This window comes from Mastacembelus armatus, chromosome 13 (genome assembly GCF_900324485.2).
Source record: "Mastacembelus armatus chromosome 13, fMasArm1.2, whole genome shotgun sequence".
NCBI classification, from domain to species: domain Eukaryota; kingdom Metazoa; phylum Chordata; class Actinopteri; order Synbranchiformes; family Mastacembelidae; genus Mastacembelus; species Mastacembelus armatus.
Genome location: NC_046645.1, coordinates 18,252,678 through 18,324,766, shown reverse-complemented (window position 1 = coordinate 18,324,766; position 72,089 = coordinate 18,252,678). Strand labels below are relative to the sequence as shown.

At 38.5% G+C, this 72,089-nt stretch overlaps 1 protein-coding gene across 1 annotated transcript; it reads right to left on the bottom strand.

Moving 5' to 3' along the window:
• Window positions 1-18,060: 18,060 nt before the first annotated feature.
• Window positions 18,061-70,361, bottom strand: LOC113142735 (solute carrier family 12 member 9). Its single transcript, XM_026327923.1, has 13 exons — window positions 70,142-70,361; window positions 66,954-67,088; window positions 66,302-66,439; window positions 65,675-65,989; window positions 63,603-63,710; window positions 63,418-63,529; window positions 49,185-49,342; window positions 43,325-43,407; window positions 36,451-36,575; window positions 27,161-27,353; window positions 22,859-23,033; window positions 21,363-21,509; window positions 18,061-20,939 (listed from the first exon to the last, which is right to left on the bottom strand). Exons 1-13 carry the CDS (start codon window positions 70,359-70,361, stop codon window positions 19,978-19,980), a joined length of 2,871 nt encoding a protein of 956 aa, XP_026183708.1. The 3' UTR covers window positions 18,061-19,977.
• Between the last annotated feature and the right edge of the window lie 1,728 nt (window positions 70,362-72,089).

The window sequence follows — 72,089 nt, the reverse complement described above, 5'->3', positions numbered from 1 at the left end:
ACATCAGCAGACCAAACATGGAGATCATTCATTTGGAGATGCATTTCCAGCCACCTAACATGAGTAAGTCCAATACTCCCTATCCTGTTATCTTTGTTTTTCTCTCCATCAATTTCTCAGGGAAATATTTGACCTTTTAGTTGCTAAATGCCTCAGCTACTGTCAGTTTTGTTTGGTGCTGGGCTGGTAATGTACAGTGGGTTTACCAGGGCTTGTGTCACTCACATCAGCTACCTGCTGTGACTGGTGACTGATAAGGGCAAGGATAGTGGAACAGTGATAGTGGAAACAGTAAAGTTGTGGGTGGTGAAAACAAAACAATGATCTGAAAAATGCTGAAGTGCTCTACAGAACTGAGAGAAACCACAGGGTTGATTTGTTATTGAGTATGAACAAAAAACAATCATGCTACACAGAAACATTTGATTCAGCTTAAACTTTCACAAATGCCTTTTGTCCACAGTTGCTTTTATTATGAAACAAACACAAAGTAACATTCATATGGTCATACAATGTGCGCCTGTCTTGCAGAGGGAGTTTTTCCTCTGCACTGTTACCAAGTGCTTGATCATAGGGGATTTGTTGGAGCCAAAAAAGCCCAAAGGTGTGTTGTGTGGCTTCCCTGTATGAGTATTACATTTCTTGCTCACAAAGAGCAAAATATCTAGGCTACTGTCTTGCAAGAGCACTGAACACATTACCTCAGTTCTTGTTTATTATAAAGTAGGAGCGACATGAACATTCATGTATGGATGTGTGGGGTCATTCTAATCTTTAACCATCCGTGGTCAGAACAGATTCTTGCACTGGTAAATATGACCCTGGTGACTCCCATATAATTAACCTCGATATCACACACAAATTTCTGGTCTCAGAGCAACACCATAGTATATTGTCATTCTGACTCACTACTCAATATGACCACAACTAATGTGCCAAATGACAAAGACACCAAGAAATAGATAACACTGCTGTCGTTATCTGGAGAAGAAGCAAAATGCAAAACATAGGTTTGGCTGCTGTCACATCCCTCCTCCTGTTGTCTTGGCTCTTTCTTTGCCATTCTTCTTCTTTTCATGACACTTAATTGAGAAATATACATAAGTTGCAGCCTCTAGGCACAAGCCATACACTTGGGGCCCTGAAATATGGAAGCGGATTGACTAATTAAAAAAGAAAATCCCATTTCCTCACCGACTTTTCATATCCCAAGACCGGTTTGATACGCTTCATTCAATACCAAATTTTAAAATCTCACCTGAGGCAGTGAATATTGCCAAGCATCTGAGTCTAAAAGTCTAAATCCATCTGTTAGTGTGAAAAGTTAAGCCTGCTGCTGTCTGCATGAGCAGAGCAGGTTGCACTGCAGAGCTGGGCAGATGTTAAAACGAAATGAAGATGTCCTAGCTCATTTCCTCTTGCTCCTTAGCTCCTCTTCCCAGATCACTGTGTCCTAGCCACTGCTTTTTTGCACCCCCGCTTCTTTGATTATGTTCCTTTTTTTCCCTCTTCTTCCCAGTATAAACTCTGCTGTGCGTGACTGACTTTTATATGACAGTACCATTTTCCACAGGGGAGAACACTCCAAGCAGTTAAAGTGTCAGGGGGCATCAGTCTACCTTTGCGGTTACCTCAAACAAACACATAGCATTCAACATTTACATTTTTCAACAAGCGACAACTTCATCCATCAAACAAACAGTTTTTCATTTCTAGCAGAGATTTGATATGCAGTTGGTGAATGATTATTTCACTTTGAATGCATTTTTAGTGAAGAGAATGTAACCATGGTGACTTCTAAATTTAGGCCTGAATGAGTCCTGACGTGAACAAAATCATGAGTACTGTGAGGGATGATCATGCAAGCATTGACAACTTTTCTTCCCCTGAAAATCCCAACTGTTGAATGATGTATACACCAGTTTAAAGCAGCAATGTCTCTCTTGCACAACTTGCCAAAGTGCATCTGATCTTAAAAACATGACCTTAAAACATGAAAACAGGACCTTATTGGCTATTCTAAAGTCTAGATTAAAAACAATATTTTTTGTTGGCTCCTTCCAGAAAACCAGAATTTTTTATAGGCTGTCTCGATGACAAACAGTTGGTCTAAGTGAAATAAAAAGAAAGTCTAGATGAAAGAAAACAAGTAATCAATGTGTTCTTTACCATCAGGGCTCCTGGATCAAACTGCCAAAAGAACTTTGGCTGTTCAGACATAAAACACCTTTTTAATAAAGCCCTTTTTCTTTCATTTTGCTGAAAGTTTCCCAGTTTCAGTTGGTCAGATTTCCTTTATATAAAACTTGCTCTTTAGTCTTCTGACCTCTGTCACCTTTAGTATGTCTGAAGCATTAGTTCAAACTGAACACCCATAAAAAATGTTCTTATGTGTGCATGATAGCAATATAATTCCAGGCAGGTACATGTAGTAAGCAGAGGTAGTGGCAACGTTAGCAACTAACTGGATAACAGTATTAAACATCTAGCAGGTAAAGCGTAAATTGGTTGAGACAATCAGACATTGAGGAGGAAATAGCCAAATTTATCCTGAGAGAGCTAATCACAGTGGACACAGGTGTGTGTGTCTGTGTGTGTGTGTGTGTGTGTGTGGGGCAGGGAAACCAGATTGGGAATGAGTTTCTAGAAAAACCCAGAAAGAGGGCCAGGCAAACATGGGGCAGATACAGGAGCAAGACGGCTTCTGACAAAAATACAGTTTTTAGAGCTTAAAAATTAAAATTTATATTGTGCTGAACTATTTGATATCAGGAAATAAAGTATTGTTTAATCAAAAAGTCATCCAAACAGCCATGCAGCATATTTTAGCTTCTCACCTTAAAACAGAACAAAATTGTGTTTTTTTAGGCAGCGTGGAAAATTAGAGGTTGGGAGCTCACATTGCTTCTTCAAATCATGTTTTCCAGACCTGGATTTGGATAATACCCTATTATAAAGTTTTGTACTTTTTGTATTTTGCAAAAATTGTTTTATCATTTGTGTGAAAATTGTTATATTAAAGTAAAATTAAGTCAAGAAAAGAAATTTCAAAAGGGTTACCTTATATTATGTAGCAAAGTTTATTACATTTTTTTTGTCCAGACACATTAAAGAGCCATTAGCACATCCATTATGGCTTGAGTGGCATCAGGTGCCCTGCCCTCACCATAGCCGTACCCACCATTGAGGTCCCTGAGGTCTGGACCTCATTACTTTTTCCAAGGTACATAGAAGTTGTGAAATAACTGCCTAAAATAACTTTATTTGGTTACCGTAAATATTTGTACTGTGTCAAGATAACCAACTTTATTAACTGACCACTGGTATATCTCTTTCTTTCTGTCTTTCACTATCTCTGAAGAGAATAATTTCAGCACCTGCGGCCCCCGGGCCTTACCTGGTTAGTACTTGGAAGGGAGACCAACTTAGGAGACCAGGGGCTGCTATCCTCAGACACTGAGGTTATGTCAGGAAGGGCATCTGGCATAAAACTTGTGCCAAATCCACAATGCGGGTCAATTGATCTACTGTGGCGAACTGGAATGGGAGTAAGCCAAAGGTTTCTCCAGAAATCAACATTTAAGGGGTTATTTTTCAAAGGTTTCTTACGGGGGAGCATGCCCCTGGACCGCCCTAGCTTTGTTGGCCACCATATGGATGGATCACAAACCAAATTTAGGTTTGGTGTTTCTTAATCCCTGCGTACAGCCCTGACAGTGGTGACCCTCACTGTATCGCACCACAGTGAAAGTGTGTTGAACTTCAGCCAGCAGGTGCTGGTTTGGTTTGGGATCCATCCATATGCTAATTTACATAACTTTTTAGTTGTCTTTCAACTCTAGAATCTAATTAATGACACAGACCAGTGATCATTTAAGTAAAACACTTGCAATTAGCCTGTGTGACACTTTGTTTCAGTGTTGTGAACGCATCCACAACTGTGTGTGAGTGTGTGTTGGTATTAAATAAACCCTGTGGGTGTGTTTTGGCGTAGGAACACTCCATTACTTGTCCATTTCCTCTGCATGGCCGGCTTGAGCATTTTACTCACAGTGTAATGCACTAATTAAGGCTGTAAACACTCACAAAGACAAACACTCATAACCATTTACTTTGCTAATTTCACTGAGCTGCAGTCTTCCTGTCTGACTCCTTTTGCTCTGTCTGGTTCCATGCAAGTGATCACTCTTGTCTTCACTGTGTAAGGAGGTGTAATTTGTTTGCTCCCTCAACAACAAAAGGATGACCAGCCTCACATGAGAGTGGGTGGAGGAGAAGGTGGAGGTAGGGGGCAATTTCATCTTCATCACTGAATAGATGTGATTACATCTCTGGGTAGAGTGGCGAGGCAAAGGAGGGGAGAAGGCAGGAGGGGACACTAGGTGAAATAAGAGGTGGAAAGATAATGACAAGACGCAAGAGTGAAGTAGAACAGAGCAGATGAGGTCTCTAGCCCCTTTTTGTTCCTCATTTGGGTCACTGCTCTGATTACTGAAGACAAAATGAGCAGGAGTATACTGCTTAATACTGTTAAAGCAGACTGATAAGGAACATTAGACACAATAACACAGCTGTATGTTCAGGTCTTGTAGAGCTTGGTTGGTGGTGCTTGATTAAATTCTTACTGTGCTGAACCACTGAACGAGTTTAGATTCCATGGATTATAAGCTCAGCATTTTTGAGGAAAACAATAATAGTTGGGGGGAGTGGGGGTTATTAGTTGTTAGAGTTTGTTAACCCTAAAATGAAGGATACTCAAGATTTTTGGTTTCACAAAGGGGGTTCAGATTAACTCTGAGTCAGTTACCGCGGTAACTTACTCCGTGAACCAAACCAAATTCTTTCAGTAGCTCTTCGTGTTTTTGCAAGTGGACACTTCCTTGATGCAGAACACATTTCAAAGGTAACTGCGTGTCGCATAGTCAGAAATGTGACCCTTGTGCTCAATCTGCAACAAAACTTTTCCAGTGTTCCCGAATCCTCTCCACTGGATTCTACTTAATCCAGAATGCTGTAGCCAGAGTCCTGACAGGAACTAACAAGAGAGATCATATTTCTCTTATATTAGCTTCTCTTCATTGGCTCCCTGTAAAATCCAGAACAGAATTTAAAATCCTTCTTCTCACATACAAATCCCTTCATGATCAAGCTCCTTCAGACCTTAAAGACCTCATAGTACCATAGTATTCCAATAGACCACTTCACTCTCAGAGTGCAGGTCTACTTGTGGTTCCCAGAGTTTCCAAAAGTAGAATGGGAGGCAGAGCCTTTAGCTATCAAGCTCCTCTCCTGTGGAACCAGCTCCCAGTCTGGTTTCAGGAGGCAGACACTCTCTGTATTTTTAAGGCTAGACTTAAATCCTTCCTCTTTGACAAAGCGTATAGTTAGGGCTGGCTTCAGGTAACCCTGAACCATCCCTCAGTTATGCTGCTATAGGCCTAGACTGTCTGAGGACCATCAGTGTACTGAGCTCCCCTATCCTACCCCTCCCCTCCCTTCCCTTCCCCTCTACCTCCTCTCCTCCCTCCTCACATGTATATTCCACCATTGAATGTCACTAACTTTGTGCTCTCTCTCTCTCTATCTCTCCCTGTCCCTTCTGCAGGTGTCCCTGGTCCTGGAGCTGTATATTGCTGATGTGCAGTTACTGGCCCCACCAACCTGCAGTGTCTATTTGTTGTTTATTGTTGCTGTTCTTTTCTCTCTCCTCTATCCACTCACCCCAACCGGTCGAGGCAGATGGCCGCCCAAACTGAGCCTGGTTCAGCTGGAGGTTTCTTCCGTTAAAGGGAGTTTTCCCTCTCCACTGTCACCAAGTGCTGCTCATAAGGGATTTATTGGGTTTTTTGTTTTTTGTAAAGTGTCTTGAGATGATTGTATTGTGATTTAGCACTATACAAATAAAATTGAATTGCATTGACTTCCCAATCACAAAGTCTTATCAAAGAGGAATTCTAAAAAATTGCAGGTATCACTACAAGCAACAATTTGTACATTCAGAATGAAGCTTTGGGGGCCAGGAGGTGCAGGATCAGGATAAGGTGTTAAATGAAGTGGCTGGCAGAGGTATCCTCTGTCACCAAGGAGGTAACCATCAAACTCTCCTATAAATTGGAGAGCGTGCAGTTTAACCATTTAATATACGTATACATGTCTCAACACGCTACTTTTACATAATAATACTATACAATCCAGAGTCATAACATCACAAATGTAGTAGTATCACAAATAACAATGAAGGTGGGGATACAGTTCTGTCTTTCTGGTTGAACGTACAATAGTCAGAGATAAGTGCTGTGCTGGTATATCCCTGGATAAACATGTGAATATGTTTAATTATTTATTTTTCACTAATTATTTTTTTTCTATTTAATACAGTCATAATGTAATCTTCTCTATCATATTAAGCTGTATGATAGTTTTCTTTATCAACTTAGCACCAGGCCTGGTGAAGGACAAAGCCCAATTACTTGACATTCACTACTTCTGCCCTCTGACAATCTGGGAAATATCTTCAGATCTCTGTTTGTTTAAACTTCATAAATAAGGCATGACCTGTCCAGGGTGTACCCCTGCCTTCCACCCGCTGGGATAGACTCCAGCAGATCAGCATGACCCTGGTTAAGGAGTAAGGAGATATAGAAAATGGATGGATGGATGAAATAAGTCATTTCAATTACAGTTAAAAATTTAGCTGAAATCTGCACTTTGTGTTTCTCAGCTAACCTGATTCTTGATGTCCTTACCTGTTCCTTGAAAGCCTAACCTGATTCCTCAAGGCATTACCTGACTCCTAATAGCCAAATCTGATCCCTGGAGGTTTTACCTGTTCCCTCAAGGCTGAACCTGTGTCATGAAGACCTAACCGGATTCCTGAGAACCTAACCTGACTTCCAAAGGCATCACCTGATTTCTGGAAACCTAACTTCTGAGGGCCTAACCTAATTCCTGAAGTTCTCACCTGATTCCTAATGACCAAACCTGACTCCTGAATGCATGACCTGACTCCTGATGGTTTAACCTGATTTCTTATTGCCTAACTTGATTCCTGAGTGCCTGACCAGGACTTTAAGAGTTCTATTTGCCTGCCTGACCCAGATGGAATAGTAAGCCTGATCTGTTTTCCTGACCGTACTCCTGCCTGCTACTCATTATCTGTTCCTGGGCTTCCCTTAGTTTCTGTTAATGATCTGGCCTGAACCTGTTTTCTGCCTTGGGTATTTTAGTTAAGCCGTACATTGGTGTTTGTGGGAGAATTTGTTTCGTTTCTGTATTGTTGCCTGGTTTACCGTTACTTCTATCACAGCAGTTGATCAATTTTAATAAACACTATTAAACTGTCTCTGCTGTCCAGCCTTATCTGAGCTCAAACCCTAACACTGCCTTCCAGTACAGAGCTAATTCTGGGGCACCTGTCTTAGTTCAGTAGGTTTGACTATGTTCAGTTCACCACCTATTTTGGAGTTTGACAGAATGCCCAGATTAATAGCCTGGATCTGTCATGGTATATGTTACACAAATTCACATCACCCTCAGGATAGATTATAATCAGTCTGATCTGGCATCACCATCAGGGCAGTTTTTCAATTTTGTCAATATTTTGACCACTGGAGGAAAAGAGGATCATCAAAGCCACTAGGCTTTCTCTACTGGAGATCATGAAAGTCTGTATGAATGTTAATGTCAATCTATTAAATAGTAGATATTTCAGTTTGGGAGGAAGTGGGTCAACTGACCAGCACTGGCACCTAAAAACCACTCAATGTTGATGCTAATGAAGTGTGGAGGCCTGGAAAAGGTGTTTAATTCATCTGAAAGATAGTCTCATTTCTTTATTTACCTAATATCCCCAAATCAATGCAGTAATAACTTATTCATATCAAAATGCTACATCTAGGCCCTTCAATAAAAAGCAGCTGAGAAGAGATAGTGTTAGGCAATAAAAGGTGACAAATACAAAGAAATCTTCAGATTCGTTTGGATAAATGAAGAGTGGATGAGAGGAAAAACCTGGGAAAACAGATGTTAAGAGAGTGACCAACACTCTCACACATTTACTCACCCCATTTCAATTACATGGAATTAATATAGAATCTGCTAAGGTAATAGAGCCACTTCATTCCCACCACTCAAACACTTTCACAATGGTCCTGAATACAGTCAGCAGGGTCATGTACACTCCCTCCCACACAGACACACCTTAAGAGTTTTATCTGAGTTCAGCCTTATAAAGCATTCCCAATGCTCCTGCTAAACTTGAACCAAGGCCATGGACAAACTGAAACTAGGCCTTTCTGTGTCATACCAAAAATTGTGGCGATACACACTTTCCTAAAACTGCAGTGACCTCAGTATTGGTTCCAATTGATGTGATTTGTTCGGCCCACCTGCTGTCGTCTCACTCACATCTTGCTTTCCCCCTAAAAACACAAATAAACCAAATGTTATAGAGACACATGGCACAACGAATCGAAAAGGTAATGACATTCAGCCTGGGTGCCACCTTCTTCATGCACTTTATCCTGTTCGTCCTGTCTGTGGAAATTAATATTACACTGCAGCCCATAAAATAGGGATTGCTCCTGCGCCTATGAATCTGCGAGCACATTCAACAAACATGGTCAGAATTACTATGAAAAAATCATAGGCCGCAGCGTGACCCAGCACACACACTGCTGATACAGTAAAATTATGCCGATTCAAGTGTGTGAGTGTCTGTATGTCTGTCTTAGAGCTGTATTTCATGGTGTCTGCAGTCCACTCCTTGTGAGTCTCCCCCAAATTGTTGAATGGACTAGTTTCACAAACCTCTCAAGGCTGTGGTTATCCCTGTTGCTTGTGCACCTTTTTCTACCACATTTTTTCCTTCCATTCAACTTTCCATTATGTGCTTAGATACAGCACTCTGTAAACAGACAGCTTCTTTAGCAATTAGCTTTTGTGCCTTACCCTCTTTGTGCAGGGTGTCAATATCGTCTTCTGGACAACTGTCTGTGAACTCAAGTGAAATAAATCAACTTTCTGATAATATTCTAATTTATCGAATAGCCCTATTCTAATTTTATTGCACCTGTAAAAATCTAAAAAATGCAACCACTAACTTAGTGAACCAAGAGGTGTTAGGTCTGCATTGTATATTGAATCTGATTGTCATTGTTAATTCAATTTTCAGTATTCATTCAGAGTTCATATCTTTCTGCTACTGCTTTTCATTTTTGAAACTCCAAAACAGAAAGACACAATCATTTTGCTACATTTCTTCAAAGAGCAACACAAACTATTGGGTAAAAAACACTGGCACACGCTAAGTAACTAAAATTTGGATGTTTGGAAGGGGTAGACTGTAATTTGGGTATACCATGAATGCAGCTTTATTCACAGCAAAGCCAGAAGGATAATCCAGGATCCACACCAGCCCAACCATGCACTATCCCAGCTTCCACATTCAGGAAAACACCTCTATAGCCAAACACAGCTCAGCTGTGCTCCACACCACATTTCACTGCAGATATGATTCATTTAGGAAACAAATAAAACCTTTTCATCTACAATCTTATTCTCCTTTTATCATTTCAGCTCAGTTAGATGTCAGCTGGCGTTTCTCCCTTTCACTTCAACCAATGGGACTTAACAATGGCCTCCGTTACTCAGTCATCTTGCTGCTGTCAGCATTTATAACTGTTACCTTTCAGGTTGCTCTGAGCTGCCACTTCATGTGACACACCCCCACCCTATCCAAGACTTGTCAAATCCTTAGAAACAAGTTCACATCTGTCGGCAGTTTCAGGTGGATGTAAAGATTTTCAGATTTTCATCAACAAGTGTCATGAGGGGATATTTATATGCAGCTCATGTCCTCGTGATGGGGTCTACTCACCAAAGACAACAGTCTTGTACTACTAAAGAGAATTGCCACAGAATTTTCTATACTGTGCACCCTACATCCCATTTATTTCATTGCGACTCTCTAATCCCTTCTATTTGTTCCTTCTAAATGAGATGTACAAACCCTCAACAGTGCAGTACGTCATCACAGAGTACTCATCTAAAAACAATTTCCAGTACAGCTATATTTTTTCTTTATTTAACCTTGCAAAAGTCAAATAAACAGTGCAGATTTGCTGTCTTTATGCGCCACCTTAATTTAATTCTCTTATTCAAACAAATGCACCTACAAACAGGGCAGCTGTGGTTCAAGAGGTAGAGCCAGTCGAGTGAGTGAGTGAGTGAGTGAGTGGGTGGGTGAATGGACAAATAGTGTAAAAGAGCTTTGAGTACATTTGAGTGTAGAAAAGCGCTATACAAATATAGGACCATTTACAATGAGATGTTTGAGTTTAAACAGCTTATCAGGATTCCTGCTTAGACACAACCTTTGCAAGTTAAATCTGTTTCGAGAAGACTATGCTATATTACATTTAGACAAATACAAAAGGGCAACAGGAGACATTAATTGAAAATCTAATAAGGGTCTGTCAGCGTTGGTCTCCATAGACATGATGGACAGGATCTGTCTGTGGGAAGGGTTTGGAGGGTCAGCAGAGTCGCACAAGGGGACGGACCTGACTTGTTATCCAATCTTGCATGATTTCTTATATTATGGCCTGATACATATAGCATATCTACAATATATTTACAAAATATTTACATATTTTTAGGCAAAATTTGATGTCTCAATAGGATAAAGCATGGTGTCTTTCAAGTTTGTACAGTAAGTCTGTAGTTTGCATTTTGTTTATTAGCTGATACAGATTTTTTTTAACCAGTAAATTAAACCTGAACTGCCAACAACAAGTGAAGAGCCTGGCAGCCAAAGTCAGAAGAGGATGTGATATTACAAGGCTTAGGCCCTGTCCGATAATCAGGGACAAACATAACAATACGAAGAACTTTAACAGGTTTCAGAAGTAAATTATCTCCATATCTTGTTAAATTTAAGCACATAACAGCTACACATTTTCAAACAACCTTTTTCTTTTCAGTTACAGACATTGAATTTCTGTGTTTTTGCAAGAGGATCTCAGCATTTCCAACATTATACCTATATATGCCTGTGAAACACCCCCATGTGTGGTATTCTGTTAATAAAGTATAGTATGGTTGAGCTGTACACACTGACGTGCACACAGGCTGGGCAAAACACACAGAGATCATTCATGAAGAAAATGGAACTGCGTGTTGATTGACATGCACAAGCCTTTAAGCTTATGTAGGACCAGACAGATATCACCCTTCCAGCATAAAGCTAAACCTCTCCCCAAGCAACTACCAAGAATTTTTACTTCCTCCCTCTTTAAATGCAAATCCATTAGGACTTTTGAACAGCAAGATCCGAACACACACCTTATACTCCACGACATCCCTTATCAGGGCTGTGTTTTATGATACGTGACCCCGAAACTATTTGGGGGTACAAGAGTGCGACCAATTGGCAACATAGCAGCAGAGTGAGACGGAAATTATGCTCAAAGGAGCCCTGGATCACAAACTGACAGAAACCAAGATGGAAAACAACATTTTAAAAGCCATGAAGCCAACCTTCGATTCACCGTGAAACTCTCAAAAGACACAATAGCTGTTTTCAGGTGATGCACAGTTTTGCTGACCATCTTTATATTATTGCAGTCATCCTTTTCAATATCAACCTTTTCATTCATCATGCTCGTTGTTGTAGGACAATATTTGGTGTTCATTTAATTACTGTATTATAGTGTAGTTTGTAGTAGTGGAAAAACTACATACAGTTGTTTGGTATTTTTCTGCTTTTTTGGACTCACATGTCGCTCTATCTTGTATAGATTCTTTCACTCATTTCCCCCAAATTATTTGTGGTTAAGAAACGCTTCTTAGCAGGTGACCAATGTGAGTCGGTGAAGATTGGTTAAACTGGGTGTCTGTAATAATTCAGATTTAAAACCTCTCATTTATAATTTAGCATTTACGTGACACCATATCCGCATTGTTAGCTTAGAGTATTTAGTGCATGTGATGTGAAGTAAAGCCATCCCAGTAACACTCTGCTGGAAAGCTTTAGCAACAAGACTATGAACATTGTTAATCTATGTGTCATTCAGTCTATAAGCCCTCGTTCACTGTTCATGATGTTTTCATCCACCAAGGATGATGGTGACAAACCTTAATTTGACATAAATTTTGGAAATATGATTTAGAAATTTTCCATATGTCAATAATACACTATGGGAAAATTCACTACCCTTTTGCTATGAAAACATCCATTAAATATACTGCTGTAAAAATATACCAGATAAATATTTTTTTCAACTTTTTTTGCATAAATCTGTTAATCAACTTCAGTTCTGATCAAAACTAATGGAACCACAGGGGGGCACAATCCAGTGTCTTCATGTGCCGGTCCCAAGTCTGGGTAAATGCAGAGGGTAGTGTCAGGAAGGGCATCCAACGTAAAATTTAAGCCAAATCAAACATGCGAATTACAAATATGACTTCCATACCGGATAGGTCGCGACCCAGGTTAACAACGACCACCACTGGTGTTGTTGACCTACAGAGTGCCAGTAGAAATTGGACTATTGCTGGTCGAAGAAGCAGAGGAGGAAGGCATGTTCATAGGCAAAGAGAGAAGAGGAAGGGCGGGAGTGTAGGACTTAGAGTAGGGACTTTGAATGTAGGGACTTTTTCAGGTTGGCGAGGCAGAGAGACAGAGATGGGAAGGATGTGCAGCAGGTTAGAGTGATTAAGGACAGGGATGGAAATGTGTTGACAGGTGCCACAAGTGTGATGGAAAGATGGAAGGAATACTTTGAAGAGCCGATGAATGAGGAAAATGTTAGAGAGCACAGAGTAGAAGAGATTTACATCTCACTCACCGCTAGTGAATATGGACCAGCAGATTCATTGTGTCACTGTATTGAACAGATCACTCTGTGGATGCAAAACAACTCTCTCCAAATAAACAGTGACAAGACTGAAATAATCATCTTTGGGCCACAGAAACAAAGAGAAAATGTCAGCAGTCAGCTCGAGTCTCTTTCTCTAAAATTTAAAAATCAAGTTAGAAATCTAGGGGTAATCATGGACTCAGTACATACAGAACGCTGCTGCTCGGGTCCTGACTAGAACTAGAACGTACAACCACATTACTCCTGTTCTCAGATCTCTGCACTGGCTTCCTGTCTCTCAGAGAACAGACTTCAAAACAGCACTGCTTGTGTATAAGTCTCTTCATGGCTCAGCACCACATTACATCTCTGACATGCTGATGCCATATGAACCATCTCGAACTCTGAGAACATCAGGGACAGGCCTTCTGCTTGTGCCCAGAGTCAGGACTAAACAGGGAGAAGCAGCATTTCAGTTATATGCAGCTAAAACCTGGAATAGTCTTCCTGATGATGTTAGACAAGCCTCATCTCTGGCAATGTTTAAGTCCAAGCTAAAAACCTTTCTTTTTAGTGTGGCATATAACATATGACAACTGAGAACTATCTGCACTCAGTTTCCTTTAATTGTAATTTCACTATTTGCTGTTTCTTATTTTGATTCTTGCCTATGTACTTTTAACTTCTCAATTTCTGTAAAGCACTTTGAATTACTCTGTGTATGAACTGTGCTATATAAATAAAGGTCAGAAGTGAGCATTTGTGAGCAGCAGTATGGTTTCATGCCAAGAAAGAGAACCATAGATGCAATATTTGCTTTGAGGATGCTGATGGAGAAGTACAGAGAAGGCCAGAAGGAGCTGCATTGTGTCTTTGTAGAATTGGAAAAAGCGTATGACAGGGTGCCGAGAGAGGAGCTGTGGTTTTGTATGAGGAAGTCTGGAGTGGCAGAGAAGTATGTTCCAGTGGTGCAGGACATGTATGGGAGCTGTAAGACAGTGGTGAGGTGAGGGGTGACAGAGGAGTTCAAGGTGGAGGTGGGACTGCACCAAGGATCAGCTCTGAACCCCTTCTTGTTTGCTGTGGTGATGGACAGACTGACAGGTGAGGTTAGACAGGAATCTCCATGGACCATGAAGTTTGCAGATGACATTGTCATCTGTAGTGAGAGCAGGGAGCAGGTGGAGAAGGTGGAGGATTTTAAGTATCTAGAGTGTGAAAAGAAGTGAAGAGACGTGTGCAAGCAGGTTGGAACGGGTGGAGGAAAGTGTCAGGTGTGATGTGTGACAAAAGAGTGTCAGCAAGAATGAAAGGAAAGGTGGACAAGACAGTGGTGAGACCAGCAATGTTGTCTGGTTTAGAGACAGTGGCACTGAGAAAAAGACAGGAGGCAGAGCTGGAGGTAGCAGAGCTGAAGATGTTGAGGTTCTCTCTGGGAGTGACGAGGATGGATAGGACCAGGAATGAGGACATCAGAGGGACAGCTCATGTTAGATGTTTTGGAGAAAAAGCCAGGGAAGCCAGATTGAGATGGTTTGGACATGTTCAGAGGAGGGACAGTGAATACATTGGTAAAAGGATGCTGAGGTTAGAGCTGCCAGGAAGGAGGCCTAGAGGAAGACCAAAGAGGAGGTTCTTGGATGTAGTGAAGGAGGACATGAGGATAGTTGGTGTGGGTGAGGAGGATACAGAGGATAGGGTTGAATGGAGGCAGATGATTCGCTGTGACGACCCCTGAAGGGAGCAGCTGAAAGGAAAAGAAGTTCTGATCAAAACTACTAAATGCTTAAAAAAAATTTCCAGGATTTTAACTCTTTAAATGCCAATTTCATAAGTGATGTCATGGATTTGGGGGGACAAAAACACCCCAAATTACAATAAGAAAACCTTTATTTGTCCCACAGTGGGGAAATGATTTATTTTCAATATAAAAAGTGATTGTGGACTGGATATTTTTTTACCTTTTATCACAGTCTTGGATATGTCAAAGATGCAGCTTGCTGGAGGCGTCAGGCTGCATAATTACTTCCAAAGCTTTGGTACGAGTGAAGCTACTACTCATGGTGCTTGCTGCTCCTCTCCCCATGAAATGACCAGCAGGATTGCATGGCAGTGTTTAAATCCACTTACCTTGTTTTTGTTTAGTACTTCTCCCCATCAAAAAGCAGCAGGTGCATAAATAAACTTTTGTTTTTGTTCGCTCAATGTAGAGTCGTTTTTCTCTGAGAGCTGAGGTACAGATTCTGATTTTCTCAGACACCTCAGGGTCACACAGCCACACACGCAAAGATCTCTCTCTCTCTCTCTCTCTCTCTCTCTCAAACACACACACACACTGTTGTGTTCAACAAACACGCATGAAAACAGAGCTTCGGGTGAATGCTAGTTCACTCAAAGAACTTCAGCGGCAACAACCCAAGGTGATCTTGTCGCGCGTGGGGAGAGGCACTCGTCGCAGAGGCTGGATTAGAGGCGGCACACCTGGGTTAAGCAGGGGTTTGTGGGAAAAAAACACTGAACAGAGCGGGAAACTGTGCCTGGCATTGAGAGTCCATCTGAAGGACGGTTGCACCGCTGTTGTCATGCAGAGAAAAGTCAAGGCTAAGGAACAGGTGAAGACCCTATCCTGGGTCTTCACCTGTTCCTATTATATTAGGAACATATATTAGGATATTAGCACCACGCTGAGTTATGTAAAATGGAAACTCTGCTAGACGTTTTCGCCCATACTGTACTGGCAGTTTAAGTAATTTAGACGGCACGCTATAAGTCTTTAGAAAATGTCCTTTTAGTCGCACAGCAGCGTCAGAGTACTTATTTAGCAGCGCCGAGTCTGGAAGATCCGTAATCGAGACAATGGAGAAGTGCGCGCCTTCTCCCGTACTCATCATCCATCATCGTCTGAAACGGCACATCCCAGCGCTCCCACGGCACGACAGGTTCACCAGCCTGGGGCAGAAATGGGTCAGGGCGAGGCAGAGATGAAGCCGTCCTCGTCGCCAAATGTTATGCTCATGCGAGTTTACTCAAAGAACCTCAGCGGCAACAACCCAGAATACGGTACAACTGTGAAGCATGAGCACACACGCACCTGCACACACACGCACACACACTGTAATATGCTGATATAGTCCATATAAACCTCCATATAAAAGCCAGAATCTAAGCTTTCTATGCACAGGCCTGTGTAAAGGGTTAATAAGGGTAAAGGGCTTTTTTGTTTTAACAAGCAAAACACTTTGAACAACTTGGTTGTCAACAGTAAAAATCACAAATTTTGCCTCTTCCCAACAGGTGAAACCACCAACCATCAAGAATGTATGATTATATAGTGTCATGGCTGTGCAGTCAAAAAATGTCTTTGTAATGGCAGTCAATGGGGCAAAAACATCCACAAACTGTAAATTAGTCAGAAAAAAATAAAACCTGATGCTGCACTAAAACTAACAATGCATCAAAATCAGTGTTGTTACTGATCTTTGACAAGGCGAAGACTGTGAGAACAGGTAAAAAATATCCAGAACACAATCACTTTTTATATTCAAAATAAGTCATTTTGTGTTTTCTCCCCCAAATCCATGACATCACTTATGAAATTGGTTTTAAAGGGTTAAAATCCTGGATATTTTTTTAAAGATTTAGTAGTTTTGATCAGAAATGAAGTTGATTAACAGATTTATGCAAAAAAGTTGAAAAATATTTATCTGATATATTTTTACAGCAGTTTATTTTAGTGGATGTTTTCATCCCGAACATAACGAAAGGGTAGCGTTTTCAAACAGTGCACACGGGATGAACGCCTCTGTACTGTAATGTGCACACATGCTTTCAGCACATTTGCATGCAAACGTGATTCACAGGAAAAGCCAGAGGTCTGTCTGGCTTCTGAAAACCTTAACTAGTTATCTAATCCAGGTGTCAGCAAGACCAAATTCTACTTGACAACCCACACTCTTCTCCTCCTTCCGTCTCTCCCTCCAATCCATCTGATGACTCTGGCAATCTGCATGTCATGTAAAATTAAGTGGATCTGAAGATGCAGAGAGGGAGATGAAATGGAAAGTGTGATAGAAATTATAAGTGATGAAGTATGTGTGTGTATGCTGGTGGCATGGCTGGTGGTTAGGACTATGACACACCATAGAAGTGACAAGGTAGTGATAACTTCCTCTGATCAGCACTGAAGACATGACAGCAGAGATTTAGACTCTTGAGACGCATACATACACAAACACATACACACAACGCTGATAGTCTCCATCTTTGATTTGGTCTTACATACACACTTAGGAAAACCCTTTTAAGTTAGCAGTTCCTCTCCTCTGCTACAGCCACCATCGTCTTCGTCACCATCTTGTTTTTTCATAGCCTACAGCTTTTTTGTTTTAACAAGCAAAACACTTTGAACAGAATATTACATCCTTCAGCGAAATACATTGGAAGAAACTAGTGTTTGATGACAAATGCAATGGTGTTAGTTTAGTCCATCTAACAAAATGTGGCTAGACCAGCAACTAACACTTACTTTTCTTATTAATCTATCATTTCTTTTTATTGATGAATTTTAGTTATCAGAAAATGGGAGAAAAATAAAAGTTGCAATTTTCAGAGCATGATCACATTTTCAAATGTTTTCCCATTCAAAACCCAGATATTAAATTTCTAATGATATAAAACAGTACTAAAAGTTCATTATTAAAATTATTGTCACAGAAATATTTTCTAAAAATGCACGTGAAACCACTTCAGAAAATTGAGTCCTGAATCCATTTCTTTGCACAAACATACACACATCAAATCCTCTCAGAGCCAGGGTCTTTCGTCCATGATAAATGTCAGCCTCCCTCCACCTGAACTGATATCGATGGTTATTTGGTCTTATTTCTCCAATCTGTTGTTCACGTCAAAGTGGAGATGGAATCTATTTCTGCCTGGTTGGCAGTGAGGGTGGCTGTAGGACAAGGTAATTTGGCTTGCTGGCACCGTCTAGTATCTCGCTGTCTGAGCTATCTCAGCCCCTATTTCCAAAGTTTACCTGAAACAAACAAGCATGCATGCACACGAAAACCCCGCAGTTCTCTGCTGAGACATACAAACAGGTTTTCAGCTGAAATGAAACAAGGTCCCGATACCCTGAGCGGTTGTTAAGTTTGATCTGGCTTTGCAAACAATATCCCAAGGAAGTAAAAGAAGGAACACCTAATCTTTATTAAACTTTATTTTTTTTTTTCTAGTCATTTCTGTTTACATTTCTCAAAGCGTGTGTATGTGATTTTTTCTTAGATTTAGAGAACAGTAATTCAAAACACTGAGCATTTCTTTAATAAACAGCCTGAAATATTTTCTCTGTTTCTGTGAGAACAGAAATCCAAGCCAAAGACTTAAAGAAATGTAACATGAACAGTTGGTTGAACATTGTAGTGTCCACATAAGGACTCATCCATGTCAAAGTCACCGTGATAACGATTGTGAAAAAATATATTTTATTTGTTGTGACTTTAGAAACTTCTAGGATCCCAAACTTTTAGAGTAGTTTTAACCCACAGCTGATATTTACTGTAGAGCATTTATAAAAAGTATTTTCCACAGTATGTTAGGAAACAGTGATGAGCTCAAAGCAATAATATGTAACTTTGGAAAGAAAAATCACATTTACAAATGACAAACTGAATTCATAAGTGGTGCAATGCACTCTTTCTCACCTCAGGACACTTTTTTGAGCTACAGTAATGGTCTGGTATAATCAGCAACTTATTGAGATTAATGTCAAAGTACTTATGGTAGACAAATATACTGAGTCAGTTCTGACTGTTCAGACTTCTTTTCTTCAGCTGTTTTACAAAGTACCATGACCCCATAAATGCCACCTGTGGCTACAGTTCAGCTGAAGTTACATAGGTTTACTTTACACGCTAAGAATACTTTGGGTTCAGGCCAAAGCTATACAGTTGAACTGATGTTAAAATTAATTTAGGCACTTCTAAAAGTTAAAGAGCACCTAAACACATCAAGACAATCAATTGTATCAATCATATCCTGCATAATCACAGTAGTTACAGAGATGTAAACATTTCGATGTTATTCTGAAAAGGTGCACAACCTGCCATTCGGCTGAGGAAGAACAAAAGTGCATTTGGAAAAGCACTAAGGAATGTGTTCCTTAGGTCCCATATAAAATGATTTTTCGATTATTGCACCGTCATTATTGTTGTTTTTGTCATTCTATGCTCTGAAAATATTAACACAGATTTCCTGCAAATCGCTGCTCCAAGTTGTGCTGCAGTCCACATCTGGACTGAATCCAGACTTCAGCTCCTTAACTAGCTAGGCACTTTTTGATATGAAGAAATATGGAATGATCATTGAGAGGAATTTGAGGAGCAAACCAAAAACATTTCAAGAAATAAGAATTAGAATTTCAAGAACGTCGAATGAATCTGGAATCATACCGCTCACTCTCTCGCAGGTAGGAATGAAAAACTCGATTGGCGACTGGGGTGGATTGGGAATCTGCGTGATTGGAGATGTTCGCTGATTGTCCAGCTGATTCATGGACATATTTGAATATAATACTGATACAAATATATTAAAAATAACATTGTGCTGTTTTATACTATTCTTGATTGGCATTGTCTGGCTCCACCAATTCCAATATTTTATGAGGCTGTGTTTTTAGCCCTAACTTTGCTACATCTAATGACTTACAGACTGTTTCCTGACTAAGGTTTCACCTAAAAATTCAACATCAAGATGCCGTCAGGTCCTCAATGGGAAAAACAGAAGTACAAGTTGAAAGCATGTAAAATTAAGGAGTTAAATATCTGAACAGGATTTTCTGTGATCTTCGAGTGGCCAGGATGTATCTCACAATCACCTATCTTCATTTTAAATATTGTAAAATTAGGCTATGTCTTTAAGGATTTTGTTCTATATATATATCATGTGAGATGGCGTCTGTGAGTCAGTAGGGACCCTAGTCTGGCCTAAATTTCAAAGGGTGTTTCCCCACTCTGTAGCTGGGTAGGTTAGTACCATGGTAGTACTAAGGTCTGTGGTGACACTGTATTCATAAAGTAGTGTCAGTAACTGCAAAACTCTGAGCATCTAAGGCACACATTCAAAGGTCAGTGGTGATGACAGGTGTGACACCATGGATGAGCAGTGTGGGGCCCAGATCACGTGTCAGCAGCTCCAGCTGGTTTAGGTAGGCACTGTAACGACGGGTGTCAGCTGGAGGACGGGGCAAGTACAGGAAACGCACAGCAGGAGGGGGATGGGACTGGTCCAGGATCAGCATATTGACAGCTGACAGATAGTCATCAGACAGGCGAGTGGCATTGCTCGGGAAGCTATTAACATAATCATCTTCGTTCTCCTCCTCCTCATCTGTTCTCAGCTTCTTCTCTTCTTTATTGGTGTCAGGGGATTGTGATGTCTGCTTCTTGCTCCACTCACCTTGACGCTGCCAATGTAGTGCCACCTGCTGGTCCCAGGGCACGGGGTAGACCTGAGCTTTAATTCTCAACTCTTTCAACAGCTGGCCCAGCTTTTCTTCTGAGCCTCTCACGCTACGCCCTGACTCCACGCACAGGAAGAGACGAAGAGTAGCTTTGCGCCAGGCTCGGACCATGTTCAGAATACATGCTAGCTGTAGCAGGAACAGAGAGCAGGTGTCGACGTAGCTACAGCTATCTGGGCGCAACAGGTTGACTGGCCAGACATCAACGTATACTGCACCCATCCCTGGAGAGGAGGACTGTGGTGAGAGGACCAGTGCTCGGTCAAACATGTTGAAGTATCGAGCCAATACAACATTCTTAAGCATCTTCATGGCATCAGCAATGATAGCCACATACTCCTGAGGCCCCAGAACCTTCCCGTTACCAAACTCATCATAACCCTGTCTATCACTGGACCCCCTCAGGGAGGCAAAGTGGAAGAGAGGAGGTTGCTCAAAATCTTGAGAAGGGCCAAACTGATCTGTGGACTGACTTGTAGACAGGAATGAATCAATGAGTTTGTCCTTTGGAAGACAGTCATCATAAAATCCAAGGACAAGAGTGTTGGGGCGCATCCCACCTGGAAAGAGTATAGACAGATGACTGAAGAGAAATGTGACAAGATCTTTGTTACAATCAAACACAAATGATTTCTTAATTATTATCATTGATTTCTTGAGTTGTTAAGTGGAAGGCTGTGGAGGTTCAGTCATTCTGTCTGATAAAGGGAAAGTAAGAGAGATGTGAAGAAGATGAGCACTGGAGTGAGAAGTGGTAGGGCAGCCAGAGAGAGATGAAAAGGCTCTAGAGAGAGAGAGAGAGAGAGAGAGAAAAAAAAAAGTGGTCAAAGTTAGACCTGAACACACGGCAGAAAAGAAGGAAGCCAGCAACAAGGAAAGACTACACTACAAGTCAAAGTTTGCAATGGATGTTACTGAAGAGTTACTGGGCTTTTAATGTCCTTACTGATCAACTATGACACTGGTGCGATGACAGCACTAACCTAGTCCAGAGATGAAGAGGAGGTGTTGGACCCCGTGACGCACAGAATCTGCCAGTGTCAGGTTGACAAAGGCTTTGATGTTCAGATGGTCCACCAGGCACAACCAAGAGTCATACTGGGACTGCAGAGGGTCGGATGGTAATTTGTCTGGTGTGGTGGAAGCAAACAAAATGGTAAGAAGTGAGAAATATACCTCAACAGAAGTATGTTGGGATGCAGAGTATAGTGATGGCCTGGAAGTAAAACAATCAAGCAGAGAAGTCAGTCTGACAGAGCCTGATTCTGAGGCAGAACATGAGACAGATATGAGACTTGATGTTGAGATGGAGAGTGGCAAAAGAGAAAGTAAAAAAGACACCACAGACTAAAAGTGAGACAGCGAGAAACAAACAGGGAAGTACAGGTGACAGAAATTCAGAGGCCACATCTGCCAGCTTCATAGACAATTACTCTGGTAGTTCCAGCTGTTAGCACCTCTTCAGACTCCAAACACTGTTGTTCTCAGTGATAAGTATTCTTTGTACTCCGTTATAGGGAAAACAGCTACTGAACAGGTAAGAGAATAAATGGACAGATTTAAAATATATTAGGAGGGCAGTGTGGAAATAGCTGAGTCCACAACAACAACCTCCTATTTCATATAATTACTATATTTCCCAAGACCAACTGACTGATCCTCAGCAAAAAATAAACATATATAATGAGAAGATTTGGACTCTGACGACTCCATACGTCTCCCAGTCTCCAATCAGAGAAACCCCCCAACAAAATCCTCAAAATGCAGAGTAAACAATAAATGACACTGTCCCTTGAAACTGTGTGCCTCTGCAGAAAAGAAGGGAGATGCCTGCAGAGCATTGTCTGCATGATTACCTCCCTCGAACACCAGTGGATGAGCCAATGACATGGAGAAAGGCTTAGCATGCCAAAACACGATGATGCACTCAAACTTGAAAACTCTTCTACTAACATTTGGAACAATGACAGACATTTTTAAACAGCCCAAAATGAAAACATTTCAGTGGGAATGTTACTTATTTTTGTAGAGAAAAGTAGTATCACAAATTGCTTATTATACAAATTACTTATTATTCAGCACTGAGGTTGACACCGAGTAGTCCAAAAACAAGCTTTTAGTTTTGTCATTATGGTCTCTAAATATCACAATAATTTTAAATTATCCAAAAACTATATACTGTACAATCACCAACTCCTATTTATTTCGCTCATAATTAACAGCTGCACTCTCAGGCTGAGCTTGTTTTGAGGTGAAATGGTGCATGCTAATTGTGAAACAAGTGAACTTTTACATACACCTCAACAGTCTCCTCCACCATGATGTGAAAGGATGACCACAACTTTGGAAGTCAACATTTTGTGGTTTCTTTGCAGAACAAAAACTGATCCATCAAAATGACAGTTGGGTGATGAAGGTGAAGATAGTGAGATCATGAGCAGTGAAGAAAATTTATTTCCTAAAAGACAAAAAGACTTACTGAGATCTCCTAGCTGGACGTGTCCTAGCACATAGAGACCGCTCTTCTTGATGTCATTAATGAAGGTGATAAGGCCCACACTGCTGCGAGGGTTGGAAACCATCAGCAAGATCTGAGGCCTCCAGAACTTGACGTGGTCCTTTCTCACATCCAGCATCAGCAGATACTTACGCACCTACAGAGAATGGGAGAAAAAGGGTTGTTATTGGTAACTGCATCAATTTTCCCACATCTACATTTTTCATTAAGCCATACCAGTGCCATTAATGACACGACAAGCTTGCAGTTTGCAGTATCGATTTTTGTTGCATACATTTCATATGTGCCTGTGCAGACTAGGCTGGATTTTCATTAAGAAACTAGAAATTGGCCATATACAATTGAATATGCTCACTCACACATTTAATGTGTATTTCATGTTTTGCTCTTGCTGCATAATTGGAAATGTGTGCAGAAAGTGTAAGTAACTTTCATGGATCATTAGAACATTAAGTTTTGACATGTGGTTCATGCAACGACCTAAAATAAATCCAACAATGAATTTAACGTCAACACTGTATATCATTTATTATGTGTAAGGAAAATAATGCTAAAATGTGTTAATTAGATCGCTTAAAAACAGCAGTTTCTGTATTCTGGCTTAATTTAAGGTTAAAAGAAAGACATGGCTACCATATTTTTTTCAAAGGTATATGTATATATATTTGAGCAGCCACATAGAGAGCTCAAGCTGACTGACTTGTCTGAATGCTTCATCTTTTACTGGGGATACAAGCTAAAGAAAAAATAAATAGTAATGTCAGAGGGAGGGATAAGAAACTTTGAAAATAAATTTAGTTTCACTAAGTTTATTATATGGAATTGATGCAACACAAATCATAATAAAATGCCACTATAACTTTACGGGAATATTGCAGTTGCATTAAAATTTTCCAATATATTTTGCATCTTAATTTAATATTAGCTAGATATTGTTTCAGTTTCTTATCAGTGTTGCCAGGTAATGAGAGTTATATTGAGAGTGAGCGTGCTCTCTCTCTCTCTCTCTCTGTACCTTCTGCAGGTGTCCCTGGTCCTGGAGCTGTATATTGCTGATGTGCAGTTACTGGCCCCACCAACCTGCAGTGTCTATTTGTTGTTTATTGTTGCTGTTCTTTTCTCTCTCCTCTATCCACTCACCCCACCCGGTCAAGGCAGATGGCTGCCCAAACTGAGCCTGGTTCTGCTGGAGGTTTTTTCTTCCGTTAACGGGAGTTTTTCCTCTCCACTGTTGCCAAGTGCTTGGTCATAAGGGATTTGTTGGGTTTTTTTGTTTGTTTTTTTTTTGTTGTTGTTTTTTGTAAAGTGCCTTGAGATGATTGTATTGTGATTCGGCACTATACACTATACCTCTCCACTGTCACTAAGTGCTTATTCATAAGTGCCAAGTCGTTGGGTTTTTTTGTTTTTTGTAAAGCGCCTTGAGATGATTGTATTGTGGTGCTATACAAATAAAACTGAACTGAATTGAATATTAACAATATGCCTAATAGACCTCATTTATAGTGTCAGTAACATGTGGGAGTCTTGTCTTGGCTTTAGTTTTACATCTAGCACACATACTGATCCTATCCAATTACTTTTAAGCCTGAATACACATCTGTGAGTGTGCACCACACTACCTTATATGCATGACCTGTTGAATTATAACAGTAATTGCAGAGACTAAACTTATGTAGAAACAAATTACATTTCAACATCGTATTAGCATGTGACACTGTAGCAAGAACAGTACCAGAAGCTTTGTGTGTATATCTATGTATAGATGAGCATGTGCATATGGATATACATGGGTGTAAAAACAAATCCATCAGTAAACATTCATGAGCATATGCTTAAATCCCAGGGTGTATCTGTTTGTATTACAATGCACACCATAACACACCCATCATTAGGATGTTTATGAGGCATCAAGGTATCATTAAGGAAATGCAACCAAGTGGAACCAAACATTAGATATAAACCCGCAGTCTACTAGGAATGATTAACAATTTATTGTTTATACTCAGTGGAATTAATGACCATTAGCTTAGTCATAATGTATCTGCCAAGGTAAAGCTGTTTCTTACACTGTCGGAGAAGAAGGGTGACTTTAAAAGATATTTCTGTTTTCCTTGGCTTTTGCAGTTTCTTATTTCTTAAGTTGAGTGTGTATTGTGGTCTTACTAGAAATGTGGCAAGAAGGTTATCGCTGACGTGAGCACAGTGGGGATGTCAAGTGAATAAAGAGAAGTTAACCAATCACCTCACATTTTGGGCAGTTAGGGGTGGGGTGATGGACGCTAAACACAAAGTGAAGATTGAAGTACTAAATTTACTTTAAATCAAAAACACTGGGGTGTGTTTTATAGACTTGAGGTAATGTTATAAAATTGCATGGAAAAATGCATGGCCTGTACTCTTCTTCTGGGATTTAACCGGTCAAGGCCCACAAAAATTGTGATAAGTGCAGTCAATTTCTATTTATATAGCTTAACATCACAATCAGTTACCTCAAGGGGTTTTCCAGTCTGTACAGAAACATGATACTCTCTGTCCTTAGATCTTCAAGGGAAATGACCATCTTTAAATAATAGTTTAGCTCCAGGTTCTGAAGCTGTTACATTGGTTATTACCATTGTAATCACCATAACTATTTTTATAATTCTGCCTGGGAATTGCTGTAAAAACACAAAAACAGGGTCTCAGCAGCAACATCCAAATCCCTCCACTCGTCTAATCATCTGTCTCTCTTTATCTCTCTATTTCCCCCTGTCTTCTCATCCAGGCTATCATCATTTCTGTCGCTTCAGTCTCATTCATCACTTAGTTTCTCAATCACTCATCCCCTCTCCCTGCTTATTGTCTATCTCTCTTTTCCTTCCCATGATACCGTCAGTATTTCTTGCCTAAGTTTGTCTTTTTCTTTGTTCTATTTCTTTACTAAACACAAGTGTCAGCTGCCTGTTATCTCTGGCAGTGTTTTTTTTGGTCGCAAATTGTGTCTCCGCTTCAATGTCACACAACTGGCACTCTGCCACACTGGGTCCTGCTGCTAAGGGTGCTGAAACGGAAAATTAGTGCATGTACGAGATATGTACAAGCACACATGTGGCTTATAAGTGCAATCATTTAAATTACAAGTTTCTACAACCAGGAGCAGTTACAGAAACTCTGGCTCGATATAAACAGAACATTATTATTATTCAGTGCAATACATAAAAGCCAAATAAAAACATAATATTCAAATATAAAGTAATATTAATAAATAGCTGTCATGATCAAAATAGCTTAACGCCATGAACAGATGATTAGGCAACAAGCTCCTGGTCATTCTGCATCTCTTTATGGCCACTGTGTAGTCATTTTATATAATTTTAATATAATTTTTGTGTCGCTTTGGAGTTGATTTGTGTCACTTTTTGTGATTTCAGTCTCTGTAGTTGTTTTGCTTTTCTTTGTAAACATTTTACAGTCCTGCTGCACTACTACTAACAAGTAATTAAACAGCTACTTCATACAGAGGGTGTGGTCCAGGGGCAGCCAATCAGATCCCAGAGTGAGGCTTGTGCCACACCTGGTCGTGTATTCCTTGCCGTTGCCTCAGGTTGAGAGAAACGGCAGAGATGGAGGGAACAGGATGAGGAAAAGAATGAGGAGGAAAACACAATAATGTAAGTGGTTGTAATAGTGTTCTGCCTCCTGACAAGCTGCTGGCAAACCCAGCCAACCTCACTCTCCCTGCCATAACCCCTGCCCACAGCCTTGGCAACGGTTCACCTCGGCAACGGACCGTCCTGGCAACGGTGCCTGATCTCCTTGAGAGCAACAGGCTTGACAGACAGAGGACATGGAGTGCTGGATGATGTAAAGCTGTGTTTGTCATAAATGAAGATAGCTTTGCCGAGGGAAAAGATGCAGATTTGTGTGTGTGTCTGGGCAGCCTGATATAAACATGATCGATAGCTGCTACAGGAATGACAAAGCAGTGTTGTGTGTATGTGTGAGAAAAGCAAGAGGCAAAATGTGTGTTTGTCTGCTAAATGCAATGTGCTTGGCTGAGAGAAAGGCAGCAGAAAACAGTCTGTGTGTTTGTGTGTCTGCTTGTCTCTATAAACCTGATAAAACGATTGCTTGGCAGAGGTACAGGCTCTTGTAAAACTGAAGGGATGAGATTTTAGTTGCTCAAGTAATGACAAGGCAGTATTGAGAGAACTTGTGTGTGTGCGTGTGTGCGCATGTGTGTGTGTGTGTGTGTGGTGGGGTGGGGTGGGGGGTTTAGACCTGGTGGAAAATGAGAGCCTGGCTGATGTAGCCCCAGCTGGAGGTGGGACTGAGGTAGTGAATCAGCAGAAGCAGCAGCAGCATGAATGCGATACTGGCTGAAGCATAGATGGCGTTGATCAGGAACATCATGATGGCACAACCCACGATGCCCAGCACACATGTATGCCAGGTAAAGTAACGAAAGGTGGGCCTGGGTAGAAAACAAGAGAGGCAGGGAGATAAATGTTATTATGGAAGTTATAGAAAAGAAAAAAAAAAAGAAGAAAAAAAGATCACTGAGTAGTTTTAGCTGATTTTCTTCATGCTCCCACAGAGAGTGTGACAGGAAATTCGGAGCGCCTCTTCATTAAAGCTACAAAGCTTGATAATGTATAAAAAGATTCCTCCTGTAGATTTCTGCCAATCTGTTTTGTATACTACCTATGCCATAACTCATGCCACAATCTTTAATTCAGAGTAAGACTAATAATTTATTAAAAATTAGAAATGAGCAAATGAATTAGCATTACTGACTAATTATCGTATGTTAAGTTCCGTATTTCAAATCAAATGCAAGAATTTGTGTATTTCATTTTTTTTACTGTTTTGAATCATGCATCACATAGCACCTGTGTGTGAAGAGACTGCAGAAGATCAATAAAACACAGGGATTGATCAATCAATCACGCAAAGCTATCGCTTTTTGGTTTTCTCATCTGCTATCGGTAATCACTACTGAAGCAGAGACTTTTGAGTGCAGCACACTGAGCTCTGACTTTATTCTGTTAATTTGTGCTTTACATCTAGCCATAGTACTTTAGCCTGGCAGGACACAAATCACTATTACCAAAGTATTGGCTGCTGACAAATGCAACCTTTATTTTCAAGATGACATGGTCAGGTAAATTTATATCCACAACTGCATTAATGTTACACTCACGGTAGCCAGCAGTAGTCTTTTAGTTGTAAAGAAGAAAAGTCTGAAAATCTGAAAACCAAGTCAATATTTCTTTCTGTTTTGTGAAAAACAGCTATACCTCCATGTAAACTCTGTTTTAAGTGTGTCACCAGTGAAAACATCTCCTGCGTGTTGGTGAAACCAACAGTGCCTCTGATGCCTGGAAATTAAACTTAATGAAGACAAGAATATTATAGATGAAGATTACAAAGCCAAAATTCTAGCCTACATTATATTAGTTGCATTTTATTCAAGTAACTTGCTTCATACAGCTGAAATGTGATGGCCGTGGCCTTGCTGGCAAAACTGGTTGATTTTTGACTGGTAATGAACAGTATAACGGCATTTTGTCAGCACTAACAATGTATTACTATTCTGGGTGATATGTGCACCAAACTATGCAATCTACAAACACAGCATTATGGGAAAACGGCTCTTCTAATCTAATCTAAATCTGACATTTTGCAAACATGGTCGGACTCTGAAGTCAATACAGATGAACTGAATGACTTTCCGACATGGCTCTAAGTTCTTTAGAGGATATGGCAACAAAAACATTTAGTTAGCTATTCGCTGCCATCCCACAGCTCTGAAGAGGCACTTCCCAAATGTCAGTTCTTTAGACAGAGGAGGCTTTGGCAAACCACAAAGGATGTCTGTAAAGAAGCAGGTGATATAAAATTAAGATCCTGTTAACATGGTGATCCATCCGCTTGGGTTGATAACAGGAATCTCATACCTAATTATTAAACTTCAGCAACAGCAAAGAAATACATTTTCAGTCGGAGGAGTGCTGCTTACTGACCTTTTTCCCCACACCATTGAATCCATTTTTAGACAGCAATGGTTGTCTGATCCTGAATTAGCTTTTGCCTCCTCAATTTTTAGTTTTTGCAGAGTGCTGGAATTATTTAGGTTTGGGGTCAGGTAGGGGGTCCTATAACCTTAAGAAGAATGAATATTTAAACATATTTAGACATTAACAGCAATGTTATTTAATATTTTTTTTCCCCCAGTGAGTGTTATGTTCTTGCACGATGTTGATAACTGTGACCTTATCTCAACTGTTTTTCTGTTTGTTAAGATGACTACTTGCCTTACGTATAGTGAGTATTGTAGTGCCACAGATAACACTTCTAATAACACTGCTTAAATTTCCAGTATATTATTACTTGTCATTTCATATATGTTAATATTGTAGTTGAAGAGTTGCAGAGTCGTGTCAGCCAAGACAGCCCAACAACATCCAGAGACTTAAGGTGATTGGGGACAGTACCTCTGGACTGGCAGACTGGGGTGGTGGTCCCTCTTTTCAAGAAGGGGACAGGAGGGTGTGTTCCAACCACAGGGGGATCACACTCCTCAGCTATGCCAGGGTAAAGTCTATGCCAGGGTACTGGAGAGAAGAATTCAGCCAATAGCAGAACCTCAGATTCAGGAGGAACAATGCGGTTTTCGTCCTGGTCGTGGAATGCTCGACCAACTTTACCCTCTCCAAGGTGCTTGAGGGTTCATGGGAGTTTCAGGTAGTGAAAAGGTGGTGGTGGAGAAATAGATGTGAGGAAAACATGGCCATATCTACTTCAGTTTGGCTCCCAGATTTGGCCTGGCTAACAACACTGTCAGCAGATGGAGCTGCAGCAATGGCAGTGATACACATGGAGGCAGTTAAGTTTATCAAAAACCAACCAGAAAAAATAAACAAAAAAAAAAAAATAGCATTAGATAGGATTTTTCAAAACAACTTGCCTGTATCAAATAAATATCAATTTGTTTAGACTAACCACACAATATCATTTCCTGGGGTTTGTGGCTGATGCTCCAGCAGTCAGGACACCTAGTCTCATCATAGTATTAGACAACCACTGGTTGTTGAATATTAATTAGCAGCATGTGTCAGCTAATGTCATCCATGCAGACTTAATCAGACAACACACTAATGAAACATTTCAAATGATATATAGAACAGTCATGCCATTTGGGCCACTGTTACAATGAAATATCATTTACAAGGTCGTGTTTTTACCAAAATGAACATGCGAATCAAACCATTATGACTTCAACTCCACACGCACATGCTTATTTTCATCCCTCATGGTGATTTTATATTGACATCTTGTATATGAACTTACTTACTTTACTCTAAACCAGAAGTACCACTTGTCTAACCCTAATAATCCTTAACCTAACATACCATTTCCAAATGTGGCATTATTGCTGGGACAAAGCAATGAAACAAACATTCATAAAGTGCCACTCACTACAGACCCCTTAGTGTCTGCGTGCATGGGTGTGAATTCATACATGAATAAGTGCATTAGGTGTATTCATGGCACATATGTACTTGTCAAAATAAAACTGTATTTGAGTGTCATTTAAAGTGTGTAAATGAGGTCACAGAGTTGGGAGCGCTTCAACACAGACTTAAGCGTTCACATTTTTGGAAGATCATGCAATTGACTCCAATTTCCCTACAATAAGCCGTGTGGATAAATAGCCATTAAAACAGTCCCAGCTGTAATTACACAAAACACAAAGCAGCTCAAATGACATATTGCCTTGCTCCATGGATCCACTAACAGATTTAGATGTTTTAAAAGGGGGAAAATTAAGCACTAAACAGGAGAAAAGTGCTAGTGCACTGAGAAGACTGCAGGGGGTGAAACCACTGGGAAGCTAAATTAAAATACAGTGACTGACAGAGACATCGATGAGACAATAATTAGCCCTCTTATTGGTCCAGGTTTCCTCACTGATAAGGGAGAGGCTAAGAAAAATATAAGCAGGTGAAAACTTTTAAAGTTTAAAGCTGATGAAAGATAATATTTTGCACTAATGCCCATTCTGTGTAACAGACAGTTTTATCTGATTTACTTTTATGTAAATCTGCTTAAACTTTTTCTGTCATGGTGGAAAATCATCAAAATTCAGACCACACAGTTTACAGTGAAAACATTTTTCCGGAGGTAAAAATAATTAAACAAACCAACTTGGTGAAACTTGGTAGAAAGCGTCTTCATGTCAAACCTGACCCTGTCTGAGACCATGCCTATGTTGCACTGCCCTGTTCTACTGTCTTCAAACTTGACTTTTTATTTCTTCTCAACTCTTGATCACTTAATATTGGCAGTGCCCATAGTTCTCTCATCTTATCCTTCTCTCCATCCCATTGAGGAGTGGGAGTAATTATGATAAAAGCCTGCCTACCCCCACCCATCTGTTTTTTTCTCTGCGGCTTCACTATCATAAGTGGCAATGGTTCCTACATACAGTCACCTCTCCCTCACCCCTTTTCCTGTATCTCTCGCTCTCCAGCGACTGATGTCACTTAGCTGACACAGCAAAAGCACCCTGAAACAATCGCTGCCAATCAAATCCTTAGAGACATTAAGAAAAAGAAACATGGAGCAATGAGGATGGAGAGAGGAGACTCGGCTTTTAGCCAAAAGACACATCATAATTGACGGAAAGTGGGGACAGAAGCTTTTCCTCCCTCACACACACACACACACACCCTCACACACACACACACACAAAGTCAGACATGCAGATGCTAGAAGATGCCAAACTCTATAAGTGAGAAGTCAGTGAGTGTATGAGACGTTACGTCAGGCTGCATCCAAACACTGGCACACCACCAGTGCAGACTGGACCAACCTTAAGAAAGTACTTAAAAACTTATGAGATCGGCCTTGTATAATATAATAACACCAGTACACGATGGGATCAATCTCAGGTAAACGTACCTGATGAATCTCCACACAACAAAATTAAAAAATCATATCATAATATAAGCTGTTATTACGTTGTCTACAGTTAATGGCAGCATTAAGGGAACTTTAACTCTTTTAAATATATAACAAATTGCTGGTTGAAACTGAAGCAGCAGACGATCTATTCCAACCACTCCCTACTAAGAGCAAAGCTAACTATGTGAAATCAGTACTACTTCACCTTAACATGATAAGGGTAATCAAAATTGATATACAGTCTAGAGAAAGATATCTGACAGAGAATTAAAGGGAAAACAGCACAGGTTCAGTGTAATTCCAAATTTATGGGAGAACGTTGTAGAGGGCCACTTTGAAATGGACCTGATCAAAAATCAAATAACACACTGCTGAAAGTCTGGTCTGTGCTGAGGTTGACACCTTTGTCTCAACCATCAAGTCCTGCCCCACCATTAACAGATGATGCTTCTCTAACAATGTTTTCTCTCATCCATCCAGACCCAGTTGATAATCCATCTGGATTTTTACACACCCCCAATCTCATTTAATAACCTGGTCCAGTCAAATCACTCTGGCTCATATTGGGATAAAGGACAGGCCCAACAGAGGACAAAGCTTTTGTTTTTGGAGCTAATGGTTCAGCTGGTCAATTCACAGATGATTACAAAGACAATCAAGGTGGCTGCAGAGAGTGCTGCTCTAATTTGGACATCAGATGGCACTGAGCTGGTGGAAGTAAAAAGAGTAAAAATGTGTATGTGTTGCTGTTGAGCTGGCAATTGCTCTTGGTGTTCAGTCTCAGTGAAGGTCATTGCCTGTGTGACATGTTCCATTCTTTCAACAAACATCCTTTGGCATCAGTGTGGAGTGCTCAGTTGAGTCCTGAATCCTGGCCAGTGACCAGTGATACTTTGTTTATATGTATTTGTGTGAGAGTAAGAGTTTAAGCCACAAATCCAAGTGGTCAGTGCCCATGCAGCATCAGGACATCATCAGGACACACAGCACCCCCTGAGAACACTCAACACAGCTGGAGCCACCGACTGCTGATAAAGCTGCAGCCAACACAAGCCTCCTCACACAAAACACACACACAAAGATAAAGCTGAAAACACGCTAACACACACACAGACACTCCACAAGGCAGATGATCTCACATACCAATGATCAGGAAAAAAAAGGAAAAACAAATCACCCAGTGCAACTTAGATCTCAAACACACTCCAAATTGCATACCTTCACTCTTCTGTTGTATACTCTGTGAAAACACATGCACAAACACAGACACATTTAACAAGCAGACATCTTTTCCGCTACATCATAATTTAAATCCCTCTCCCTCCCCTGCACAACAGCAAATTTAAGGGAAAAGGAAATATTTCTGCTAAATTAGTTATGCTAATTACAGAGCAGTTCTCAGGGGGAGAGACGGTGCTAAATGGCTTTTAATTCTTTTCGCCTGGAAAGAGATGTGGGAGAGAGGCAGAGTGGTGTGAAAGAAGCAGGGAGCACAAAAAAAAAAAAAAAAAAATCAATAAACACACAAACAACTCACAGTAAGAAATAACAGAATTCAAAAACTCAGGACAAGTGGGCAAAGCAGGCAGCTGGCCAGACAACAAGCTGCCTTATCAGCTCTGGGGACTCTGGGTCTGCCAGTCAACAAGGAGAGGAGAGACCAAGGGTAGGAATAGTGCAGTGGCAAACTTTGTATCCTATAGCCATTACCAGTGGTCACAGTAATAACGAGGCATGAGCAGATAGCATGCAGTCATGTACAGTACATGGAAACCACCAGAGGAAACACAGGGAACTCTGAGTGTGCGCAGCAGAGTTATTCTCTCTCTCTTCAACAACCGCTTCCTAACTCCCTTACACACTTAAACATGCATTTCAATGTTTACAATAGTATTTATGAAATAATGTACAACAAATCCTAAAAATATAATTTATAATTTTCCAAGAACTATCATCATGATTTTTTTTTTAGTTGTCAGGTACTCAGAAATCACTGTCAAATCAGTCTGGTAGAAGAAGCTTTTACTAAAGGGAGACTACTAATCTTCAACAAGATTAATATATTCCAAAAGTGGGACTTTAATACCAATGAATAAAATTAAACTTTACTCCATATTACTTATGTGAAGAGCTCTTTGTAAACGCCTACAAAAACGTCCACTGAAGGATGTAAATTTTGTCCCTTTGTGAACTAGGGAAAAAAGCAGAAATTCAAGTAGAACTACAACCTGATCAGTAGCATCTACCAAAAAGAAAATCCAATGGTCTAATTACCGGTTGTCTCTGGTCAAGCAGAAGTTAGCATTAAACATAGCTACAATGGAAATGACATTAAGATGCACAGGATGCAATGTAACATCATTTCACCTTGCAAGCTTTTAGGAATAAGACATCCTTTTTCAATGTTTGTTTACTCCAGTCACAGGGCAATTACTTTTGTTTTTGCTGTTTGACCACATAAAGGGCCTAACTGTATTAAATTGTATACTGGTGAATTATTCCTTAAAGGATTTTTCTCAAAATATCCTTTTGCCAGTCCATTTTCATCAAAACAATGCAAGAGATGGCTGAATTGGACTGAAAGAGAGCTGCAGAACTGCTGATTGAGAAGGTCAGAATTAAATCCAAAGACAGCAGAATAAATAATGGTGTTTAATCACTGGACAAGCTTAGGTTTGGCGCCTGCAGTTGTGGACTGTTTGCAACACAGTTACTCCTTTAGTTTCCTATTCACTGTGTTTATTATACTTGAGTCTCCTTAAGAAACATGAACTGCTCTTCTATTCAAATTAACAAAAGCAGGGGTTGATGTATATGTGGGCTGTTCATTGTGATTCAGAGGAAACGAGATGACGTTAAAATGTATTTGTGAAACGTATTGTTCAATATCAGAATCAATATTTAAATGGGTCAAAATATACATGGGCATCATTTAAATACCATCCTTTCGCACAGCACACAAACAGGACAGATATTACAGTCTAACTCCAGTCAGTACCCAACAGGAAAAATATAACATGTCTTACTGTACCGATTGTGGTAAATAAACACTAGGAATGGTAAATAGTAGGTTTTATTTTTAAATTAAATATAAGCTATATTGGCTTGGTGTACTTCTTGTATTAATATTATTAATACATTTCATAGAGGGACATTTCTCCTCTATGTGGTTCTAGACTGCAAATTAGAAATACTTTAACCATGCAGTCACCCTGTGACTGTACAAATATAAGAGTTGAAAGACATGAATCAAACACTGTTTAAAATAAAAAACATCAGCTCTTTCTCTGCATGTAGCTCTCAGTAAAGAGTAAATGCTCATATTCAACACAAAGTAAAGGCAGCTACTGTTGTCAAGTAGCATCATCTTAAAGTTGCGTCACTTCTCACTCTCCATGTCAATGTCATTAGGGAGGTATTCAATATCCAAACTTCTCTTGTACGGCAATAAAACTGTACAATCGTGCTGTGTAGCTCTAATATGCAACTATTAATTTAGTCCACTTACATCAGCCAACCAAATATACCAAAGCACAACACTGAATAAATACTGCATAAATACTTAAAAAAACAACAACAAAAAAAAACAGTAACACAAGAAGATTTATTTACCCTCTTTGTTTTTGTACTTCATGTTGATTTCAACTAGATGTGACTGATGTGTCCTTAATGAGGAAAGCTGCAAATGTCACATGTCTAACGACTCATTTCCAACTATAACTGCAGAGCAACTTGTAACACCAAATGCAGTGCTGGAGGCAATCTGTCATAACAATAAAGTGATACATAGTGTTTAAACAGTTTCTTACCTCCATAACAAATAAAAAAACAGTAGCAGTTATCAAATGAAATATGTATGTCTGAAATGTATTTCACAGCTACTGGAGAAGTTTAATCAAAGAAGGTATGTCTTATATATTTATATGTCTTGAACACTTTAGGTTATTGGCTGTGGAAATGCAGTTTTGTAAAGATAGTGGAGAACTGGATGACAACATATTTTCTGGGTGGCACATCAACATTTTACACAGAAAATATATATTAACTCATAAAATGCTGCAGAGTGAATCAAATAGAAAACTCTGGCCATGCTGATGCCATGATGTGATCATCAAGCGCGCACACACCCACACATACTGTCCTCAGGTTCTGCTACTGTGGTGTGAGAATGGCTTCAGGGAGCTTTTATAAATCAGGGTCATTGCAAGTGAATACAAACACCACACACACAGATGCACATTCACAAACATCGTAAATTTAAATCTCTAAGCAGCTATACACAGTATTACTGAACACTGAGTGTTCGGTAATACTGTGCACGCACACACGCATGCACACACACAGATTGGTTCTTTTCCAATGTGGGGCTATAAGCAGTGGCCAGTTTTATGTCTTTTAATTAGTAAACTGTTGCCACAGCAGCATCCAGCTGGCAAACAATTACCTCCTTACACAAATACATAAACAATGGAGGAGGTAGAAGTCAAACGAGTGAATCTAATAAGGAAAAGGAAAAGTCACATTGTGTGGTGATGACTACAGGCTTTTATTATGATAGGTGGGTTGTATGTGTGTGTATGTTAAGCAAGTGATGTGTGTACCTGAAATTAGGTGCTGATGCCCATTCCAGAGCGAGGCAGGCCAAGTCCACGGCGGCATACACCAACAGGAAGAAAATGGTCACAATGCTGGCGATGGTGTTGAGTTTCCCTGAAAACAGCACCAGCTAGAATGAAAGAAAGAGTGAGATAAACAAAGTGAAGAGATAAGGGAGGATATGAGGAGAGTAATTAGAATTCATAGGAAAAAAAATCATTCCCAGGTTGGACAGAAAAGTCAATTTTACTGCCTTTTTCCTGTGACCTTTTCAGGCACTTAACTACTTTTCTCTGCCAAAAATGTACCTCTAAAATATGAAGTGGACAACATGATTTGCATGTCCACGTGTCTTTTAGACGAAGGAGCCAAAATAAAATCTAATTTACAAGGAGCTGTTTATTTAGAACATAGTTTATCTCAATGCCATTTACCTCCTTTTAAAAGAGGTAAAACAGCCTCATTGGCTTTGATAAAAAGTTACCTTGTTAGAAAACAAAAACATTTTACTATTTGAGACCTCACAAATTAAGCATGAATTTTTTGGTGAGGGCAAGGAAACATTCCTGTTTCAGAAGATGAATGTGAAATAGCCACTTAGTGTCAAAACTCTGCATGTTCATCATTCTGCAATCCTCTTCAGTGAATTAAAAATAATCCAAACACATTTTTGACTGGATAAAAGGGAAATCATTCAACTCCAAGTAGTAATATTTAAAAAAAAAAGACCCAGAGTCAATTTAGACTAAATGATTTTGTTTCCTGCAAGAACTTATTTTTTGCAAACTACTTGGATCTAAATATTAGGATCTCCCTATCATGTCAACAAATGAGTGTTTTGCTATACTAACAGTATTTGAGTGAGTACAAACACTAGTTTACAGTGAATACATGCAACACAGGACAAGTCAACACTTTAATTTCAGCTGTTGTAAAAATGACGTTAATTAGCCTCATATCACATCAACCAGGAAAAAGCTGATCATGGCAGGTGAAAAGATAGAGACCTGCTACCTTAATACTGGATATATGGCTCAAGTGTTTATTTATATAATGAAAAGAACAAAAAAGGAAAATTGTAAATAACAAATCCAGCTATTTTGTTAAAATGGAACCAGTTAAATCTGAACACTGAGAATGAATGACTTAAGATTGTACTATTTTTGAGCAACTAAGAAATTTATGCCATCAAACTCATTTAAAATGTTTTATAATTACAAACTAAAATTATACAGATGGGGGCTTTAAGTAAGTTTTTTTATCCAGCTCACAGGCTCCATAATTTTTTTAAGCCAAAGATCCCCAGATAATCGAGGTCAAGTCCACGTCGGTCCCAAGATATCCCATGAAGATTTTTCGCAGTTAGACATGATTATCTGTCTGGACTGTAGTTCGGAGGTGGCAAAAAGGACAGATTTGACCTACACTAGAGGAATGAGACAGTTTAAATTAAGTTGTTTTACATTTTCTTGGGGACCCTAGAAGGACCACAGGTCCTCCCCTGCCTCCAAATTAGGAGTGAAGATTGAGGACAACACCCAGTTTTAATTAAGATGTAATCTAGGGTGCTGCATGCAGTCTGTCATGTTAGCTACAGCAGCTATGTGATAATACAGCCATGTCCTGTTACATTTATAATTCGCACTCCCTGATTTGTAGAGTTGTACATCTAATAACCCTGACAGCAAATGGATGTATGGGATTCACACTCCCTGTCTGACTGAGGAGTACTGGATGACTTAACAGAGGAGAAAAATGATGACTCCATTATAAGTACTGCTCCCTGCCATGTTCTCTATCAGATTACACGAACATGCCTGCTTACAACTCAAGAGAGTTGAGAGTGAGATTACAGATGTGAAGGTTGAGAATGAAAAGCAGTAAGAGCTTTTACACTCCCACCTGCATTGCATCATGCTACAATAATGTTGTATTTATAATGTAGAAAACAGAAATTATGTGTCAGCAAAGCAGATTTTTGATGGACTAAAGCTACATTCATTATTTTTGGTAGGTAGAAAGTATCACAATAATCTGTAAATGTAACATGAGCAATATCCTCACTTTAGTTGTTTTGGAAAAGTTGTTAACAAATAGCTACCTTATTTACACATCCAGCAGACACAAAGCCATCCAATGTCCTGTGTCCAACAACTGGACAAATTTAAATCCTAGCTGTGGTTTACAGTGCATCAACTCCTGAGTCTTGACAGAAATATCCAACCTGGATGAAATGATTTGTGATAGTATTTTTATTAGTTGACTAATTAATTAATATTAGTATCAAAATTAATGTTCACAAGCTGCTGCCTTCAGATGTCTGTTAGAGTCACCAGAGTAAAAGAAAAGCTCTGGCTGCTATCTGTCATGGATTACAGAGTAGAATCACTCAATCATGATTCTGTCTGGCGTTAATAAAATAATCAGAATAAAACAGTTTGACAATTTGTTAAACATACAATAAAAGTGAGCAAACCATCCACTAATAAATTTGTGTGAATTTATGGGCATTTGTGTGCCTTTGCCAACAAAATATTAGAGAATGTGCAATAAACTCTCAAAAAATAGGAAAATTAAAAACATCAATGCCATTAAAATCCGTCATTCGAAGTTATTTAATAAAATACGAATATACGCACACATAATCAGCTCTACCCTCTCTTACCTATTTGTTCAGTGTTCAACAATCTGTCTTGAATGTCAATGCCGTGAACACTTAACTTACAACAATGGAAATCTTGGCCATCTCTACTTTTCAATCCACGCAGGTGTGTGTGGTGTGGTGTCTTTATCTATACATGAGGAGCCAAGACTGACTGCAGAACAAGCATGCAAACACTGTGCCATACCTCAGAACAAACATGGAGTCTTTCTCTCTTATCATGGGGTTTTATTATTGTTGCTGAGAATCTGCAGTGGGAGCATAATGTTTTTAAGCTCAAGGGCACATCATTGGTATTAATGAAAGGGAGAAACTCGCAACTCTGATCACTTTGTGACCATGAGGCAGAAGTAAACTGAAGGGGAATGAGAGGAGAGAAGGTAATGATTGGGAATTGAGATTAATGGTGTGACATTATTGACAGGCGGTCAGAACTAGAGAGAAAATGAGACAAACTAAGAGAGACAGAGAGAGAGAGAGAGAACAAAATACAAGTGGAAAAAGAGAAAGTGGGCAAGAGAGTATCCCTGACCTCTGGCAGTCAAAGTCAGTGGGTGTCTCTCCAGTACTCCTCTGGGAGTCGGCTCTACCAGACCATTAATTAGCCATTAACTCAGACACAGGCCAGCATGGACAACTGCTGTCAGAGAGCACCAAGTGTGTGAGGTGTGTGTGTGTATGTTTTTCTGCGGTTATTTGAAAGACTGTTTTTACTGGAAAGCACTGTGCATAAATTGGCATAAATTTAACTAGAATAAGTGGGCTCACACAGTATCTTTTATTAAATAAAAACAAACTGAGTGGAAGCAGCTGAGTAATGCTTTGTACTACAAAGTCAATTCTTTTCCAATAAAAGGGTCACAGGATCAACCTGACAGTACCTGTTTAAGTGTGTCTAAGTTCAGACAAAGGTAAAAAAAAAAAAAGTACATATTTTGTACAAAAGTTAAACTGAAAAGTCATTATCAAAAATATGAGGAAAAATTTTCTCCCAGTACATCTGACCAATAAACAGATTTTTGGTGATTACGTGAGAAAATGACTTGTGGCAGCTCGATAAAGGAGTAAGAATAGAGTAATTTTTTTGGTTTGTATTTGAGGATAATCTGTAGCTGAAAAATTTAAAGTCAGCTATAAAGGTTAAAATAGTTTCCAAATCATACTGCTAATGATAATGTGAAATAAAAACGACAATCAAAAAATAAAATTAAAAAAAAATACTCTGCCTCATGAATACCCTGAACATAAACATCTGGTAACCGCTAACCTGTGCGGTTAGCTAGCACACTGCAACAGGCTTCAGTAACACTTGTTCTCCTTGAATTAATCAGTAATTTTAGTTGCTTCTAATATGACACATGCAGCGTGTTGTACAATCTTACCTTTGCCACTTGTTGCCACTACAACAATCACCTTATCTTCCACAGGGAAATACTCACTAAATAAATGAGTACTAGCCTACTGAGTCCCACATTATCTTCAAGTATTTCAGGATAATTCAGTTCTGTGATATTAACAGCACAAACAGTTAATCCAGTGCAGCAGTGTGTGAATCTGGTGATAAGCCTGACCGCCTAAAAATTTAAGGCCATGGAACGGTTACCCAAATGTTTTTATAAGTGAAGGTAAGTAGGAGTGCAAGATCCACAAGCAGACTGGTGCTGCTAGAAGTTATGCAGCTTATATGCTGGACTGCTGTGGTGAAGACCTCTTAATTTACCATTCGATAAAAGAATGAAATCAAACCAAAGGGACAAAATGAGGTGTTTCAAGCATGTCGAAGTAGCAGGAGATTACAGGGCAAATTCTGTGTTTACTTATAAGAAGACCTTTGTTTTTGTTAACTGAGTCATGATTTTATTTGACTTTTAAGAATGAGTAACTACATTTATTGTTAACAGTTGGAGTGATTATGTAGGTTTACATGGATTTAAAAATATTTGCAAATACTGTGGTATTTGTTGTCCTTGTTGGAATCAAAGGATTGTGAATTTTTAGAGGTCTTAATAAAACTGACTGGCATATGTGCAATGTATTGTCCCTGTTTTTTCAGCAGAGTCACTGTGTCAACCTATTCCCCTTATACTTCTTTTGACTTTTTGTTTTTATATTCCACTTGCTCTTGAAATCCACCTATTTTACTTTTCTCTTAAAAGTCCAATACAAGAAAGCCTTAGTTTGTGCCATCCCATTCTCCTACTCCTCCTTCCTTTTCAGTTCTGCTGTATGTGAGCATTCAAGGCGAGATTACAATCAGACTTTTGTCATCAGTGGATCATTCAAATAGTGGACGAAGAGGCAGAAAGAAAGAGGACGAGAGAGTCAATGATCTCTGATGGCGGTGGCAGCAGCAGCAGCACAGCTAACGATTTCCATCTAATTGCTCCTCCTTCACTCCTGGAGAGTGGTGAGAGATGAAGAGAAAAGGATGAGTGAGGAAAAGAGAGTGAGAGAATAACAGAGACCGTAAATAATGACCAGCCATTCAGCCTTTAACACTCACCTTTGATAATGATGGGATAGTCAGGCCTAAGATGCCCCTAAGATCCTCCTCCTCTTTGAGACTTTATCCTCACCCTTCTCCCCTCTGCCCATTTTTTCTCCTCAGTTTAAATTGAGTCCTTTCCGCTATGTGGAAGACACAATTAAAAAAAAAAAAAACCTACAGGGAGATATTTTGCCTTCTCTGAATAGAGTGAAAAAGTCAGTTTGTCCAGTAGTACTGTAATTCTGGCCTTTGCCTGTCCCTATTGGTCTGTTTGCATCTGGAAATATTCGTGGGATTTATCTAGTTTCTCAGACAACAGTGAATTTGACTAAACTTGGAAAATGATTCATCCCTTAAAGTGCAGAAGGTGATTCTTATTTTAAAAAGTGTCTCTAAAATCAAACCATTCTTCTGAGTTTCACACATGGAGAATATTATTCGGTGCCTTCTGACTTTTGGAATTTTCTACATTTATTACTCAGCAAGACAACAGACTAAATTGTCTTCAACTGGTCCCAAATGCAGCCGCTGGACATTTAACTTGAACTATGAGAAAAGAACATATTACCCCAGTTTTAGCAAGGTGTCATCGCTTCCTTTAAGTACTGTAATTTTATTAGTCTGTCATTGAGCAGGTGGAGCTGTTGGCAAGGTGGGAGTTGTGGGCAGGTGACTGTGGGTGTTTATGTCAAATGCATGTGTATGTGTGGAGAATGAATGGGCATGTGCATAGCACAGCGGGTACAAGGATTAATCATATCTGTATTTAGTAGGTGCAGCGTGGCGCCATAGGGCGGCTGCTATGAAACATTCCCACGAGCAGGAGAGCATGACACGAGAGCACAAGAACTTTACTGTTGAGACATTTTGAGCAAAACTGGATTTTTAGATGCTAAAAGGGAAGACATCACTATTCCCTCCTGTAGGTTTAGTGTGCAAAAAGGGAAACTCAGAAACTTGAGATGCATTAGTTGACAAATTACTTGTTCAATGGAAATGCACAATAATGAAAAAAAAAAAAAAAAGAATATGACAGGTGTGTGTAGATGCAGATTGAGCAGTCACAAAAACATCAAACTGCCCTTTGAACAGTTGTGCCTGAAGTAGATTTCATTCAACGAAAAATAACAGAACTTGCTGATGTTCTTGCCTGAGGAATATGACAAGACTTCACAATGCAAACCATTTAAAACTGGAGCTGATTCTGTCTCGCTGCATAACCGACCCAGCAGAAATAACCCATAAATAAATAATAGCAGCTTATTTGAAATGTCTCATATTCCTGATTTGTTGACTCAAAAGCATTAAAACCAGTCAGAGGCTAGTGTTTGTATTCTTGACCTTGAAGCTCTACCTATTAATCACATAAGTCACACAAATGAGTGAATGCAATTAAGAACCTTATCCACTTTGACTGAATGTTACCCAGGGATAATTCAGTTCAGGGAAAAGTGTCTGAAATTTTCCCAACATAAAATATGACTTCAATGATCCTTTTTTCCTTAAAACAGACATTTATTAATTATTTTTTTGACCTGATTATTTTTGCACCTCATGTGATCAATAGACCAGTCTCCTGTCATCTGTTAAGACGTTTTTCTTTGATTTGATGACTTAACTGACAGATTTGCCACACTTTGATTTTGGTAATTACTACCAGGACCTTAGTCAAGCACAAAATGTCCTTCTTTCCCTCTTCAACATTCAGAATTTCATTATATCTGTTTACCTGCACAAGGAACCAGGAGATGAGCACTGAAACCCAGGGGTTACCACTGTGGGATGTTTTCTTAGCTGGGGACAGCACCTTACCTACAGGGTTGAAAAGAAATGTTTTTAAAAACAAAACAATAAATGCTTCACATTTTAGAAACTTCTTGGCAGGGAAAAATACTCATATATATGTACATTCTGTAATACATTCTGTAATATCTATTTTTAAACGAGCTCACTACATTTTGACAAACAGTAGAACAGCATTATCTGCAGCACTCTGTATTCGGTTTATTCTGTTTTGATACATGGTCATCGTTGATCTCCTCAGAATGAAATTAAAAAGCTGAGATATCTTTTCCGAGAATACTCAGAGAGACAGATGTCTCTAAAAATTGCCATTAGTGCATGATTTCTCAGAACCAAAGCTAAAAAACAATTAGGACTTATGGTCAAAACAAATATTAAACGAACCTTTAGGAATGGTACATTTTCAAGAGGAGTCCTGCATTTCTGTTTTAAAGAACACAGGGGACATAATTTCTAGAACACTCTAAAATGGAAATACAATACATGGAAAAGCACTTCAGCAATTCCAACTCTATGGACTGTTGCTGCTGTATTTTCTGATAATTCATATTTGTTCTTACAGCAACAAATACCATCCAGACCTCTAAGTGACAAAGTGATGTTATGGTTTACACATCAGATCAGCTTTAGACATGAAATGGCAATTGTTAATGTTACTGACATTTAAACTAAATTTATGCAATTACTACATGTGTAATCTGGAAAGGCTGGAGCGAGAGAGGAAAAGTGAATAGGCAGATGAGACAGTGAGGGAGACAAATTAAACTGACACTTAGATTTATTTAATGCCTTATAGGGCTGTATGGTTTAGTAGAAGATGCATTTACATTTACAAGTCTCTTGTTCTTATATGTGACATTGCATGTCTTGAATCTCGCATTGGTACTGTGAAGTAGAGGTAAAGAAACAAAAAAAGACAAAGCCCACCACAGAGACCTAAAAAGTCGTGAAATAAAATGACAAGAGGGGTAACTCAAAAGTTGCAAGACTGGAGGTAGGGAGGAGGGAGGTGAGTGCTAGCAATGGGAGGATTGCGGTTTAAGACTACATTTCACAGCTGATAAAGGACTGGAATTAAATCAGTGAAACTTTAAAGTCAAATCAATGTGGCTGAGAAGAGAAGACTGAGTGATAAAGGGGATGGAGAAAGGCAGGACAGGGTGAAGGAGTTAAGAGATTATAAAGACAAAAGAAATGGAAGATGGCAAAAAGCAAAACTCCTTGTGTGTGATTGTGTTGGAAAACTAATGCAGCCATCACTCAGCTTGCATAAGACAGTGGCAAGCGTAAGCAGTGAGCAGTGTGCAGAAATTACAACAAAAGCAACAAACACATGCACTTCTGCAGATACGTGGTCAAACTAAACATTTCATCCACACTACAGGAACATTACACATTTATGGGTCCAGTCACTGACTCTAAAACAGGTTAATGTAATTTATTTTAACCAGACAGTTCAACAGAATCTGCCTCTCCTCCATCTGATCACTGCACAGAGGAACCCACACTAACACAGCCACACTGTAAAAAAAAAAAAAAACCAAAATCCTAATTTTACGGTAAATGAGTACATTTTTACAGTAGTTTTCTGTTTTTTTTTTTAAATAGTATACAAAACTGTAAATTTAACATATATTATTCATAAATTGACCAACATTTTATTTTAGGCATTAATTCAATGACCAAAAAAATCTAAAAATCTTTTTTAACAATAAATTTACTATATTTATTTTACAAAACGCAAAAATTAAGATGATTAATAGATGTGCTGCACAATGAATAAATATAGTGACACCGGTCATTTTGAGGCATCATTTTTAGAGCATGGCCACTAGCTTCGTATTAATACACACCTGTTGGGGTGTTAAAGCTAAAATTAATAGTACAATAAGAATAAGTGATAATAGCATTGCATGAAGACAACATTCAACCAACAGTTAGGAGTTAGTATATTGAGAAACAGCACTGAGCACACCGACTGTATGACTTCAACAAAATATTCAGATTTATAAAAAAATTAATTGTGTTTTAATGGTAAAAATGATATGATAAAGTGTATGAATTAGTAAGAGTAATCAATATTAATCTGAACAGTAATTCAGTAAGAAGAATCTCTTTTCTGTTCTTTTCCCTAAAATAAAAAAACATAAATTGGCCTTCAGTCTAAAACAATTCTGACCTGTCTGGTTAGTGTGGAAAAGCAGTTAGTCCATCACGGAGCTAACACACCACAGACTTTAAAAACTATGGATACATAGGATGCATTATCAAACCACAAATTGCTGCTGAATTGGTTAGATAGCAAGGCCAAACAAGGTTCATGGCACCCACCCACCCAAACATATAGACTATATTTATTGCATATATATAGCAGCATACTACACTGTACCAAATACAATCATAGTGGGACAAGGTTTTGCACAAAAATTAAATATAAACCCAAAGATTTTGATACACTCTTCAATCTCCCAATCTTGTTCATCTCATCACAGCTCACTCTGCCTATTACTGCCCCTAAATGATTTTGTATTAATATGCTTATAACAAACACTATTACAGTTTCTTGATTCAATTTATTATTTGAATGTAAATAAATATTTATATTATGTGTTTATTTGAAAAAGATTTGAAAATCTTGCAACACAAATGTAGCAAAGTTAAATATATACATGTATTAAACATGAAGGTTTATTATGTATAGTTTATGTATTATGAATATCGTAAACCATCACTGATCAAATGACAGGATATTCATTTAAAATGTATTATTTCTTTGGGGTTATTTAATGAAATGGTGAAAAATTAGATGCTGCTTTTTAAGGATTTTTCACAAATTCTGTGTATGTATCTATTTCTCAAGATAGACCAAAGATTTGGCTGATTACAGGCAATTTGGAGGAGGATTCCTCTTTATCTGCTATGTTGCACCATCACCTCTGGTAGAGGTTGATTGAACTTTTTTGAGGTTTTAATTTTACTCAAGAATACACTGTACAGGTTCAATTCTAAATTAAGACTGAAATGCATGTCCACAAATATTGAGACTGTAGTGTACAGAGCCCCCAGAGGATAAAAGAATTCAGCATTTACAGTGTAAAACTGAACTGGAAAAGAACAGCATGGACAATACAACAGTACATTTGTTACTTTCCCTACCTGTGTCAAAGTTGAACATGATTGTCATGGTAGCAATGCTTATAAACCAGATGGAGACACATGGAAAAATGTTTAGTTTACTTCTTTCTGGGGAGCTCTGAATAAATGGTTAACCTTGTTAATATACATTCAATTAAAGGGTTTTAGAATCAGTAATGGTGTGTAATGTGTCAAATGGTGTGTGGGAGTATCAAGTTTTACGCTCCACTTTAATCAAAGCAGTCTATCTATTTTGTGTTTTTAAGTTAGTTGAGGATATTTCACAGTAATCTTAGGTTATATTTTATGAAAGAATTTGAAATAACTAGTGGTTTTTAAGGTTTATTGACAGTGTTTTATTATAATAATTTAGCAAAAATGTGAAAAATGGTTTTCCTGTAGACCTCTTGGAAGTGTCACTTTATGGAAGGTGCTTGATTGTAATACTGAGTAAAATAACAGTATTTTCCTGAAGAACCTTTAGCATTGTCACTAATTTGAAGGTGTTTCTGTTAATCTAAGAAAAACCTGTAAAATTGCAATATTTCTCAGCAGTACTTTGAGCATTTTCACTTATTTGAAGGTATTCAATAATAACAATAATAATAATAATAAAGGAAAAAATTGTAAACTAATATTTTTCAGCAGAACCTTGAGCATTGACACTTTATTGTTCCTTTTATGATTCTGAGTTCCACTTTCCATTAAGGACTGGGTAACAAACAACTTGGTTAAATGCAAACAAGACTGAAACACTGATCATTGCACCTGATAAAGAGTTTTTTTTAATTAAAAACATTACCTCTGTCCTCTGAGCTCTATTGTCAGGTCCAGCCTCAGAATCCTCGGTGTCATATTTGACCAATCTATGTCTCTGGACAGTCACTCAAGACAGTTGGTCAAAAATAGTTTTTATCATTTGAGAAACATTTCTAAACTCAGAAAAATGCTGTCAATCGCCGACCTAGAGATGATTATCCATGCTGTTATTTCTTCTTGACTGGACTTTTGTAAAAATCTGTAAAATAGTGGTATGGTCCTGCAGAACCTCAAGCATTGTCACTTATTAAGATTTGTACTAATAATAATAATTCAGGAGAAAATTGTGAAATAACAATTTTTGTCAGCACAACCTTGAGCACTGCCACTTTATTGAAAATGTGTAAGCCCTTATAATTTAGCAAACATTTTTAAAAATAATTGTATTTTTCTTCAAACTTTTGACATTCTCACTATATTGAAGGTGTTTGATAATAGTAATATAAGAGAAAACTGTAAAATAATATTTTTCAGCAGAACTTTGGACATTGTCACTTTATTTGAGGTGTGTAATTCTAATAATTTAGCAAAAATCTTTAAAATTGTATTTTACTGCAGAAATTTTGACATTGTCACTATATTGAAGGTGTTTGATGACAATAAAAAAACTAAATAAAAAACTGTAAAATAAAAAACCTTTACTGCAAAGTTGTTGTTTTTGCACTTTATTTGAATTAGGATATTCTACTTTAATTTTACGGTTTTTGTTTGGCAGCCGTAGCTGCAAGTCATTTACCTTTTTTTATTTTTTATTTATTTATTTATTTATTTTTACAGTGCATTCATCTCCTCTGACACACACGCACACAGTCGTACATGCAGGCTGTTCACTTTGCAGTAGATTTAACAATGGAGAACAGGATGGAATAAGGAAGTTGCTCAAAGTTATTAATAATAACAAAGTAGCAGAGATTCACAAAGCAGAGAGCGATGGAAATCATATGAATGTTTCAGTCCTTGGTCAAGGGAAAGGCTGTGAATAACTTCATGGTTCATACGAAAATTCTTACTTTTTTTTGTGGTAAGCCTATAGTGACAATGATCAATATCTACAGTATGTTGCTCAGTACAGAAATCAATAAGTGATTAGTACACCTATGTAGTCTTGACACACTGCATCATAACAGCACACACTTTCGGATGTTTTCAAAGTCATTCATGGCGCTGCATTCAGCTGTACAAACAAACATGTCGAATAAGTTTCATAATGAAAACAGAGAGGTTCAAACTATGAAACTATGCCTAACTTTCATATCACCTGTAAAATATGTGTGATTGCTGGCTTATCTGTTACTGAATGTTATAAAGATCAGCACATGTAGTCACCCTGAGTGTCACAAAGGGCTTTCCAATGCTGCTGAATCATCTCATGAACAGACTTGATGTGAAATAGCCTTATCTCACTTACAGGTGAGATTCAGCATTTAAGAAGTCACAGCCATTATCTGTAAGTGGTGTTTCCCACATAATCTGAGTCCCATCTGTGTATTTGACTCAATATGACTATCTATTCCTATCACAAATTAATGAATCACTCCAGTTCCGTAAGAAAGTCCACTGAAATTTTCTTTCACTGCTTTAAGAAAAACACTGTAAAACTGATCTCTTCATTTGCTGGACATAGAATAGCTTGTTGGAGAATGTTATGTTTCAAGGAGAAACACAAAAAGAAAAATTCTAGTTTATTTTAACCTGGGTAGTTCTTTTGTTCACTTTGAGTCAGTAGTGTTTGAAATGATTGAAGAAATGAAATGTTATCAGTGCATCTACCTCTTTCTAACAGCAACTATAGAAGCCAATTCTCCCCTGAAGGAAGCTTTTGTGCTACCTACCAAATAAGTCGTCTCTTGCCAGGGCGTAGAGGATCCGTGAGGCTCCAATGAGGTTACTCATGGCAGCAGAGAGCGTGGAGGAGTAAACCCCGATGGTTACAAAGGGTTGCCAGACATTAATGTCCCTCAGGAAACTGTAATCCCTCTGAAGCAGGACACTGTAATGGTTTGAAGGAGAAAATTTATCACATATGTATTCCTACATGGGCATCTGCTTCTGGCCTTTATTGTGCGCACTGTAAAATATACCTTGTAATGACCAAGCAAAAACAAATAACCCAATAGTTTTTCCCTTTATATCTTTACCATCTTTATAAGAAAGAGGTGACGTACAGCAAAATGTGATGATGGTCAAACTGATCAAACTGTCATAGTACTTCATAAGGCTTAAACTGAGTCAATGACATCCAAATACTAATAGAACAATAATAAGTAGTAGGTAACCCTTTAAATGTTGATTTCTGGAGAAATTTGTGCAAACATATTAATAAATTAAGACTCAAAAATATACTACATATTATATACATTATTATTATTATATAATGCAGCCTATTATGAAAAACGTGAAGAGATTATTACATTTGACAATTATTCTAACAACTTTAAGCAAGTCTACAGGAAGTTTGTCTTTGTCAAAGAGTAGCTAGCTCCTGAGAAGCAATAAGCTTTGAATAATGTGTAGCGGACCTAAGGCAGGAATATGTTCACATTCCAAGACTGAGGAAGGAATTTTAGTGACCTACTGTATTAAGGTAAACAACAGGAAGTGGCACAGCCATCTCCACCAAATACTGCATTGTCAAGTCTCCATTTGACAAAGAACAGACCGCCGGCTCTTACTAAGAGAACCCCTCTTAACAAACAGACTCCCCTGCTCACACCCGGCCATAAATACCTTAAAACTGCTCCCTTCCAGAAAGGACCTGAAACCTCTACAATGAGTTATGAATTGGTCTTGTTATATTTCTGCTTTGACTGTTAAATATGTAACGTGTGACCACACTTACATAGAGCATCTCTGTCAGACTATGGTGTAATATATCATTAATGCTTCTTGTTAATACATATTCCTATGTGAAGTTTTAATCGACTCATTTATGTTGTTGCTGAACTATTGACTCTTTGCTGGGTGGAAAAAGAAATTGTTTGCCTTAAGTATTTGTTTAATTGCTTTCACTTGTGTTATTGGACCTGCTACGCATAGGGATCATTGTTCCACACGGACCATAATCACTGTCGCACAAAGCATTTCCATATCAAAAGTTGGCGCTATAGCACAGAAAGAAACTGTCCATAAAAGGCAGAAAATGTCCAACGTTTTGGATCATTTCAATAATGAGGCAATGTGTGTACTGTAAAGTAGAACTGCCGAACCACAACAGCACTTCGTCAATGCTTCAACATCTGAACGGAAAGCATCCAGTTGTGAACCAGACCGGCTCACCCAGCGGAGCTGACACAAGGTAACATCATTTTAAGGTATCGTTTACACAATAGTATTATTGTAAAAAAAAATGTATCCGATTACTTGAGTAATCGTTGAAATATTCGGTAAAATACTCGACTCCATAAATGATCGATAGGTGCAGCCCTACAACACTTAAAGGAAAGATTAGTCTCTTGATTCACACAGACCAGTGAGACTGCACCATCATAATCAGAGAACTGTGAACCAATCACCAACAAGGATGGAGCACCTCCTGGACCAACCACATCCTGTCACGCACGATGACAGACTAACCAGATGGATTTTCCGCCCAGCGTGGCAAGACACAAAGAAAGTACGCAGACAGACACACCCAGAGATTTTCTGATTTTAGAGCGTTTTGCAGACTCCTCAAGAATCTCTCGCTCTGAGGACAAAGACCCTAGGAAAGAGAGGGAAGAACAAGACTGCTTTTACTGCCCACGCGGCGGAGTGACCCAAGGACATCCTCCCTGCGTGTGGCTGTTATTCAGCAAACAGCGCAAATCAACCAAACTCCACAGGACAACCCTGAAGCAGCCAGAAGCAGATTGACAAAAGGCGATGAACAGACTCCAGGCCTGCAGTCGAGGACTTCGGGGAGTGCCTACGTCTCTCCTGGAAACCCGCAGGCAGACTGCAGTTGGACCAGCCCACAGCAGAACAGACCAGGTCTCAGTAAACCCAAGGTCAGACAAGTAACCCGTGGCTGTGCTGGTTGTCTCACACTGATCAGGTGAGATCCATAGTTACTTAGAGTTTCCTCCTGAACTGCTGTTTAGACCTCAGACTCAAACACAGAACCTAAACTGATTTCAAGATTTCTTTGCCACCACTGCAAACAACCTACTGCTAGACTGTTATATTTTATTCATTAATTCATATAGTTTCTCTGATCAGTTCTCCTGCCGTTCCCCCCTATTCAATTCAATTCAGTTTTATTTGTATAGTGCCGAATCACAATACAATCATCTCAAGGCACTTTACAAAAAACAACAAAAAAAAAAAAAAAAAAAAAAAAAAAAACCCAACAATTCCCTTATGACCAAGCACTTGGCAACAGTGGAGAGGAAAAACTCCCTTTAGCGGAAGAAAAAACCTCCAGCAGAACCAGGCTCAGTTTGGGCGGCCATATGCCTCGACCAGTTGGGGTGAGTGGATAGAAGAGAGAGAAAAGAACAGCAACAATAAACAACAAATAGACACTGCAGGTTGGTGGGGCCAGTAACTGCACATCAACAATATACAGCTCCAGGACCAGGGACACCTGCAGAAGGTACAGAGAGCTACTACCACATACTATGTGTCATATGTATGACTATGTAAATAGTGTGTATCTACCGTGTAAATAGTTGAATAAATCTTAAAAAGGCATCTGGCATCATTTATGTTATTTCACACAATAAATACACCACTGTATGCGGGAACTCTCCCTGAGATTGTAGACTGATATCCTGTATTGTTCATTAATCGACTGGTTGATCTGCCATCAAAGGACCTGGTGCCCCAAAATTATGAAGATGGTTTGATATTCATAATTCATAAACAAGACATAAACACATGCTACAAATGTAAATATCTTTGTCTTTGGGTTTGCATGTTTTAAGATTTGAATTATATAGGCTAATTATATAGGCTAAATGAAGACAGTAAATATGGGCTAAGAAAAAATGTGTTTGATACAATAATCTGCAATACTTTGATTGGTTTGACTGCTGACTGTTTGTTCTGTTGTAATACATACTTATATATTTGCCTAATGTTGAAGAGGGTTGATGTAATTATGGCTATGCTATGCATGTTAACCTACCTCCATCACCTGTCTTTCTTTTTCTCACAGTATCCTCTCCACAATTCTGAAGTTTAGCTTCATCGGGCGAAGTCTTTTAATATTTCTATTCTAATAGCCTAACGACTCAAAGGGCCAGTCCAGAGTCTTTAGTTAAATTATTAGGTTCTTTAGGTTTTGCTTTTAGACAGGTTCAATTTCAACAAATCCAGAGGCTGCTGAGATTATTTTCTTCATGTAAAGAGATATACCAGGAGTCAGTTAATAAAGTCGGTTATAGTGACACAGTACAATGTATTTATGGCACCCAAATAAAATTATTTTAGGCAATTATTTCATAGCTTCTGTTACATGCGCCTTGGAAAAAATACCAAGGTCTGGACCTTGGGGACCTCAATGGTTGGTGCGGCCATGAAGACAAGTACAATTTTTATGTACATTTGACTTCAAATGTTTTTATTCAGTTCAAAGGTCATTGAACTATAATGCAAAATGTTTAAGCGACCATGGATTTTAAGTCCAGCTTGAATCTCAACAAAACAATCTTTGTGACAACAGGCCAAACTCAACCCACTGAAGAAGATGTGATGATGTTAAAAGCTCTGGACGAGGCAAATAAGTTGACCAGGATTGTTTAATCATGCAAAGTTTTAAAGGCCTATAATTATCAGCCTCCACCATCTGTCAAGTTCTAATCAGTAGTGAATAGCTATTACCGTATTGTCTGGACTATAAGCTACACTGGAATATTAGTTGGTTTTAGTAAAAGCGCTTGTTGAACAGATAAAAACATATATAAGTCACATTTCTAATTATACTAATTATAGTCTAAAGGAGTTGTAGTTTAGCAAGAACATGTTTGTACTTTTTCAGTGGTACAGTATTAACTCCAGTTGAGTCAAGAGTGCCAAGAGTGGCACTGACTAGAGCATGACAAGCCAGAGAAAAAAAGTGTAACTTACAGCCCAGAAAATTATTATATTCTTAACACTAAATTATTTCATTATTCAATTAGGCCTGCAATCACTAATTTTTCAAATCAGTAAAAATTGATTATTGAATAGTGTGTCTCACTCAGCAGACAGACTTCTGTTTCACCTAATGTCAATGCACACTGCTTTCAAGACATGGACAGGAAACCCATTTCATTTCTCCATGGTTTTTATACCTCATGTCTATATTTCCCCTAGCACATTTACTGAATTCGTAAAGACAGCATTAGCCTATACAGGGCAGACAGTTTTTGTTTTTTTACCACTACTGCTGACAATAAAAACGGCATACCCACGCACATCCATGCACACACAATGCGTTCAGGTGTTATCATTTTAATGCACCCAGCACACAACAGGAGACTGTCCAAGTGAGAGGTCTCAGATGAGGAGAAAATCCAGCTGATTTCAGTGAGCGGCAGTGTTGCCTTTGGTAGTATACGGAGGCACACCGGAGTGTCTGGTCCATATTCCTTGGACAATTGCATTCTACATGCAGCTCACTGCGATAATGTCTAGCAACGTTCAAGTGCATATCTGAAAGCTTACCACTCCATTAGGGTTATTGTGCCACAAACTTTTGCTTTCAGTGAAATTCAATTAAACAAGCACCTTTTTGTTTTCTATATTGTTTTGTCTGATTATTTAATTACTCAAAAGCATAATCAAGTGATTATTAAAACAGTTGTTTGTTGCAGCCCTACTTAGAATTGCTATTTTATATAACCTAGCATGAGTAAGATTAGACCAGTGATGTCTGCAGCCATAAACAGAGTTTATCAATCATTTATATCAGAAGATAAAGTGGTTCAAAATGTTCTGTGTTCCTTCAAGCTCATTTATTCAGGGGGACAAATGTACCAATATCCACTGAAAAAGAACAAGATTAAAGAGGAAGTGATGACTACTGTGTCAGATTGCCTAATAGAGAGATCCTGGAATAAGTGGCTCACTTCAGTGAAGGTGTGTGTATGGATGGGTGTGGGGGTGTGGGTGTGTGTGTGTGTGTGTGTGTGTGTGTAAAAGATGATGCACTAGATATGGAGGAAGAGAGATCAGAGACTACGAAACCCCACAGCAGGATGTGCATGATTATGGCCTGCCCCCTACCTCTTTTCAATACAACACAGCTAGAGACAGGAGAATTAGAGCGCAAAGCATTTCTCTCTGTCCCCTGATCCATCTCAATCTCTCTTTGTGTTTCAGTACACACACACATCCAATCCAGCTATTCCCCTCCCTCATCACCTCCATCTCCCTCATCATGATGTTTTTAAAACCCATTCACAGGGGTTTTTTTTCCCCTACTTTTCTATCTCAGTCCTCCCCCTCTCATTTTATTTCTACTTGTACCAGTGTCCATTCTCTGTCTCACTTTCTCTCGTAATTAAGAGTCTCATCACGTTTTCTTTCAGGTCCAGTGATTTTAATACTTATTATCATGGCCCTATTAAGTATTGTTCACTCCATCCAAAGGTCTAAGCACACTATTATTTCACATGGAGGTTGAGAGAGAGGCAGGCAATACACAAGCATGCACACATACACGCTTTTACATTATCACAAATCAACTAAACAAAGGTTCTCCGGAGAAGTTAACACCACCCTCAAAATTAGAAAATGCCAACTACTTTGTTTATTTAGGATGTGTGTGAATATGTACATGAATGTGTGTGTGGAATAGGCACTGCTGTGAAAACTTTATTAACCATTATTTTAATCACACTTTCTGACATATTCATAACACTAAAAACCTATTGGTCTAAAACACAAGCACGGGGTGGGGGTGTCTCAGTGTATTTGTGACACAAAAAAAAGGGAGAATCATGCATGAAAATTTCTAAGCATGATTAGGAATAAATGTGTGTGCACGTGTGTGTGAGAGGTGTGCGATGATGTAGATCAAAACTTGCAGGCTGATTATTAATTTCTATGACATGCAGCAGGAACAAAATAAATCTCAAAAAGCTTGACATTTCCAAACTAGCTCTCAAAAACAATGTTGATGCAAACCTGGTGACAGCTATGACAAATGAGTTGTGTGTGTGTTTGTGAGAGACAGAGAGATGGTATCCATGTGTCAACAGAATAAACAACAAATTGTATTCTGTGTGATAATTTTGTGTTTATTCTAAAACTGTGCAAGGGAGTATTGCTTATATATGACTCAGTGTGTGTGTGTGGCCTGCATAGTAAATATTGATCAGATCATGCAGCTGAAATGAGCTCTACCATCCAAATAAGAGAACAAAAGCATGAGGGTGTGAGTGACAGATTAAAGGAGCGCGTTTAGAGAAATGGAGGAAGCAAAGCTAAATGATTAAAAGTAGCCTGCCGAGATTGTTTTGCCGATTGTTCTCGCCGCTTCTGGTCCTCTCAATCCTTCAGCTCATTTGTTTACCATTCTTATTTTCACCCTCATTTGTGTATTCACACATATTCGTCTTTTTATCCATCATTTCATGTGTTTGTGCTTCTGATAATTCAACAGCGCTTTCATCAAACATTACGGATTAATTAACTGTAAGTCTTCAAATTGAATGAAAAATTAAATGCTGACATCCGGAACAATTGTCAGTATTTAGGTATATTATAGCATCAGCATAAACATTCACAAACAGTGTGTTGTCTCAGCTCTAAGGTGAGGTCACTCCTCATCAGGTCTAACATAACAACTGAGGATCATCTAGTTTAATGATCCAGAGGAAAAAGAGCAGAACGGTCAATAAACGCTCAAGTGGGATCAAAGATAGTTAGCAAAATGGCTCTGTCTTATGACTAATATCACTGTTCTGCTTGTTGCACTATTATGTGACCATTTGTGTGCAGTGTAGATATGATGGTCATGTAAGTCAATACTCTGACTCCCTGTAGAATAAAAAGCTTAATCCCACTTCATTCAACAATATACCGACAGCATTTATTTTAATGTATTTTTATTTTTGTTTTCCCTTTTCTCCATGTTTGCAAATAGGGAGGGGAAGATACAGTAGGAGATGGTTTTCCATAAAAGCTAATGGAATTCAATTATGCTTTTGCTGTACATAAAAAAGCTTTATCATCTTCATTAGACTTTTTAAAAACCTACATGTACAGTACACCTCAAGTTTCTACCGGCAGCTTTCTATTAAAAATGTTAAGCCTCAAGCACAAGCTGAGATAGCCAATGACATCACTAAGGCAGCCTGAAAATGAACTGAATTTTTTTTTAAAAATCTCCCTTAGAGGACATTATAACTGTTTTCTAGTTGAGTAGTTTAACTCATGACAAATAAATTGAACTTTTATGTGCCCCTTTAAGACCCCTTTTTTATTTTTATTTTTTCAAAGAGAGATTCACAAAGATCACATCCTTATTATATGGGTAACAGAATCAAACACAGTTTTGCAGGGTTCAAAAACAAAAACAAAACGTGTTTTGTAAAAGCATGCCATAATTGTAACCAAATTTGAAATTAAAGGGCATAATGTAGAAATATAAAAGGCAACACCACAGCTGAAAGACATGAAGGGGTAACAATTCTATGGCCGAGCATTTTACTACACTAGCTGGGAAAAACAAAGAACTCTTCCAGCAAGCACAGCCACTAGCTAAATCCTCAGAGCACACTTCAAAAAGTCTGAACAGTAACAGCCTGAACACGTGGATTTCAAAATGTGTTACTTTTACAGTCTGCATCTGGCCTGGTGTCCTCTGAATGAGCTCGGGCCTCTTTGAGAATACACCAGCACAGAACTACACCCTTTACTGCTGGGATTTAGTGCTGGTCTTTAGTCTTACTTCACTGTGACCTTGTAGGTACTGTTAAGAGTGTAGCCACCGTACATAAGGGGTTGGGATGAGATACAGACACATAAAGAAGCAGTAGAGGGAAAGCAGGGAAACAGAAACTAAAATGGGAGGCAGAGGTTGGCTGTAGAGTCAGAGAGAGGGGGAGAGTTAAGTGCTCTCAGAGGAGTATACTGTGGTTAAGGATTATTAAATGGGATCAATAACTAACAAGGCCTCTGTGCGCGCGCACACATGCACACTCTCCTTCTGCATCCCGTCTTTTCTCCCTTCTTCTAGTCTCCAGAGTTCCCACTCTCAAGACACTTCACCTGCACTCTGCACACCTCAGCTTCTCAAGAGTCTATCTACTCACATTTTAAAATGTTTAGCTAATTTTTTTCAATATTTTCATCTCGTTTTACAGGTGCATCGCCATTTCCAGTTTTCAGCCTCTCTATTCAATCATTCTTTGCACCACCTTCCAATTTCCAGCCACTTGTTTGTATTACTCGATCATTTACCCACAATGCTTGTAACTTGGGGTTACTGATAAAGGATAGCAATAGACAGCTTCTAAAAACAGGGTATAAAAAAAAAAAAAAAAGCCTTGAGAGAAAACACGTACACCATCTTCCACCATGTCTCCTGGAAATGTTTCTATATTACTATTCTATATTACTAAACTGTTTCCAGTTGTTGTGATCACAAATGTAATCTTTGGCTAGATTACGTTCTGAGGCAACACTTTTGATTAAATGAAGCAGCACATTTATGAATCACAGGACTCACTGTGAGGAGGTTGTGGTGGATAGCAGACGTATAAAATGCACCAGTGAGACAACAGAGTCTAGGGTGGATCCTGACTCCTGTTTGTGTACGAGTTTAGGTAAAAGAATGCTGGTTAAAAAATGTTTTGGTTGAAGAACCATGCGATTACTGTGGAATTTTCCTGTATTAACCCAAACAGATCTGGGAAGTTCTTATATTTAACAATATATATACTTATACTTATCTTATACTTAATAATATATATATATATATATATATATATATATATATATTGATTTTTTTTTTTTTAACAATATCCCCAGTCTTAATTGCACATAGTAAAACCCAAACAAATAAGGGATGTGGACAGAGAGCATTTGAGTCATTGCATTTCACTTTTTTTTTTTTTTAAAAAAGATAGCTGAAAGAACCCCTCAGTGAGAGTTACAGAAGACCACAGTTAGCCCAGAAGTGATGTCAGGCTTTCTGCTTTGTACTTATCAGTGCTTGTGTCAAATTAAAAAGTTGAATTTGGATTTAGCAGCTCCTATAGACAAAAAGTAATGTCTTCATCAATTATAATAAACTTTGTCACATCTGTCATGCACAACATCATGTTTTATTAAAAAGCCCAATCTCTCAACCTATGTCACAGAAAATCCTCCATTTTGCTCGTCTGATGCTCTTCATCCTTGCGTCCCTTCTTGCAACCCCTGCAGTTTTTAATTTAGACAGGCCATGCTGACGAGTTGTTAGCCCTCCTCAAACCAAATGGGGACCGCAATGAACAAAAAAAAAAAAAAAAAAAAAAAAAAGAGGGGGGGGATGACTGAAATTTCTGCTGCAGTGAAGAGATAGGAGTGAGCAACAAAAGGCAGGAACATGGGTGTGTGGATGGATGGATGAATGATAGACGGAGAGGAGGGAGAAAAGACAGGGAAGCCAAGAATGCTGCTGTGGGATGATAGTGCCAGGAGAATGGCATGGGGGAGGTGAGGGTGAAGAGAAACAACGAATGAGAAAAGACAAGAGGAGAAAGGATGCTGGACTTGTTGGCTTACAATGGCTAGAGCCTGGACAAAAAGGACAAGAAAACCTGAGAATGAGTGGGAGAGATGGAAATAGAATTGACAGTATGAGCAATGCCACACAAGGTGCCTCAATCTTTTCTGAAAAGAACAAACACAGCAGGAACTAAAAAGTTCATAAACATGACAAAAACAAACAAAAAATGTGCATGTTCAATTTTCTCTGCCTTTGGTCCACCGCAGTATTTTATTTGTGGCCAGTTGCCCTAACATCCTCATTTAATTTGAGGTTAGGTTCAGTGACAGTAACCATACATACAATAATTTAATAGCCAACAGGGGTGATAGGGGAGATATCTAACACCAAAAAAAAAAAAAAAAAAAAAAAAAGAATGACGAGGAAAGGATTGGAGGAGTGATGAGAGGCAGAGGCACTTTAAGGGGTGTGTGGTTGGCCCACACATCCACAACACTGCATGTCAGAGATATCAAAACAAAAGAAGGCTCAGAAGATTCAAATTAATATAATTAAGTCTGTTATTAATACAAAAGCTTCTATAGCGTGGGACAGATTAGCCCACAGGTCACTGACGCCAAGTATTGTGGAAAAGGAGTTGCAAAACACATGTATGTTGTTTGGACTCATACAGGCACAACAGTACCCAGAGAACCAGAGGGAATATTAAATCACTAGTTACATAATATTCCAAGATGAAAACAGTTCTAAAACAAAAAATGAGCAGTCATTACACAGCACCTTCACTCAGTTGCTTTAAGTGCAGATTTAAGTTTCTAATCCACACACACACACGCACACGCACACGCACACTCACACACAACCAAAAGAACTTGATAAAGTAGCGACAGGGCAATCTGTCATGGCTGGCTAGCTGGTCACATGAGGTTAATAGATTCCCCTCTATCTCACATCCCCTCAGCCTTCACCGGCTTCATCATCGGCCTTCTTACCATACTGGCATATAATCAGCAATAATCTCAAAACAGACAAAATATTGGGGAGATCTATTACTGTGACCTGGAAACCAGTTGTACAGCTTTCACATCAAAATGAGCTTTATTTTCTTTGCAGTACAAATAGCTGTGAAGCAGAAAATGTGCTGGTAAAACACGTAAAAGTACTGTCAGTGCATCTACAAAGTCAATCTCGAGCCAGTGAGATTTCTCTCTGGCAATCCTATATAGTGAGCGATTGCTAAATTATGTTAAATTTCTGTTGATTGCTGTCTAGAAAAAAAAAAAAAAAAAAAATCACCAAATCCCTTTTATGATTTCTCCCCATGATGAAATTCCATGAGTAGTGACAGCTCCACATATAGTGCATAATAAAAGAGTACGTATTGTTGAGCTATTTCATAACTAATGTTAAAACCAGGCGTGAACTTGCCAAAGCTGTCAGCTCTGGGTTAAATAACTTCATCTCTTGTTATAATTCCATGTTATAATGAGCACATGCTGACAATCCCAATATCCCCAACTCACCTCTGAGATCGACACACTCATGCTGACACAGGTAGGTTGATATAAAGTGCCCAGCCCAATCATTTTGAATAGCAGTTTTCCCTCCCCCTTGACATTCACTTTTAAATATAATCTTAACTACTTTGCCTTTTAAAACTATGATGCAGAACTACAATTTGTAGAAGGTAGCAATTTAGAAAAGTATATAAAGGTTAGTTTGTCACTCTAAATCTTACTTTTAAAGAGAGTAGAGCTGGCTGGTAAGAGAGCGTGGGTGCCACCCTTTGGACAACTTGTGCAACTACAACTGAATTTTCCTTTTGTAGTAACTTCCAAGTTTTTTTAAAAGCACATTTTTGTATTATAAATCAATACTTGACTCTCATGACAACTGAGCAAACACATCTGCTGATGAAGGCTATGTTGTTTAATGATCAAGGGAAAACCCACTAAGTGGACATTGACAATGGAAATGTTAACACAAAAATATATTCCTTCTTACACATTCTTTTGTGTAATTATATATTAATAAAGAAAATTACAGCTACATTATACTTTGTTATCAGGTTATACACAAGGTTGGAGCTTCTGTAAGGTATAAATGTTGACAAATATATATCAAACACATTTTCTTATATCTACTTAGAACACTACAGTGTTCAACAAATTGTTTATATAAAAATTTGTTTATATATTGCTTATAAACACTAAATAAGGCAGGGGGTAAAAAAGCTAACTATTACTTATCTTCAAGTGAAATCATAAATTGCACATGTGCTAAACTAGCCTCCACAATAATGACATCCCAAAATAATGAGACTGCAACAGCTACAGTTACCCTGGAGTCTTGTCTCAGGTGTGAGTGCTTCTCAGACATGTAATGTGGCACCATAACATGAAAGATGACTAATAGAGAAAGTCATATTTTAATCCATGATAATTTGGTTATCCTGCTCATCTGCATAAATTAATGACAAAAACTGTGCTGACTGTCTGCCTGACACATGCATGTGTGTCAGTGTGTGTGCTATTTAGAGTCTATGTAGACTCCGCATATTGCATCTGAAGCATCTTGCATTCATAATGGGTGACCTGTGTTTTGAATAATTTCAGAACGATTTGCACATGAAAAATACTATGCCATACCAAATATTGCTCTTTGTCTAATTTCCTTCCAAGAAATCAATAAAGTTTTATGATGCACTTAAGGTACTGTTGCACTAAAGGTACTCCACCAGATTTATTTCTGATAAGACTAAATACAATGCACTGTACTCGCACCATAAGTCACTCCTTAACACATTTTGCCCCTCGCATCCAGTCCCTTTTTCCAAGCTCCTCCTTGGCTGGCTGTTTAAAACAACTACTCCTGATTCTTAACATTTTCGCTAGAGGGCAGATTTGGAAAACTCCAAACCATATTTATTATTTATTTTTATTTCATAACCAGTCTGCTCAGCTTTGAGGAAGCTGAGGTTTCATTTTCTATATTACATTTCTCTTGTAGAATCTTGTATTAGTCATATGATCAGAGTTGAACAGGACTGTACACTAATACTGTAGGAACCAGATGTTGGTGGCTCTGTGAAGCTAGTTAGTTGGTTCTGACCATCAAATGTACATTCATGAAATGTTTTATATTGCGTCTATAGAACAGTCATTCAGTTCAACTTAGACCTAGTGGTCTAAGTAATAGAAGTTAAGCAAAGTAAAGCAAAGTAAACTGTTTCACAGGAAATCAGGTTTCTTTAGTTCTCAATGACAGAACCGTGTGGACAGCAAAGACTAACGTGAACAACAAACGTATCAAGACTATCTGTTCATTAGCAAGCAAAGAAAAGAAATCTTAGCTGTTTCAAATATACCCAAGCTTTCAACCCAACACACAAGGCATGATGTCACACATCTCTGCCGATGTCAATGGACAGTGTGCTGTAGTGTTGATATTTGTGTTGGTTTAAATTTATAATTACCTAATACACACTTTAATGACAAGTGTGAACAAGGTCCCACACATTCACCTTGGAGAGGTCACCAGTCTATCATATAGAAAACCATTCATGGTCACATTCACACCTACGGATAACTTAGTCACCCAATAACCTAACTGCATCTACAAGGATTGTGGAACAAAACCAGAGCAGCATGAAGAAACTCAAGAAGGCACAGAAAGAATATGGAAAGGCCTCAGGTGCCACACTATTGCTTTGCCAAAACTGGTACAGTAATATGTGTGAGATTCTAGGAGGAAAGACAGACCACTGCAGAGGTAGAGAAAGTGTGTTAAAATACACAGTCTCTTATCAGTGTGTGGTAGGCATACACATGGAAGACAGTGCAGTAGGGTAAATGATGGCAATATTGATCTCTGATGCTCTTTTATAGCCCTGTCATGTCAGTTTAGCACCTTGGCAACACTCGCTTTAGAGCTACATCAATACTGATCTCTGGCACTCGGCAAAAGACATATAGAGATAGAGGGAGAGGGAGGACAAGTAAATAGAAGTAAATAACAACTGCAACATCAGGGACAGCTCAAAGTATGAAGTGACTCCATAGGTGTCTGAAAGACTGTCAGTTGCTTGTTTAGTCTTTACCAAAAATCTTTCATACTGAACAAGCTTGTGGATTATGGGGGTTTGCAGTTTGAGTAGTTTCCTTGGGCAGTATATTATATTATATTATATTATTTTCTGACACAGTACTCTGACCTGAAAATTGCTTGTAACTGCTACAGTGATTTTTCAAGTATCCTGTTAGCAAGTCTTTGATACAGAAATAAATTGTTAATGAAGTTTGACCAGACAAAGGTGTCATTCACTGCAAAATGCTCTATTTAACAGCTAGTCAGTGTGCTGTTTGGTGCAGGGAAGGAATTGTACAAGTGAACTACTACTGTAAATGCTAAAACTTCTGTTTGTCTGTATGTGCATTACTGACCGGTCACAGGAGCAGGCCACCAGCACACTGAGCAAGTTGTAGATGATGAAGGTGAAGATGACAGCTGTGATGGTGCCACGGGGGATGGAGTAGCTGGGATTTTTCAGGTCACCTGATAGACAGATAGGTTTATATGCTCATAGATAATAAGGGCCACACAGACACACAAAACCTGGCTCACTTACCTGACATGTTGGAACCAGCCATGATGCCGGTGCAGCCATTGAACATCACAGCAAAAACTGTGGCAAATGTCATCATTGTTCCTGTTGTATAATCCACAGTGTAGTCGGCTACAAGAAGAGAAAAAAAAAGAGAGAGATAAACTGCTAATCTTATCAATATCAGTCTTCGAGAAAAGTTCAGTTTGGTTTTCTAGAGGTTGAGTCATGACAACTGGACTTTCAGTTTTTAGATCACAATGTTTCACCACTCATCCAAGTGGCTTCATCAGTCTGAAACGTTTCGACCTAAAAACTTGAAGGTCCAGTTACCATGACTCAACTTCTAGATAACTTCCCCTGGATGACTGAGAATATTCACAGACATACCTGTATTTCAGTTTGGTTTTTTTGCAGCTAATCTTCTGTATCTGCTTACCATCCAACTCCATCAGGGTTTCACAGAACAGTATTTACTCACAGGATGTTGTCTCTACTTGTACGGTAAGATATGAAAGTGTTCTCTGTCTTTTCTATTTTTGACTACACACCAATTCTAGAGAAAATAAACATTTTTTTGTTAAACGTGAACAATTGGAAATAGATATACTGGTGACTAAGATTATGACCAGACTTTAATCTCAACTAACACTTGAACAAAAACATCTTTCAGAATTGAACAAAACTCCTAAAAACTACTTTAATGATAAGGTTATGAAGGCATATAAAAATAATTTAACAGTTTATATTAACTGCAGTTTATGTCTGTTAAGTTGTCAGTATAATGATTTGATGACTTAGAAGTAGATTTGGAATGTCACTCCACTCAGGGCCATGTGGTCTTAAAAATGTAGACAATCACTAAAGATTTGAATGGTAAACATGATTTTTCTCTGGATCCGATATTCTCAAAACACATTCAAATGATAACATGTAAAATTATAATTACACATGTCTGTGTGTGTTTTCTGTTTAGTCAGACCTTTGTATAATTTATAGCCTGTGTGTATAATAGTTCTAACGTGCCTGGGTGTATGACCAAGTTACAGCAATTAGCTTAGTAATCATGTGCTTGGATTTAAATTCCTGCAAGTGCTGGGGTGGATAAGAACCAGAAAACATGTACAACATTTAACTAGGGATCAATCAAAAGTTCTGTCCTTACAGCAAAGCATGAAAAGATTGAGCAATTTCAGGGAAAACAACAGGTACATAGGTGCCAACAGGTCAAATACCACCACCGCTGAGAGTTCCTAGTTCAGTGCAGGACGACCCATAGACAACAGTGGAATTAGCATTGAAAAGGAGCATACCATAGGGGAAAAGAACAGTCCCAAATGAGGGGAAAATTTTGGGGGCTGTGAGTGTGAAAATAAATGTGTAACGAAATCTACACCATTGGGGTCAATCTTCCAATAAGCAACAATTAAATGCATAAGTTATTAACACATTGGATCAAGTGATAAATCAGACACTAATAACTGTAATATAGTAATCTTTTTAAGCCTGTTGTCTGATATAATAGGTTAGTAGAATTAACAGAGTACATTTTTATCTCAACTGCTTAAACTCTCAACACAATGCTTTTTAAAGGGCTCTGATGGATGGATGGATGGATGGATGGATAGATACTTTATTCATAATGATGACCATATTCAGGATGATGACCATATTGTGTAAACCATATTGTGCCTTCAGGATAAAACTGTCCTTAATAGGCTCATCCAAAACCCTGATTTAAACTGCACAGAAGATCTGTAAAGGGAACCCAGAAATGGAAGTTTACAGACACTACCCATCCAGTCTGATGGAGCTTGAGAGGATCTACCAGTATGAATGGGATAAACTACCCAAATCAAGGTGTGCAAAGCCTTTACAGACTTGCCAAATAACACTCCAAGTTGTAACTGATGCCAAAGGGGCTTCTAATGGGCTGAATACTTTTGTAAGCAAGAGATTTCAGATTTTGATCCTTATTCAATTTTCAAAGATATTGCAATTTTACTTGTCAACATCCCTGAAATTATTAATGTAAAAGCACACCCTGAGAGCACAATTTATGACTAAACTACTATATTTGGTCCAGTCTTGCTTACCAAACAGGTTCCCCTGCAGTGTGTCCAACTTAAAGCCAGTAAAGTTGGCTGTGGTGGGAAACATAGGGCCGGATCTATTGCCTGTGGCAGAGCTGGGCAGGTTGATGGTGCGAGGCCGAACAGCAAAGAAGCTGATGAAGATGGTCACAAGGACAAACATGACCACCAGGAAGATGATGAAAGTGGTCTTGGCATAGATGTGGGCTCCCACCAGGCACACCAGCAAGCAGAGCAGGGCGATTGTGGTGGCATAGAGCAGAGACCACCAGTAGCCTGAGGGCAGGACCTGGTACGACATATTGGCCACAGTCCCATCTATAGATGTGTGAGGGAGGGATGGCATGAGGGAAAAAATAAGGACAAAGACTTTGTTGATACCTATAGAAGATTGGAACATTTTAAAAGCTTTAGGACAAAATATGGCAGCAGGAAACTCCTTTTCTCATATGCTTCATTTACCCAGACATTACCTGTGCTTTACGCTGTGTTCTATAAAGTTCCTGCTTTTTACGCTGTTCTATGCACTCACAATTTACTTTTCAAACCAAAATGCAAAAGCATGCTAACCTGCAAGTATTTAAGGTTTACAAGGTTTACACAGGCTTACAAGCTGTTAAACTCACTTACCTTCAGGCACTCCAAAGGTGGCCACAACGGCTTCTACCAGACCTAACACAAATAGAGCGCTACCACACACATTAGCCAGGAAGAACATGATGCCGATGCTGCCACCAAACTCTGGACCCAAAGCTCGGCTGATCATGTCTGAATGAAGTTAAGCAAAAAGACACTTGCCTTTTGTTAGATACAGTTGAAAACAGATATGTGTATTATTGTATTCTAATAGAAAACATTCTGTGCTAAAAACCTTGATATCAGTGACATGAGGGCATTTTCAATAGAGATCTCTTTTACAAAGGGTCAGTTTCAGGTTAACCCTCATGTATTGTTTGGGATGTTTTCATCCCAAACATAACGAAAGAGTAGTGTTTTCGAACAGTGCACAAGGGTGTAGGGAAAGATTGAACGCAATAGTTTGACATTCTACAAAATGTATTTGTTTTCTAACTGAGCAGGCAGATAAGAAGATACTATACTTGTGTCAGTCAGTTAAATATAAAACTACAGCCAGAAGCAACAGAAGGTTAGCTTAGCTTTGCATAAAGACTGGAAGTGGGGGCCAGTTTTACTTTCTGAAGCCAGTGTGTCACATCTATGCACTGATTATGCTAGCGATACTGAGGTTTTCACATACAGATGTAATGTGTGAAAAAGATACAATAGGCTCCCCCAGCATCCAGGGCTCCATTGGTGGAGATGGCACAGACTGACAGCACAGTCATAGAGATGATGAAGTAGGCCACCAGGAACATGGCAATAGCTTGGTACAGTCCACACTGTCCCACCACAAAACCTGGTCAAATAAAATAGACATCCAATCAGAAAAAAAATGGTCAGCTGGCTGGAAGTTGAACTTTTGGCCTTAGCAGTAACATCATTGTAGTACAAAGAAGGAAGTTAAACTTTCTGGAAATGCCCACCACACAGACAAGCAATATAATGTAGCACGAGGACCACATTAATGCACCTTAGATACACTGTGCTAGTAGTTTATGATAAATGCATTTCTGATAATCTTATAAGAAATCTAAATTAAAGTGGCTGTGTACAAGTGCAAAGAATGACCAACTTCTCTAAGTGAAACTGGAATCACACAGAGATTATTTTAATTTCTCTTCATGCCTTCGATGTTGCAGTCTGTATCTGTATCAAAAAAAAAAAAAACCCTCCTAAAATGCTTGGGAACTATTTTGCATAAAGAACAGCAATAAAATCAGCAAGGAGTGATGAGCAGAGGCAGCTTTCGTATTTGTAAGTTGATTAAAATACAACACCCACACTATCTATACTACTTGAGAAAGTTAACAACATGAAGGGATTACTATGAACACATGAAAATAAGCGTGAGTGCGTTTGTTCCCCAGTACCCACACTGACTATATTTAATATAATGGAAAATACTAGATAATTATAAATATGAAGAAATTATGGAGTTTAAATATTTATCTTTTAATTGGAATATTCTGTTTTGGATAGACAAAAATAATCAGTTTGATTTAGAATATCTCTAGAAATATCACTGTAAATGATGTCTACATTCTTTAACTCAAGGGTTTTTATCAATATCTTAAATAATATTTATTGATACTGTCAGTCGAAGTGAAAAAAATATTACATGCATAAAGATTTCTTACAGTATACGTGCTGCATAAAATGAATAATGTTTAAACTTAAACATAATAAGGTCACTTCTTCATTTTCTAATTCACAGCTCTCTAAATAAACCCAGCAGTTTACTCCAGACAGAGTTCTAGACAGTAAAAAATATAGTGCATAGTGATCTACTCCAAGGTAGAAAATGTAAATAAAGTATGGGTGCTGCTGAAACATATTCAGAATATAGAAAAAAATAATAATAATAATAAATAAAAATAAAAACATAAAAGTTTAGGAAAATTCTTGTGATAATTTCCTACAGGTTTTAAACACACTCTGGTCTAGATCAAGAACTCAAAGGCAACTTGAAATTGATATTTGATTTTTGCCATGAACACAATTCAGCCAGCCCTCAAAATAACATGATACTCCCTCCAAACATAATGTATGAAAAGAAATGTTTTATAACATAACCAGTACAGATACTAGTACTGTTTCACTGTCTTGGTGACCCTGAATGCTGAGAAAGGTGCCTACAAATAAATTGTATTATTATTATAAATATGTAATTTAAACAACTAAATTCTAACATCTCATTAAGGTGGGAGAAGACAGTAGCATAAGACTTTTTACTACTGTGTCATTTAATTATACTTATGTGTAATCAAAGACTGATTAATATGTTTTCATGGAGTGTTTTTATCCATAGTACCTTCTGCAGTTATCATCATGTAGAATCAGCATATTTTATAAATACAATGCTTTTGTTTTAGCACCGGTAGGAACATTATGCAAATGGTAATCTTTTTATTTTAAATGCAAATGACATAATTCAATTACATTGGGAATGAGAATAAGTCTACAAAGACAGTTTGATTAAAAATTGTTACCCTCTTCATTTTTCACTCATGTCGAGTTAAACTTACAGAAGTTTCACATCCACAATGAAACCACTGTTGGTTCCTGTGGAAAGTAACTTGTTATAGTGCGAGGACAGAAGTCTACACAGACAGTTACTATGTCCATGTGAGCCCCTGCATGTGCGTATCCACAGCGGCTGATGTCTCACGAGACTGGTGGGGAGGGGTCGGGGGGGGGGGGGGCAGAGAGCTAGAGAAAAACCTTAGTGTTGTAAAACAGGAAAAAAAGAAACAGAGGCACAACACTCAAATAACTGATAACACATAAAGGATGTGAGATGATGAAGTCACGTCTGGTTTGTAGCTTTCATGTTGTCAGCTGCCTCTTTATTTTTCCAGTTCTCACACCAGAAATGTGAAGCCTCTAAATTGCATTACATAACTACTCACTTGACATTAGTATTTTTCACAGGAAAAAAAAAAAACTTCTAATGACACAGAGCAGAATTACTTACTTCAGCAGTTATCCTTAAACTTACACAACAGGAATCCTTCCTCTAAATGAAGTAGACCCAGTGACAACAATAAGAAGGAAACCAGTAAGTTACCATTTTCTACAGAGAGCCAAACCATGAGAAAAATGTTACATATGCTTTCTTTTTTTAAAAACATACTGTTTTGCTATGCACAAACGTCTGCTATGATTACAGCATCTTTGCAAGATGTTGACATCAATTTTTAACCAATAAGAGCTCTCCTGCTCCGTGAAGGAATTATTCATCCATTAAAAACTGTCAAGTCAAAGTTTATTTCTATAGCACATGTAAAAAAACAACAGTTGACCAAAGTGCTGTACAGTTATAAAGAAACCCACGATCAACTGCTTTTGATTACATAAATTAACAATTGATTTGAGCTAAAATAAAACATAAATATAGCACCATCACAATTAATTAAATGTTAAACTGAGATATTGAGGGTTTTAATGGATACAAGTAATCGTTTAATCAACACATTCAATCAAAATGTGTCTGCTGAGCTAATTTTAGTGACAATAGAGATTCATGAGCTCACTTTGCATTTAACTGGTGATTTGATTTAATTTAATCAAATCTGGGCCATTCACAAATAGTTGTATGAAACAAAGTGAAAGTGAAGACCTCAGAGATACGAAATGACTGTGATTCATCTGCTTCTTAATCTAAAGCACCTTTATGAATAGTAACGAGTAACTAATTCACTGTGCAAGCATCAATGTGACCATAGACATGAAATAAAAAGCAGTCTTGTAATGTAGTTTACACTGCCTCAACACTTATTCAGATACATGAACACAGTTAATATTACTGTGGACCGTTTGACGGTGACACCTTTTCCCATCAACACTCACCTATTCTGAGAAAGACTACCACGCTGAACATTGACAGCAAAGTGGGGATCACCACACCGAAGAAGGTGGGGAGCTTCTTTGGTTGTCGCTGGGGGGTAGTCCTCTCCCTGGGGCTACCCGGGTGCGGTTCCACAGCCGGGCCGACCGGAGGTGGCCGCGATTCCGATTCATTGACGCTGGTAGAGAGGCGGTAATGGAGAAGAGGAGTTCGCTCTGTCATGTTAAAACCTGCCTCTGGACAAGCCGCACAACTTCAAGTACTGGGAGTCACTAATCACCAATATCCCACAGACTACAATCAATGCCCCTGATGTGTTTTTATCTCGGAAGTTAGCTAGCTGGTTAAGGGTTTATCAGCGACGCGTTCTGATTGTCGGCTTGTAAAAAGTGAACCAGCTACATAGCTGAGCCGAAAAGTGCTTTCGTTATTAACAAAATAACCTATAATAAAACCGCTGTAGTAAACTTATATATTAAACCGAAGAGTTATTCCACACGGCATTAAAGCTTTACAACGTACCCACTTTTAGCTACCGCGGCTCTGAACAACTATTAAATTTATCATGTGACAGACGCTGACTCGCCTCAATCGCAGCTAGGACTTCCGGTTACAACTATCAGCATAAAAGCCGGTGGCAGTTCGTCAATCAAGTTATAAATATTTTTACACCAAGAGGAAATTAACGCATTTTAAGAAAACTATACAACAGAAGCAAATTCGTTTTTTATTGTCTTATTAAATATACACACCCTACATTAACGTATGGCTATACAAAAATGCCTTAAAATCAATTGTACCATACAAACATCTCCCATAGGTATTAAGAGCCATTGCCTGGTGCCAAGTCAGACTGTATTATTCACCGAAAGAAATACCACTCATGTCAGTCCTTAAGACATAATGCATAGGCTATTTAGACCTTTATATAGACCTTTTTGTTTTGAAGGTGAATATTGTAGATCCCAGTATGTCTTGTCTGTTTATCTATGTAACTTGACAAATTGGTCTGACGCCTGGATTTCCCTGTATTTCTCCGTGCCCATGCTTCCCGTGATGTTCGTACTTTCGGTCATACGGGCACACGGGACCAATCAGATGTCGGCATTCTTCCAGCTGCTTTTAAAAAACTGCATGATATTAACATAATTACTACAAATGTGGAAATTTTAAAATACATTAAATACAAAATGTATTCTAGTTATCAATGCATTTTTAGTTGAAATTTTGATACAAGAATAAACCATTAAATATAAAAGGCAGTCTGCTTATTATTGTTTTATTTTTTATTTAGTGAAACTTCCAGTGTAAGTAAAAAGTCTTAAACTTTTAAACTCCTTTTAACGGTGCCATTCTGCATGGACCAATATGGGCAACGAAACTATAATATTAAAAATATTATGAAGCTTTACCAGATAAAACCAAACATGAGCCTTCTCTTCTTTCACTTCTGTATTCTCAAAAAACTATAAATCACTTGCCCACGTTTGAGGCCATAGTAGAGAAAGCTGTGGCCGATTTAACGCTTAAGTGATGAACATAATACAAAATAGTGCAACAGTGTCTTGGCCAACATGTCTCTCAAACAGGCTAAAGTTCTCACCAGTGAATAAATACTGTAGAAACAAATAACAGTCTGACTAGCAGAGTCTGAAAGTATTTTCTATAAAATATAGCAAAAGTTTGCTAAATAACACACACACACACATAAATGAAATGTGCATACAAAATCTACTAAAGTGATGCAGACATACTCTGCATCACATACATACATGTACATACATACATTCATACATCTTTTATATTCATATATATATATATATATATATATATATCAATTCAAAATTTCAAAAGTGATATTTCCTGAGATCTAAGATAAACAATGATAAATTTCAGTCCATTTACTTATTTAGCCTACTATATGTTAGTTTCCCACTTTTGAATCTACAT

Coding starts and splice junctions, on each gene's coding strand:
- LOC113142735 (XM_026327923.1), bottom strand. CDS start 70,361: ATGACAGAGCGAACTCCTCTTCTCCATTACCGCCTCTCTACCAGCGTC. Junction 65,990..66,301: donor CACCTTTGGAGTGCCTGAAG/GTAAGTGAGTTT, acceptor ACACATCTATAG/ATGGGACTGTGGCCAATATG. Junction 43,408..49,184: donor GGCAAGAGACGACTTATTTG/GTAGGTAGCACA, acceptor TCAACCCTGTAG/GTAAGGTGCTGTCCCCAGCT.